The sequence below is a fragment of the Oreochromis niloticus genome, unplaced genomic scaffold, assembly GCF_001858045.2.
Source record: "Oreochromis niloticus isolate F11D_XX unplaced genomic scaffold, O_niloticus_UMD_NMBU tig00002260_pilon, whole genome shotgun sequence".
Taxonomy (NCBI): domain Eukaryota; kingdom Metazoa; phylum Chordata; class Actinopteri; order Cichliformes; family Cichlidae; genus Oreochromis; species Oreochromis niloticus.
In genome coordinates, this window is record NW_020327608.1 from 56,519 (window position 1) to 123,653 (window position 67,135).

General features: G+C 42.7%; 3 protein-coding genes and 4 long non-coding RNA genes across 7 annotated transcripts; 5 read left to right on the plus strand and 2 right to left on the minus strand.

The window, feature by feature from the left end:
* The first annotated feature begins 2,414 nt into the window (after positions 1–2,414).
* LOC109200508 (golgin subfamily A member 6-like protein 22) lies at positions 2,415–4,088 on the plus strand. Its single transcript, XM_019356098.2, has one exon. It carries the CDS (start codon positions 2,615–2,617, stop codon positions 3,992–3,994), a length of 1,380 nt encoding a protein of 459 aa, XP_019211643.1. The 5' UTR covers positions 2,415–2,614; the 3' UTR covers positions 3,995–4,088.
* A 12,081-nt stretch (positions 4,089–16,169) lies between these two features.
* On the plus strand, positions 16,170–16,914 carry LOC112845006 (uncharacterized). Its single transcript, XR_003217780.1, has 3 exons — positions 16,170–16,242; positions 16,456–16,605; positions 16,905–16,914. It is a non-coding gene; the product is annotated as an uncharacterized LOC112845006 (long non-coding RNA).
* Positions 16,915–24,281: 7,367 nt separating this feature from the next.
* On the plus strand, positions 24,282–24,658 carry LOC112845008 (uncharacterized). The gene is made up of 2 exons (XR_003217782.1): positions 24,282–24,373; positions 24,561–24,658. It is a non-coding gene; the product is annotated as an uncharacterized LOC112845008 (long non-coding RNA).
* Positions 24,659–27,622: 2,964 nt separating this feature from the next.
* On the plus strand, positions 27,623–31,003 carry LOC109200512 (uncharacterized). Its single transcript, XM_019356103.2, has 2 exons — positions 27,623–30,718; positions 30,906–31,003. The coding sequence occupies exon 1, from the start codon at positions 27,638–27,640 to the stop codon at positions 30,311–30,313; it is 2,676 nt and encodes an 891-aa protein (XP_019211648.1). The 5' UTR covers positions 27,623–27,637; the 3' UTR covers positions 30,314–30,718; positions 30,906–31,003.
* A 5,025-nt stretch (positions 31,004–36,028) lies between these two features.
* Positions 36,029–36,657, minus strand: LOC112845004 (uncharacterized). Its single transcript, XR_003217775.1, has 2 exons — positions 36,599–36,657; positions 36,029–36,251 (listed from the first exon to the last, which is right to left on the minus strand). It is a non-coding gene; the product is annotated as an uncharacterized LOC112845004 (long non-coding RNA).
* A 13,503-nt stretch (positions 36,658–50,160) lies between these two features.
* On the minus strand, positions 50,161–55,957 carry LOC106097648 (G2/M phase-specific E3 ubiquitin-protein ligase). Its single transcript, XM_025904524.1, has 11 exons — positions 55,637–55,957; positions 54,862–54,998; positions 54,292–54,598; positions 53,562–53,644; positions 53,348–53,400; positions 52,967–53,125; positions 52,547–52,857; positions 52,253–52,431; positions 51,799–51,968; positions 51,054–51,268; positions 50,161–50,954 (listed from the first exon to the last, which is right to left on the minus strand). Exons 1-11 carry the CDS (start codon positions 55,821–55,823, stop codon positions 50,716–50,718), a joined length of 2,040 nt encoding a protein of 679 aa, XP_025760309.1. The 5' UTR covers positions 55,824–55,957; the 3' UTR covers positions 50,161–50,715.
* Positions 55,958–58,503: 2,546 nt separating this feature from the next.
* Positions 58,504–59,125, plus strand: LOC109200507 (uncharacterized). Its single transcript, XR_002060674.1, has 3 exons — positions 58,504–58,685; positions 58,813–58,944; positions 59,046–59,125. It is a non-coding gene; the product is annotated as an uncharacterized LOC109200507 (long non-coding RNA).
* The last annotated feature ends 8,010 nt before the right edge of the window (positions 59,126–67,135 follow it).

The window sequence follows — 67,135 nt, forward strand, 5'->3', positions numbered from 1 at the left end:
CAGTGTAATTCGATTTTAAATCAGCTCCTGTTTTTGTTTCATAATTAATTCTAAATTCTAACATGTTACATTTCATTCTAACAGACTTATGTAATTTGTCTCATTTTAAGGGTATTATTACTTTCTTTAATATTGTATTTTATATGCTGATTGTTTTTTTGTTTGTTTCACATCTATTGTCAGTTTTTTATGTTACCACAACTGAAATTATTTCTTCTTCTCCACCCGTTTATTCAGCTCAGGATTTTCTTTCCACTTCTTGACTTTATCAACTTTCGAATATCAACTCCTTCATAGTTTTCTTAAATTAGAAATATTTCTCAGTCACCTTACAGTCATGGGATCTCAGGCAACAGGCACATTATATAAGTACTACTTCTATTCTCCTGAAAATATTCATGAAGACAAAAAAAGATCTATTAATCTATTTGGATTTGTCTTTTTAAATTAAATATTTTTGTTCTAATAGTTTTGTAGATACAAAATAATATGACAGGACTTGAAGGAAAGTAACACATTTACTCTCATTTGTGGCGACTGAGGATGGATCAGATGAGTTTGCCACCTGTTGCCACCATGTACAGCATGTTGCCTTATCAGCACTGGGGTCTTTTGTTTGATGGTTCCACAGTGCCTCCCTCTGGCCGTGATGAAGTATCACACCCCTCTGCTCTTTCTATTACAGGGAATGTCTAGAAAGCACAAACCTTTAATAATCACAGCTGAGATCATAAACTGTAATTATCCTTCCTTTCCTTTCCTTCTTCCTTCCTCTTAAGCACTTAAGGGTTGCTGGAGATGGCTTGAAGACTATCCCAGCTGTCACAAGGTAAAACTCAGGGTACACACTTTACAGTTCACCACTCATGATCACATTCCCAATAGATGATTGTAATTCCCAAAAGAATCACCAATTAACCTAAAAAAGCAAGTTGTTGGACTGTGAGAGGGAGCCGGAGCACCCTCAGAGAACACAACATGCAAACAGCAGCCAGCAGATTCACATGCACGACCTTCTTGCTGTGAGGCAACAGTACCAACCACTGCACCACCGTGCTGACCTTAGAGCGCAGTTGTATGGTGGAAAATGTTACTGTGGATGCTTTAGATTATATTACATACAGAAAAAAGTACTGGTTTATTATTTTAGTGGGCAAGAGTCAAGATTGGATCTAAAGGATGTAAATGGACAAGCACAGTGCATTTCTACTCAGTCTGAACACTCGACACAGCCTCATTCACCCAGCTGCACACACATGATTAGGGGAAACTCAACGTTCAGTATCTTCTTTTTTTCATCAAAAGACTTTCTCTGTATCTCTGCTCTGTTTGTTTTTGACTTGAAACACTAAATAAAAGTTTTACTACACATCTGTCTCTATTGTTTAATCAGCAGCTGTAATACTAAACTGTCCACATTTAGTAGATTTAGAGATATTTATTTCACCACTTTTAGTTAATGATACTTTATAAACCTATTCTGCTGTTTAACAAAGACAGTATCATCATGTTTAAAGCACTTTTAAATCTGACAGCAGCACTCAGTTCTCCTGCACATGTGTGATCTTGGAGTGAACTGAAGGTTCAGATGCATCTCTCAGGTCCTGTGTGGAGACTTTGCTGGACTTTGTCTGTCTGTTAAAGATGTGATTTACAGATGCTATTCAGCTGGTGTAGATAGTGGGGGTTTAGATCTGAAACATCTTCTTTTGTCCTCCATTCATCCAGTTTCATGAGATACATTTTTGGTACAAGGACTAGACTGAAAAAAGACTGAAAAGAGAAACTTTGAAAGAATTTTAGACAACCTGGAGGAAACGCAGTGCTTGTTTAATCAAATGTAATAATACACATTGTTTAAATGTCCCAAAGTAAAGAGATCTCTCTGTGAATCTTTAATTCGTCACCCTCTTGTGGCAGCAGCTGGCTACTGTTATTTGCACATGTGCATTGTGGTTTTTTATTACGTTATAATTTAATACAAAACCCTTTAATTAAATTAGTGAGTTGAAGTAATATATGAAATATTAGTGTTAGGTAAGTCCCAGAGTTCAGTTTATTGGACATTAGCTACATTTAATAAGAAGATATGAGATCCAAATATAAGCTTATGTCAACACATGTTCATTTTGATGAAGTTTACTGAACAAATTTGAATCATCACAACAACCAAAATGTTAGCAACACATCATAAAGTTTATTATTATAACTATGGTAATCATGTTGTACACTGTTGTGATAATTTGTCCAAGTGAAAAATCCCAGAAATGTCATGTGACAACCTCTTTGGCTTCCAGAATCGTGACATCACGCCCATTTAGAATCTTACCACCACTTTGATCCTCTGATCCTTTGATCCTTAAACCCATAAATAGGAGTGAGAAGCAGCAACTTTTAGTCCGTTATTTGCAGCATTTATGTTCGCAGCCTTCGATTGTTCGTGACACAGATTTAGAGTCTTACCACCAACGTGATCATTTGATCCTAAAACCGACAAATAACGGTCAAAAACAACGACTTTTAGTCCATTACTGGCAACATTTCTGTTCGCAGCCCTCAACTGTTTGCCAGAGAAGCATCTGGACACATTTGGATCCTAACTCCAGACTCCAACATGTCTGAAGGTGAAGAACCAAAAAGTCAAGAAGTTGACCCCGGCGCTCTTCCCTGGGATGAACCAGAAGACCCTTACCTCTCCTCTCTTCCTTGGGATGAACAAGTAGAGTTAGAAGAAAAGCGCCTGGAAGAAATGGAGAATGAAAATCTTCTTAACAGAGAGAAGATTGTCTTATTGATGGAGGAAAATGAGAGACAGAGCGCTCAATTAAAAAAAATGTCCTACCTGCTCCAAGAAAAGGAGAGTATTATTGAGGAAAAACAGTGGGATATCAAAGACATGGAGGAAAGGAACCAAGAGCTCCAAGGAAAGCTGGATGAAGCTCTAGAAAAAATTAAAGAAATCCTCCAAGAGAAGAAACAACAGGACATGAGAGAAAGACAGATGCACGATCAACTCGAAAAGATGGAGATCAAATACAGAGTGGTAAAAGCAAGGGATGAAAAAAATCAGGAAACAAATAAAGAGGTTCTTCAAGAGAAAAGGCAGCAGCAGATCAAACAAAAGCGAAGGGGCCGCGAGCTTAAGAACATCAAGAAACAAAATGACGAGCTGCAAATAAAGCTTGATGAAGCTCTGCAAATAAATGAAGCGATCCTCGAAGAGAAAAACCAACAGGACATAAAGCAGCGAGACATGGAGAGCCAACTCCAACACATGGAGGGAAAAGACAGGATGCTGCAGGCAAGGCTTGAAAAAACAATGCACAAATATGACGAGTTGCTGCAAGAGAAAAAGCAACAGGAGATGAAACAAAAAGAATTAGATTGCAAGCTTCAGAACATGGAGAAAAACAATGAAGGCTTGCGAGTAAAGCTCGATGAAGCTTTACAAAAAAATACAGAAATCCTTGAAGTGAAAGAACAACTGGTCATAAACCAGGGAGACATGCAGTGCCAGCTCCAAGGCATGGAAGGAAAATACAGAGCACTGCAGGCAATGCATTATGAAACACAGAACAAATATCAAGAGCTGTGTCAAGAGAAAGAACAACAGGACATAAAGCAGAACGAAGAAAAACTTCTTCTTGTCCAAGACTTTGAGAAGACAAAGCAAAAACTGCAAGAACTTGGCAACAAAATTAAGCACACAACAGCTGAACTGGAAGGAGAAAAGGAGAAAGTGCAAAAACAGGAAGCAACAGCTAAAGAACTAAAAGAAAGGCTCAAAGAAGAACAAGCCAAATTAGAAGAAGTGGAAAAAATATGCAACAAACTTAAGAAGCAAAATACAGAAACAGTGGACGAGTTGAGATCCCTCATACTAGAGAAGAAAGTGCTTGTGGAAAAGCAACTCAAGAAGAAGAAAAAGTGCTTCCGCTTCTTCCTCCGCAGGGCCACTCCTGCCTCATCTTCCTCCACCTCTGTTCCAGCTTAATTTTCCCTTCTCCTCTCCCTCCCCTCTCTCCCCAATAATTTCATAATAAACACAATTGGCTCCTAACACCTGTCCCATCTCCCTCCCCCCTCTCTCTCTTTTCACCCTCACCCCCAACCAGTCCCGACAGTTGACTGCCCCCTCTAGAGCCTGGTTCTGTCATAGGTTTCTTCCTTTAAAGGGAGTTTTTCCTATCCACTGTCGCCTAGTGCTTGCTCAGAGGGCATTGTTGGGGTTTTCTCTCCTCTATCTCTTTCCTCCTTTCTACCCCTTTCCTTGACACCCCCCCCCTTTCTATTTCCCCAATAATTTCATAATAAACACAATTGGCTGCATTTTAAATGTGTCTGATCAGTGTCTTCATTCAAGAATGAATTGTCTTTGTCACAGAGTCATGTGTATTTTGTGTTTTCCTCGGGCTGGTGATCCTCGCGGTCGTTCAGCCCAGGAGTCCAGATTATTCGTGTTTTAATCACATTTAGTGTTACATTTTAGATCACCACAATAGGATATCCACAATTTAGGATTCAGGCATTTGTTTTAGTTCGATATTGTAATCATTCTGTGATTGAGTAGTTTACAGAACCAGCAGTTAGCAGCAATAACTTCAAATCAATGACATTTGCAAGCATTCCTTTATACACAGCATTTCAGTCAGGTTGAGGTCTGGACTTCCATGCTGTAGATTTGCTGCTGTGCTTGGGGTCATTATCCTGTTGCATGGCCTAATTTAGAAGAAGCTTTATCTGTCGGACAGACAGCCTCACCTTTGACTCTAAAAAACTTTGGCATACAGAGGAGTTCGTTGACTGCAAGGTGCTTATTGCTTGTGTCTGCAGAAGAAGCTCAAATCACCACACTTGAACCAGCATATTTGACAGTGGGTTTGAGGTGTTTAAGTGTTTGAGTGTCTGAAATACTGACATGTGAATGCCAGAATATAATGGTGAGATTTTAATGCTGGTTAGATTGCATACAGACTGCACATTATAAGGTTTTACAATTTTGCATCTGTGACCATTCAAACACCAGACAGTACTGAATGTTTCTTCTTTCTTTGTGCAACTTTACAATCATAATGTCCATTTTGGGGTTTTTTTAGGCAAAGAAGGGAAGTTTGATTTTTAATGATCAGTGTCAGTGATTAATCTCAACAGTGACACAAATAAACTTGAATTATAACCATAATCCTGATTATCAGTCAATACAAAACACATTCAGAATTCATGTTTTCACAGATTTATTTTGATATTACATCATATTTGTAAGAGGAACATTCATTAGGCTTAAACAAAATCATACAAAAGAATTGTAACGCTTGCATATTGTTAACCTAGAAGCACTTTTAGTCTTTGTTAGGTTTATCTAAAAAGAATTTGGCAAACACCCTTTTTTGAATGTCATGCTCTTGCAGGCTGCAGTAACATTTGAGTTTTGTAAGTGCAAAGGTCCATTCAAACAGGTGGTGACATTACAATCCTTGGTTTATGTACATTTTGGAGCTTGTCAACATTCAGCATTTCCAAAAGCAGAATAAAAATTTGAAAAAAAAAATTCAGTAAGCTTGCAGATATATTTACATGTACATTTATTTTCCTTCCTTTTGGTCACACAAATTCTGCCTCTGATGCTTCTGACTTCAGATGTTAGTAAAAAAAAATATTGTTAATTGGGCAAAACTGTTTTTTTTTTTAAACATATCAGGAGGTTTATTTTCCCTGACATCATCTAAACACAGCTCCTTTGCAATACTGATAAAGTTTCTCTGTACTTTGCCACATTATATTACAGCAGATCTAGAAGTTGTATCTAAATGGTGATTCTCCGTTAATGAATTTGTATAAGGTCAAGTCCTGGATATTTTACTAACTGTAACAACAAACCACTGCTTCCTACTGTATGCATTATAATCTACAGCATCTACAAAGACACCTTCCAACAAACAGCTACACTCTATGATCTCAGCTATGATAATTAAAGGTTTGTGCTTTCTAGACATTCCCTGTAATGGAAAGAGCAGAGGGTGTGGTACTTCATCACGGCCAGAAGGAGGCACTGTGTAACCATCAAACAAAAGACCCCAGTGTTGATAAGGCAAGGTACTGTACGTTACCACAGGGTATGAGGATACAGGTAGGTGGCAAAATCATTCAATCCATCATCAGTCACCGCAAATCAGAATAAATTTGTTACGTTCATTCAGGTCCTGATGTATTTTTATAGCTGCATAAAACTACTGAGAGAAAGATATTAAACAAAAAAAAAGATTAATCCAAATAGATTCAATTAAATGTCTCTTTTTTTAACCCGTCATGAACTTCAGTGGTATTTTTAAGAGAATAGTAGTAGTTATGAAAGGGTAGTACTTCAGAAAATCTGAGGATCCATGAGTGCAAGGCCATTCAGAAATAGTCACGATACATCTTGACCCCGCTCTAATTTGTGAGTGAAAACTATGAAGGTGTGGATATTTGACAGTTTATAAGGTCCTTTCTCTTTTTTTTTCCTTCTTGAATTTGTCTTTCAAGTGGAAGACATTTGATTTCAGACGGGACAATAACGCACAGCCCCTCACAAGCTCAGGTCGATGATGATGTGCTCAAAGATCTGCGTGTTTCCCTTGAAGCTCAAGGAAAAAATAAAGTCCCTGCGGTCGGTAGATACCACGGTGAAAGAGCGTGGGGCTTGGATGTACACCTCCTTAAAGCGGTTAAAGATTTTGTGGTCCTCATCCCACAGGTAGATCTGTGAGAAGGTGTAGTCGCTTCCCAGAGCCAGATAGTAACGTTCCTTGAAAGAGAACGGCTGGAGAATCATGGAGCCTCGAGAGGGCAAAGCTTGGATCTCAGCAAACTGTTTGGTGCCCCAACGCAGAACTTTGGAATCACCGATATACCGCGTCATAGCCAGGTAGAGCTCCTCCTTGATCCGGAAGTGTTTCACAACCACTACATCCTCCATGTTGGGGATCTCACCCTGCAGGATGAACTTCTGGTTGCTCCGGCTCCACTGGTAGATCACTGGAACCTGTGAGCGGCTCGCTAGAATAAGGTGAGCTTTCCCATCCAAGTCGAGAAACTCTACATCCGTGTCGCGGTACCACTCGTGCAGTGACTGGTACGAATAAAAGCCATTATCATTCCACTTGTAGAGGGTGGAGAGGCCAGCTTTTGAGCTGTCAGCAATCACAAAGAACCAATCAGAGCCAATCTGGAAGGCCTCAATATCATTGGGCTTAGAGATCTTGGACACCTCGATATAACTTATTGAACCTGCTTTGGTCGTCATCGAACTTGTAAATGTGGGAACCACCAAACAGCTGAGCCACAATGACAAACACCTCATTTTCGATGATAACAGATTTGCACCCCACAATGGACTGACCTAAAGGGCAGAGAAACACATGAATCGCGTGAGAATGAAACTGGGAGCATTCTGGGAGTGTTTGTTAGCCTAATGTGTGATTTAGACTTCCTAACTTACAGTGTCACTGGAAACTCCCTTTAACCCTTCACCTAACCTTCCACGTAACCTGACATGCAGAGATGTAACTACACGTTGGGTCGACACAGCCTGCAAGGACTTAAATGGTTAGAAGGTTGCGCTGCAGGATCAAGAGGGGTTTCCAGTTATGTAGTAAGTTAGGACACATTTCCTGCAGAAGGTGAAATCAAACTTTACCTGTGATGTTATCATAAGTCCTGAAGTTCATTTCTATGTGGTCCCACTGGAAAATCATACAGCTCTCTGTGCTGGGAGCAGAAATGGCCACGTAGACATCATTCTTATAGCTGAATGTGTCAACAGACAACGATTCTGAGGCAACAGGACTGATGAAGGATGAAATCTGTGGAAAGGCACATTGGGAAATGTATTTTTCACAAACCAACAAAGCCACGTTAAATGAATAACCTCTACACATCTTAGAAAGACTCTGCTGAGTTCTCTCATCCTGATCTCAGCTGAGATTTACACGGTGTGGGATTATAATATTACCTTATGCCATGTTATACCCCTAATTAAAGAAAAAGGAAAAGGAAAACAGTGAATGTGAGTTCGAGGCTCACGTAGGATATAGGGAATTGGTCATTGTGTGGGTTTGAGTCCCAAATTGGTCAGAAGGTTAAACCTGCGTCAGTCATACACTTCTTCTGAGGTGTTGATTGTTGCTTTAAAGTATTATAAATTTTTAAGAACAGCAGTGCGGCTGCCAAGAAGCGCATAGCCCGGACGTTACGGTCCCTCCTTGTCTATGGCTGCAGGACACTGACCTATCGGCGAATAGGGTTAGTACAGTTTGGCTTAACTGCAGATTACAGGGCAGCCTGGAATAAGCTAAGAGTTTGAGTCTCTTTGTTTGCGCTTTTTTGGGTAGCAGAGGTGTGTCCTCTCAGAAGAGGACACAGAAAGTTCGGGTGAACAACTCCCTTTCTTCTCTCCGTTCCACCTTCACTGGCTCCCCCCAGGGCTGTGTGCTCTCCCCCCTGCTCTTCATCCTCTACACCGATGACTGCAGATCCACACAGCCCAACTGTCACCTGGTTAAATATGCTGTCACTGCTGTCAGGCCCCTCACAACACCACGGGCCCGCTCTTCGGGAGTTTGTAGAGTGGTGTGACAGCTCCAAACTTGAATTGAACGTGAGCAAAACCAAAGAGATGATGGTGACCTTCTCCAGTAGGCAGAGGGATCTGGCTGCTTCAGTCACAACCACCATCCACGGGAAGCCAGTGGAGGTAGTTGAGGAGTACAAATACCTGGGAACCATCTTTGACAACCTCCTGAAATTCTCTGCCAACACAGAGGAGATTCTCAGGAGGTGTCACCAACGGCTATACCTCCTTAGGAAACTCAACTCCTTTGGAGTCAGCACACCCATCATGATGACTTTCTACTATGCCTTCCTGGAAAGCATCATGACCTTCTCCATCACCTGCTGGTTCCACTCCCTCAGCCTTCAGAACAAGAACAGACTGCAGCACACGGCATCAGTGTGCTCTAAAATCATTGGACTGCCTGTCAGAACTCTGGCACAGGTTTTCAGCCAACAGGCCCTCAGACAGGCAGCCAAAATCATCAATGACCCCTCTCACATTCTTCACCCCGCATTTCAATGGCTCCCCTCTGGGCGACGCCTCCGCTGCATTTCATGCAGGACTGAGAGGAGGAGAGCCACCTTTGTCCCCAAAGCCACCCTGCTTTTTAACTCCAGCCAATAAGAACATTTCCCACACCCATAAACATAAACTACATTCTTCTTACACTACTGACACTTTATTCACTTGCAGTTATTTATTCACCTTCAGTCACTTTAATTTTAAAACTTTGTAATTTTAAAACTGTATATACTGTATATTCTGTGTATTTATTATTTCACTCCTATTGGCTGTTCTTATTGTCCTTATCTTCAAAGCAGTCTTTGACGACAGCTTTGACAATGCATTTCTGTTAAAATCTGCTCTCATGCATGAAATGGAGAAAAAATGGAAGTTGCGTCCGTATGCTCGTTATGCTCTTCTGATCATTATTATGTCTGTGAGTCTGAATATTTTTATATTTGGAAGTCTTTTGTGACACAAAAACCATCTCCAGCATGACTAACTAACATGGGCCCATTCTCTGGTGACTCACTTCTCTATATCAAATAAGTACGAAACATCATCCTTGCACAGTTTCTGTAACCATCATCTCAGACTGAAGCTTCCACAAAATTTACTTAAAAACAAAAACTTTAAATGTTCCTAAAAGCTTCCCGTGTTTGGCACATTTAGTAGAGGAAGAGCTTGACGTACCCGGGAGGTAAAAATGACCTGAGATCTCCCAGTTCATTCTCCTTCCACTGTTATCTTCTGTTGTACACAAAAGGGGACAATAGCCTCATATCGTCAGAATTTGTCTTAAAAAACACAAAAGCATGGATCCATCCTGCCTTGTATCAGGAAACGCTGATAAACTCTGAGCAAATGAAACCACAACTATAAAAGATTATTTTCCTAAAACATTTTAAAAAGAAAATCAGAAGTTTGAAAAAAAATGCAAGATTTTAAAGATCTTATTTTTCTTAAATTTAAGATCAGAGTTTGTAATAAGCTGCAGGAACCCTGTTCAGTGTGAGGGAGGGAAAGCCAAGTGTCCTCTGATAAACCTCCATCTGTGTCACTGAAAACAGTTCATCTGACTCTGACTGTAAACATGTTTCCATTCATCCCTCGAGTCTTTACTCTGAAATACAGGAAATGACATCATGGCTCAAACTGTCATTAAACCATTTCTCTATTGAACATTTTGATTTTTTATTTAACCGTTGCAACGTTTCATAACACAGACAGCCTGAACAAAGAACACCTACAGAACACATGGATCAAAATACATTCAATAAAAACTTGATTACATAACAACAGATTTCTTCTTCCAACAAAAAAAAAGCTAACCACTCGATAAGAACACTAAAGTAGAAGAGTTTAGAAAGCTTAAGATGTAACTACGGGAACATTTATATTTACAGCAGCCTCATCAGTTCTTTACATGAGATTCCAGCTGAACTCTGTGGAGCCTGATCTCAACAGTTTTAATTCTGACCCTGACACCAGATTCACCGTGATCCGGAGATGGGAATGATTTCCGCCCCGCGTGATCACGCTGATGTTTGCACAGAACAGATAGTGAAGTGAAGGTTTTTGCACATTTGTAGCAGTGAAACAGTTTATCTGCAGCGTGGGATCGTTTGTGTTCGGAGTATGAACTGAGATTCCTGAAAGTCTTGTCACACCGGTCACAGCTGTAGTTTCCTTCCACGTGGGTATGTTCATGATGGTTACGACTACTTGATTGTGAGAAGCTTTTGTCACAGTGTGTGCACTTGTATGGTTTCTCTCCTGTGTGGACTCGTTTGTGTGTTTTAAGCTCACCTGCAGTGGTGAACGATGACCCACACTGATCACAGAGGTGCTTTTTAACCCCACTGTGAATGACTTCATGGTGTTTTAACTCATGTGATCTGGTGAAGCTTCTCCCACATTCTTTGCAGTATTTCAGTTTCTCTCCAGTGTGTCTACGTTGATGTATTTTTAGGCTCTTTGCATGACCAAAAGATTTTCCACAAAGGTTACAACAAAAGTCTTTCCCACCACCACAGCGATGACAGGGTTGAGAACTGGATCCATCTGCGTCGCTCTGCTTCTAAACAAAGACACAAAGACAGCTGAAGTCAGTCCTTCAACATTTGTATCGTGAACGTCGCCTGAAATAAAGAGCATCTCTGCCAACGTCCAATTACTTTTTACTCCAATTACTTTTTCAGTTCACAGGGCTACGATAACTACAATACTACCACCATAATACTACAGTAATACTTATTTAATGTTACACTACGCTAATATTTTCAGGGTACCAACGTAGTGCTAAACTACTAATGGAACACTCCAATAATACTCATTTAAAACTGCATTAGAAACAATGCAACTGTGCAGTTACAGTACTCAGCTGATTGGGACACAAGAAAAAACACTACTACCCCCATGACACTGCAATTATAATATTAAATGAGTATTTTAACACTAATGTCTAAAAGTACGTGAGCTACAAGGAAGCAATGATACTACAGCTAAAGTACTACAATGCCAATATGTAACGATACAACTTTGTTAACATAAGAGAAGATTACTGAATGGTTTGGTTTTGTACTTATTTTGTGTTTTATTGTATTCCATGTACACCTGACAGAGGAATGAGTCGCTGTAAACCAAAGCTCATTTATGCTGAAATAACAACAAAACCATGATATACCACAAAACTCCCTGAAGACTAAATTACAGCAATTTTAGTTTTTCATGACTGTGTAAGCAAAAATCATAAGTGAAATTAAGATCTGAATAATCACTCAGAGCTGCTTTTCCATCCAGTAGAATTTCCAACATGTTAAAACAATTTAATGAGCTGAGTTTTCCCAAACAGTCAGGCTAAAATTATAAGATAAAAATAAACATACATACCTCACAGTAACTGCACTTGTAGAGTCTCTTTCTGGTGTGGATCTGTTGGTGTTGTCTCAGGTAACGTGGAGATTTAAAAGTCTTCTCACACAGGTCACATTTATAAGGTTTCTCCTCAGTGTGGGTAAACATGTGGCTTTGTAACTGTACATCTGTTATAAACCGTTTGCCACGCTGATCACACCAGTACACAACATGTCTGGTGTGAATGCGTAGGTGTCTATTTCGGCTGTCTCGCCGACTGAAAGTTTTTCCACAAATGTCACAGCTCTATGCCTGAGTTCCAGAGTGGGTAACCAGATGCCTCTGTAAGCTGCAACTGCAATCAAAAGCTCTGTCACACTGATCACAGCTGTATGCTTTAACTCCTCTGTGGAAGAGTTGGTGTTTTCTTAGGCAACTATCCCAGGGAAAAGACTTTCCACACAAGTCACAGCTGAACGGTCTCTCTCCAGTGTGCATGACTTGAAGCGTTGTTAGTGAAGCTTTGCGAGAAAAATCCTTCCCACACTCGTCACAGCTGTAGTTTTTCTCTCTCTTTCTTCTGTGAGGTTTGTCGGCCTCCTGAGAGCGCTGACTTTTCGGTCTGTGTTGGTCCTGCAGCGACAGAGATACAAACGCAGGCAGTGAGTGAAATGCAGTCGCTGAACAAACTGAACCTTCAAAGTCCCTCCATTAACACTAATTTTAAACCTGAAGGTGGAGTGTGGCACCAAACACTCTAAAATCCTGCCCATCCCTCCTGCTTGTACACAAATATTAATGCTAGCATGCTAACACACTCAGAATAGTAATACATGTTTACCAGGTCTATACGCTCTTATATTTCTTTCTCCTGTTTCCTATCATATATTTCTATAATTTGCTAGTTTATTCAATGATAATAAATCCAGTGTAATAGTGGCAAGCTTGGTTCAGTGAAGGAAAATGTCAGAGTCTGTTTGTAAACTAAGGTTGTTGTTTTTTTTAACTTTTACTCCCGACATTAAAAAAATAATCTGTACTTTATACTCCTTACATTTTCAAAACAGATGTGTTACTTTTGGTGTAAGGCCTTTGAGAGGAGTTATTTCATCACTGCAGGCATCAAACGACTAACTGATTTGAGCTTAAACAGTAACACATGAAAGGCAATCCAGATGGTGTATTAATCACCAGAGTATGACACATGAAAATGAAAGAAAGAAAACTGTGGGCCATAGTCAGGGGTTAAAGTGGGCCAGTGGGTTTTTTTCGGCACAACACTGGAATGACTGCAGCGCTCATACGTTGCTGTCACAGTACTTCAGCATCTAGCCACACAGACAGACGAGCGAGCATAAATGGAGTAATAGTTTTTAAGTGGCAGCTAATTTCAAATGCAGCATTTTTATCAGCTCAACAAAAATTGGAAAGCACACAAAATGTTTGTGTGCAGTTTGTCTAACAGTGTGTTGCTAGCTAAAGGTCCAGCTGCTGTATTTCACAGGGAGAAAAGGTAGCTTCAAACAAAAGGACCAGTCAAAACAAATCGAGGACCTTACTCCTAAACGAGGGGCTACCTCTGTAGCATGGACGTAAAAGAGTATGGAGAGAGTTTACGGATTTTATTGATATCAGTGATGGCCAAATGAAGCTTTCTGAAACACTGAAGCTTGTATTATAAGCAATGTAAGCACAACAAGGGACAATGGTTGGAAATTAGCAATAGCTATAAACTCATGTGCAGTACATCAGTTTTATGTTTTATACTTGGACTATGTTAAACTGCACTGTTCCTTTTAAATAAAGCATTATTATTATTATTGTTATTGAAAAAGGGTTCGTTACTCAAAGCATTTCAACACAGTCCTCTTGGTGACATCTGCTGGCCAAAAACATGAAGAGTAACTTGAACTTACAAATAAAGTGCTTCATTATAACTGCCCACTCTACAGAGCTCAGCTGACAGCTTCTGTTTAATATTATGTGACAGTTCTGTCTGATATCAGGCTACCGTTTGTGGTGCTTTCAATGTGTATTTTGTGTGTGTGTGTGTGTGTGTGTGTGTGTGTGTGTGTGTGTGTGTGTGTGTGTGTGTGTAAAACAGTGGTATTTTTTCCTCACCTTCTGTGTTGAGCTCATCATTTTCTCTGCAGTAGCTGAGCTGAGTGCAAACGGCTGAAAATGTTCCTCTGCTGCTCCCTCAGACTTTTCTCCTCCTGCTGATCAGCTGGGACACAAAACAGATCTTTGTTAGGCTCCACACTGCATTGAACAGTCAAAGTGTCTCATATGTTCTTCTGACCTACGGCTGCACACTCTGGTTCAACTGTAGCGGAAAGCCAGTATCATCATCAAGGAGCCCTCGCACCCTGGACACTCACGTTTTCCCCCCTTCCCTCTGGTAAACGCTACAGATCCATCAGGTCAAAGATAATCAGACTCAATAGAAGCTTTTACCCACAGGCTGTCAAACATGCCCTACCTCCACCCTGATTGAAGGTTAACTGTGCTGTTAACACTCATGAACACTTGCACTGTACTTATTTATAAACACTATTCATTACAGTATTTATTTCTAAACTGTACTCATTACAGTGTCAAATCAAAAATCAAATCAAAATTTATTCATAAGCACATTTAAAAACAACACGGGTTGAGCCAAAGTGCTGTACATAGTAGAGATAAAATAGTAAACATACATAGTAATTTATCCACTGATCCACATCACTTTACCCGGATGTTTTCTTTCAAGCTGGATGATGACTCCTCTCTCCCTCACTCCAGTTCCAGCTTTGCAGACCAGTTGCCCTCTGAGGTCACAGTGATCATCGGAGGCAGGAGACGGGAAATTCAGATCGGTTTCTTCCATCTTTTTTCTCCATGTTTAGAAAAACACTCCTAAAATACCCAAGCAAATAAATATTATTAAAGATTTACACACTTCATTAGAAAACAGTGAACACATCCCTAACCCTAACATCACAATAGCCAGAACAAGCATGGCCGGGGGTACTGTGATGTATTTTTTCTCTCATCTCTCTTCAAAAAAACCGCTGTGATCCTGACGGGTCCTGTCAGCATTTCATGTTTGTGCACATCCAAACCTAATCCGTACTTCCAGATGACACACTGCATCATTCAAAGTTTACCAAGTCATTTAGGTTTTTGACAAATAAGACGCAGGTCAGGTAAAAATCCCAAACTATTTGTGTTTGTTTGACTCAGAACTAGTGCTGGGCGATATGACGATATATATCGTGTGGACGATAGAAAAGTGTCTATCGTGCCATTTGTCTTCTATCGTTTCTAACCTAATTTTAAAAATTAATACATAAAAAATATCATTAAATAGCCTGGGGGCAAATATATTAATGTTGTTTTGTCACTATTCATACTCTAACTTTATGCAAGAGAAAATGAAGTATAAAAAAATGATATTTTTCGGCAAAGAAATATCCACAAAGAAACTCCGTCTTGTGGTTTTGCGACATGGTGCTGCTTTACGTGCACCCGGATTTGCGACATGCTCAAAACGATGGACACGCGACAGGTTGCAGTTTCATGCCCGGACATGCAACAGACAGAGACAGCTACACAGGCAGCCCAAGAAGAAGCACTTTTACCGAAAAGAGGGGGTACATCTGTGATTTGGTTACATTTTGGGTTCAACAGCACTGACACAGAGCAGAAGACGCCCATTTGCAAGCTATGCTATAAAACTATTCCCGCGCCCGATGGCAACACAACAAATCTCTTCTATCACCTACAGAAGGCCCACGAAAAAGAATACTCAAGAATCCAGAAAATCCGAGCTAAACCAAGCTGTGGAACAACGGGAGCAATTTGGGAAAAGAAAAACTATAGCCAGCCGAAGATACAGCAGTCTTTCGCACAAGGGACGCCGTATGAGAAAACGTCCCAGCGCCATAAACAAATCACAGAAGCCATCTCGCGTTACATTTGTAAAGGCATGGCCCCTGTTTACGTAGTTGAGAAGGACAGCTTTCGTGACCTCGTCAAAGTCCTTGATCCGAGGTACGTCATGCCCGGTCGTAAGCACTTCAGTAAAGTTGAGTTGCCTCGCTTATATGACGCATGCCGGGCCAAAGTAGAGAAGGATGTTTGCAGTGTCATGCATTATGCCTTGACTACCGACCTATGGACGAGCAGAGATACGCAGCCCTACATGAGCGTAACCATCCATTTCATCAACAAAGATTGGACCCTCTGCGCTCGCTGTTTACAGACTGCGTACTTTCCAGAAGACCACACTGGAGGCATGTTAGCCCAAGGTATGAGTCTGCCATTGCTACATATTTAACCGTGCATAAAGTACATTATGTGCATATATACGTGCATGTAGTACTAATATATATATGTACACACACACACACACTAGTTTTACTAACATATATGATATGCATGTTAGTAAAACAAATATTTTCAGCTACTGTTCTGGCTGTAGTAATTCTGAGTCACTCCTAATTAAGAATTGATGTGTCTAGGTCTGAGAGATACACTGGAGTCATGGGGATTGCAAGAATGCCACCTTGTCTGTGTCACCACGGATAACGCCACTAACAACATCTCTGCAATGGAACTGAACCAGTGGGAACGGCTACAATGCTTTGGTCACCGCCTACAGCTAGCCATTGGTTAGTGTAAAACAATCTAAAAATGGCTTAGTGTAATATTGTGTTGAGAGTAATATAGTAGCAACAAAAATATTAGTAAATCTAAATTAGATCAGCCCATGTACAAAACATTATTGAACAAGTTTTATTTATATTTTATTTTTTTGCCTGTCACAGTAAAGAATGAATTGTGATACTAGCTGCTCACAGTATCTAATTATTCAATCAATTCATAAGTAATTTAAGTGATACATTACGATAAAAAAATAAAGTTGCTGTCAAAATACGTTATAACATACTTTTTTGTTTTATTTCAACAGAGAATGCTCTGAAAGCTCTCACACCAGTATCTACAAAACAGGCTGTGGAACGAGCAGTTGGAGTGTGTAAAAAGGTGGTGAGTGCCTTCTCCAAGTCATGGAAGAAAAAACGTGAATTGGCCAAGGCGCAAGCGGTGCTGGGCTTGCCTCCTCATCAGCTCATCCATGAAAGCCCTACAAGATGGGGCTCACGGCAGATGATGATAGACAGGTTCCTGGAGCAGGAGAAAGCTCTTTCACAGGTTCTCCTTGCAGACAAGAAGGTGAGACATAGCCACTGGACATTGTACACTGATTCTTTTCATTGTGGATTCTGATTATGTTTGCAGCCTAGATTCACCATCTCATGAAAGTAACCTTTTTTTCCCCCCTTTCTTTTTTGCTATTTGACTTAGACAAGACATCTGGTGCCAAGCTGGCAAGACGTGGCATTGCTAGAGTCCTTGAACAAGGCACTGGGTCCACTGTTCGAGTTTACTGACGCTTTGTCAGGGGAGAGTTACGTCAGCGTATCTTTTCTGAAGCCAGTTCTGCACCTCTTCAACAACGAAATCCTCAGTCAGAAGGATGGAGACACAGAGCTCACAAAAGCAGTCAAAGACGGTGTCCTCAAGTACCTCAATGAAAAGTATGATGACCATGCCACCAACAACCTCCTAGACATGGCAACACTTGTTGACCCACGGTTTAAGACAGCCTACATCAAGGAAGAGAGGGTGGAGTTCATAAAGATGAGAGCTGCAGCAGAGCTGGTGGACATGGTGGGAGCAACAGCACCAGAAAGTGCACAAACAGCAGCAGCCTCCAGTTCACCCCCAGCTGCTGAAGATGATCCAGAGCTTCCCCGTCCCACAAAGAAAAAGAAAAGTTTAGGTAGCTACTTCAAAAAGGCAGGTCAATCCACCACCCACTCCCATCCCAGCAGAGCATCCGTTGAACTGGAGCTCTCCATGTATCTTCAGACACCTGGGCCTGACTCAGAGACTGACCCACTGGAGCGGTGGAAGCAGCACGAGACAAACTTTCCATTGGTGGCCAGGCTGGCCAGAAAGTACTTGTGTATTCCTGCTACTAGTTCTTCATCTGAAAGGGCTTTCAGTGCGAGTGGGAACATCATCACATGTAAGAGGTCATGTCTTAAGCCAAACACCGTTGACCAACTAGTCTTCCTTGCACTCAACCTGTAAATTCAACAGTAACATATCTACTTCTGCAAAGTAGCCATTTTCTGTTTGCACTTTAATTTATGGTTAATGCCTTAAACAGAGTTCTGTTCAACCCTGATGCTTACTTTTGTCACTTTATATTGGTTTGCAAACTTTGCACTACAAGGTTACAGATTTCAGAAAGTTAAGAAATAATTTGTGTTTATTTTTTATAGCTGAACTTTTGTGCAAATCTGAGTTTTCTTCTCAGAAACTTGAAACTGTTGTGCACTTTAAGTTTATTTTGACAATTCATTTTAAATGTACGTTTTGGAAAACAAATGTGAAGGCCACAGCTGTTTTCATTTGATACATTTATACTAAAATGTATGTTTCTCAATTGTGACAGTTCCGTTAAATGTCTCTTCAAAATAAAGTTGGAGAAAAGTGAGGAATGAAATTTGTCAAACTTTTCAGAGAATAACTGGAAACATTGTGGTATATCGTGATATATATCGTTATCGTGATATAAAATCATTCATACCGTGATAAATATTTTTTCCATATCGCCCAGCACTACTCAGAACCGCTAAAAGCTTCTAAAGAGTGGAAGTGTGAGGTTCAGCAGGTGGAGAACAAAGCAGCTTTAGAAAACACACACACACAGCTTACTGCACCTCTTGCTGTTGAATCGTGTGCATCTGCATTACACTGCTGGCTACAGCCATGACACAAGGGGCTGCGGAAATTACAGCGATATGTCAGCGTCACAGACTGATGTAAGCCACTGCTACTGTTTCCTCATAATGCCAAAGAGTCATGAAATAAAAAATCTTTCCCCTCTCTTCATATATTATTTTCCCCTGGGCTTATCATTTGCCCACAGCAAATAAAAGACTCACCCTAACTTCCAAATTTCCAAATGAACTCACGCCCACTGCACTGCAGAATAATAAACAATTACATTTAGGCAGAGATTACTTTTTCTCTGTAAATGATTGGCGGTCAGAAACTTGGACCTTGTCTCTACACACAGGAGAGAGCTGCTGCCTTTCTGTGGGTAGGATTTCATTTTTTATTTTTTATGTTTTTTATAATGTTTACTAAAGATGTTTTCAAAGTGTTTCCCAGATATGGATTATTTCTAGTCCCAGATTAAAAGAATAATTCAGTGAAGACCTCCATTTAAACAACTTTATGCCTAGCACTAGGCTTAATCCATTCAATTCAAGTTCCAAATAATGTCAGTGTGTTTATTGTAAGGCAGATTAATATGCATGCTAGGTTGAACCCACCCGAGAGATTCATAAAGTTTTATCTATGATTTCCTTAAAAACGTTTTTGCTTCATAGTTGTACAAATGTTGACCATGAAAGCTTTTTGTAGTGACCTATGCTGCCTTCACCTACAAAGTCCAGAGCACACAGTACATGTTGGTATAAGCTACACCACATAGCTGCTACAGTTCAATTACACCACTGATTTGTGTATAATCGTTATCATGAGACTATGTAACAAGAGCATATGATCTGTTGATAAAACTCACTGTTATGAAGATAGATTGGTTCCAGTGTGTTCATGAAATGCTGGCTTTATCCATCTTCTGGGCCGTGCCTACAGTGGAGTTCGGAAGATTTCCTTGTGAGGGAGCTGCTGGTGAAGATCTCTGTTAAAAATCCCAAAGGACAGCATTACATTTTTGATATTAAAAGTAACTCTGGACTTCTGTGGAGTGTGCAGCTGATCTCATTACTGTCTAAAAATGGAGAACAAAACCTAAGAAGTGCTGAATTATTCAAAAAATACAGAGTATTAGAGTAACAGGGGTGTAGCATGCTAACTAGCTAGCAGCAAGCCTCTAACACAGTGTGTATGCTAGCGGCTAATCTAGCAAACAAATTAACAGAGTGATTTTAGGTGTTGTACAAGATAAGATGATAAGCTGTGTGTCTTTTTCATAATGACGTGGTTGTATTCACCTTAATTGACCGAGTAGTCAGTCGAGGTAAACCCATTAGCAGATAAACTGGACCGGTCTGCCTACCTAAAAAGTGTACGGGAGCCTGACGTGACGACTCCAAAAGTGCAACGTGCAGCTCTGACAAGCGGCTTCATATTTGCGCAATGGGAGAGTCATTATTCCACACAAGCACATTAACATTACTGACACTCGCTGGCACTCTATAAATGGTGGGCATTTCAATGGTCTTACCTGTAAGCACTGGTATATCCACCAAAAAAGAAAGGATGTAAAGTAGTGACTGGTGTAGCTGCAAATGGTCTGCTGAAAAGAGGCAAAAAAGCTGAGGTGTGTGCTCAAAACATACTGCTGCTGGGAGGTTTTGAACCAGGACCGCTAACGCCTTCTCTACTGGCTGAGCTAAACGTGGGCTACCGCCAGCTCTATGAACAAAGCTTAAATTTCTAGTGTACAATGAGAAGTGAAAACCGCCGTTTCTTGCTGTTACAAAACCTTGTGTAACTGGAAAACTATCTACTAACGAAAACTAACTAATGACAGTGAGGAAAATAGCTATGTTTTGATGTGTAAATTGTGTGGATGGAGCGGAAATTGAGTGAGTTGGGAGCGTTTGTTGAGAGATTGAAGCCATGTTGTGTGTGAAAAATTGCCCTGTTTCCAGGCAAAAGTTAAGAAGGGATTTGAAGAAAAGGGTAAAAAGGCAGAGTGAGTCTGGAGCTCTACAGACTCGCCAGGTTTGGCTGGCAAGTCTGGAGCTCTACAGACTCGCCAGATTAAGCTGGCTGAAGGTGTACTGAGAAGAGTACAGAGCGTATGCAGATGGCAAGCATGGGAATCGAACCATCGCAGCTCGGGTTCAAACTCTGCTTACAGGCCAAGTCACTGTTTCCCATAGGCCACTTGGCGGGCCAATCAAACTGCAGCAATTCTGCTCTATTTAAAGGGCACACCCTGCGGCCACGCAGCTGTGCGCTCCCGCTGTCTGCAGCTGGGGACTGTCAGCTGTGCTTGTTTTAACCTGCTTTATAACTCAACATGATCATGATCATGATGACACTGTGCGCACAATCACGTCATTGACTGTACTAAACATGCACCGCCAGCTAATGTGAGTGACTATGTCTCCATGGCAACATATACACCTATGTACATATATGTTATGTACATACATGTACATGTTATTTGCTATGTAAACAGCTTCCAAACATAGCGGAATAGCTCTCTGCAGCTCTAACACTTTGACTGTTTGCAAATCATTTCATATGTACTCATTTCATGAAGAAAGAATGTGCACTTTAAATAGACCAAATTTGCCGCCATTCACTTGGCCTGGCAGATGGCTGACAGGCTATGCGGGCAGGTTTCAAATACCAAGGTCAAAGGTTCGAATCCACTGCTTCACACGCGGCTCTGGATCTGATCCTAGCCTTGCTCTGTACTTGAATCCTGCTTTCTTTTTTCCCCCAAGGGGACTGCAATTCAAATTAAATTACATTTTTTATGTCATTTCATTTATTTACACCAGGGGTCAGCAACCCTAGGCACGCGTGGTTAACTGATGGCACGACCATAGCTGGACTGGCCATACCGGGCATTTGCTCGGTGGCCTGATGATTTTTTTTTTTTTTTTTTTTGTAACGGTATAAACAATGAAAGGTGGTGGATTGGCCAGATGTTGGCCGGTGTGTAAAAAATAACTCAATTGTTTGGTGGTGGCTATGGCGGAGCTTCCACAGATTCAGCAACATTAGCAAGCGGTGGAGGCCAGCAGGTGGATGAGGGAGAAGGGAGACAGGAGGAGGAGAGACCCGAGGCGGGGCTGGTCCGAGTATCAGGTGAACTGAACTAGTACTGCGTACTAGCTAGCATGACGTAGTTTCTATACAGCTGGGTCGGTGCTATGATGTTACTGATAGTAATTCATAGTTATTTTATTCATAAGGTTAGTTAGTAGAGTTGCCAACCATCCTGTAAAAAGACAGAATTGTCCCGCATTCAGAGAAATTATTACGCGTTTGTGTTGAGCTGAGAAGGGACACAGTTTGGCCCGGACTTCAGCTAGGATGGAAAAAGACACAAAGGTGGATTTATTCTGTCGTTTCCTACATGACCAAATTTTACTGATAACATGCAATAGAGATGAAACTGACTGACCCGCCTTCCTTCTGGCTGCTTTTGCTTTTTCTAAGTTTCTTGTTCTAAGAAACTTCTCAGAATTTTTTTAAATTTACAAAAACAGGATGCATCAGTTTAAACTGTGATATGCTTATAATGAATTACATAGTGACTGCAGTTTTACATTTGCAAATAAATGTTTCATAGAAGTACCTTCAGCAACAATTAATTCAGCAGTGACTTTGTTCTTACTTTCGTCAGTGAATTTGTGACATAAACCAGGGACAGCAGAAAGATGAGGATTAAAACGTTGCTGTTTCTGACACCAGCCAGTCCTCTGCTCCTGAACGCTGCTGCTGCCATCACTGTTGAAATAAAAACAGCCTTTGAGCTTGAGAGAAAATGAAAGAAAATAAAAGAAATTAATAAATAAAGAATCAAATCTATGTTTCCTCTTGTTATGTTAATAATATATTTAAAAAAAAATCTCCCACATATTTAAGTTTTATCAAGAGCCATCGCAGCAGGTGGCAGAAAAAGCACATGAATGCAGTTAAGGACTGCAACATTAACTACGTTTAAAGACAAAGAACTCTGTTTTTAGGACACTGGAACAGAATATAGAAATGAAGCAGAAGCCAATCCAATGTTAGTGATAGGTTTATAGCATAAACCTACTCGCTGGAACGTTCAGGACAATTTGCTACACAGCAAAGAACAAGACACAAGTAGGCAAAGTTCTTATGTTTCCGTGCACGGGGAGGCCTGTCTGGAGCCAAGTGTCGTTCCACCCACTTGACCTCCGTCAGACTCTCAGCCAGGTTCCCCATAGCACTCCTTTTATTGTGGTTACATAAATATGCATAGGGTCATTAACATATAACATAGGTATGCATGTGAACAAAGAATACACTGTGTGTGTGTGTGTGTGTGTGTGTGTGTGTGTGTGTGAACCCATTAATGACTTCCTAAACCTACTGGCCTGGAAGTCCAGCAGTTCATCTAAACAAAATGCACTTAGCCTAAAACAGACATAGATACGTTTATCCTACCATAAAACAATAAAACAAGGTACGACCTCTCCCATGCTCCCAGGATGTGGGTTTGAATACCAGAACACCCTGGAATGCACACAAAGCCTTTTACAGCCTACTGAAGATCACACATCCTATCACTACACAATTGATTATATACCTCTAAGCATATATGGTTAAATATTTCTTAATACAAATGACAATAATAAAATCTAAACCCATCAGTTAGAGCCAGCAGCAAGTTTGTTAAACATGACACCAGTCCATAGTGCAGTTTTGTAATAATTCAAATTTTAGATTTTTCATTTAATATTCAATTCATCTTTCTCAGACAATCAGTAGCATATCTTAACATAAAAATGGACATCACAGAGGACTGAGCAATATATGCATATAACTAATGTACTACTGGTAGCTAACTATGGAAATACAAGTGTTTATAATTTGATGCAAACACTGAAAACTAAAAGTATAAGAGGCCCTGGTCAGACCCTCTGAGACCTTAATTTACAATCTTTTTCTTGCATCAATTTTTTTTTCTGTACATGTGATCATTAAATAATGATTGTATGTTTGTGACGTGCTCTACAATCCTTAAAACGTAAAGTTTTTTTTTAAATTTAATGTATCTACTGTAACTTTACAGTTTCGAGAACCTGACTGTTTGTAATAGTTTACAATTTACTCTGCTATTAGTACAAAAGAGCAGAACATTGTGTTCCAACAGTGTCTCATTTGTTTATTAATACTTATCATCATTCATGTTTGCACATAGCCAATTCAGTAATGAGCCACAGCTGTCCTCTTTCTTTGTGAGTTTCACAATTTGTAAAACTAGGTGTAGCTGCCGTCAAAAGCAACTCTCACATTTAAGTTCATTTTATTGGATTTAATGTTGAAACAATTAGTAGTTGAAATATTAAGAAATAATAAATAAATAGTAATTCATTTTTGTTGATTAGATTTATATGTTTAAATGTGTATTTGTGCTAACTGTGCAATTAGATAGGAACCTTTTCTATAGTTCCGTCTGGTGTTGCTAGGAGGGCATTTTTCTTGGCTGGCACACTCAGCAAGCTAATTAAGAGACGAGCCACGAGGTTTGCACATCTACAGAAAGTTGTGAAGAGTGTTTTGGACTACCCCACGACGTGAGGATTAAAGTTTTTATTCCCTTTGAGTGAGGCCAATGAGGTAAATGTTTTCTTTTGGTTATTATCGCTGTATGTAAATACGCTAGTATTGCGTGATATTCTAGTGCAATTACCGCAGTGTGAAGTGTAATGTGTATTTTATTGATCGTTTTGTTGGAATGTTTCGTTTTATATAATGCTTAAGGACTTTATTAAGAATATTCATTTAAGTTTGTATTTCTTTTTAGTTCTGACGGCATTGTATCGGCTGTGGTTGGACATCATTACATGTTAAGGCATGTCGAAGAATCCTCCTGTCCGAAATAAATGTCAGTTTAAAAGCAAAGAACAAGTTGAGCTTTATTAAGACTCGAGGGGAGTAACAGTCAGAACTCAGCCTGCTTCGTGCGGGAGGAGAGAGAAGGAGAAAGAGGTCTGCCGCAGCGGAGCCGGGCCGACAGCCGAGCGAACGGGGCCGAGTGGCAGCGGAGCCGAGCCGGCAGCGGAGCCGAGCCGACAGCCGAGCGAGCGTGGCCGAGAGGGAGCGGAGCTGAGCCGACAGCGCGCGGGGTCACGTGGTTAAGCTCGCGTCTCTCTCAAGCATCAAAGACACCCAAACACACACACAGACATCCCATAAGGCAACCAGAGTCCAGTGGTGCAGCTTGCTTAAGCTACAAATAAGTAACATGTTTATACAAGTTAAATGTGGAGAGTAGATTTCCTTAGCTCATCTTAAAGGGACTCTGTCAAGCAATGAAAGGGGAAGTGTGGTGGTTTTGGAGTAAAAGTTTAAGTTCATGTTATTAGTTGTTTATGCTAAGTAACTGCAATTAAGGTACGTTTAAGTTGATTATAAGGGTTTTGCTTATTTTTAAGACTGCATTAGATATTTAAAGGTCACATTATAGTATTTTGTTTGACATTGAAGGTTATTTTCTGTTTAACTACAAGTGAAGAACAATTTATTATTTTGGTTTAAGTGATGGTGACCTATATTTAAGTTGACTCTTTAAAGTAAAGCAATTTAAGTTCCTAGGTGCTTCATAAGGTGACCATTCACGTATTTAAGTGGACCTAGGTGACTTGAGTGTAGTATAACACCTTTGACTGTCTGTGACATGGAGCAAGAAGGCTGTGACACTGAAGCTGTGGAGCAGCAAGAAGCTTTTGAAGAGCAAGAAAGTTTGCAAGAACCATGCACAAGTAAAGCTCCTAAAGAAGGAAGTTTGAGGAAAAGTCAAAGAGTTAAGAAGTTCACTGAAAGGGGCCAAGCACTACATGATGAAAAGGTGAACAAGCTTCAAGCTCGCTTTAAAGTCAGTTATGAAAGGTGGAAAGTTGTTGCAAAACAAGGCAAAAAGGCACTTGAAGAACCTGTTAGTGCAAAACTTAAAGAGCTTATTGACCAAGTTGAACATACTTCGGCAGAAGTGAAACAAGTTTATGATGAACTGCGCAATCATGAAACTCCTGATGCAGACACTCGCCGCAGAGTGGACACCTGTGATGCTGTTTCTCAGAAGATGATAAGGCTAACTCAAGAAAAATTAGCAGCAGAAGAAGACGAAGAACTTTCTGGGAGATTAGTTCACTGGAGTGATGTAGGATCAGCATTCAATTCTGCAACCTCGCAAAGATCTAAGAGTTCAAATAGCAGGCAATCAAGATGCTCAAGTAAGTTGTCTGTAAAGAGGCAAGAAGCAGCTGCAGAGCTTGCGGCTACTGAAGCAACTCTGAAGATTATGGAGGAAATGGAAAGTGAAAGAAAGGCACTTGAAATCCTTGAAGCAGAGAATGCTGAGAAACAGAAGGCCTTAGAGCAAAAGCGAAGAGAGCTTGAAAGGCTAGAAACAGTAAAGAGAATGAATGCTGCTAAAGCACATCTGAAAGTGTACAATGAAGAAGGAATCTCAGATGAAGAAATATCAGATCTTCTGCACGAAAGGAGTAAACGGAGAAATGCCACATCTAAACCGATGAATCAGTTTGCACATTCGCAACTTAATGCAAATGCAATGCCGTTTGATATGCCACAAGCCATCACAAGGTCACAACCAAGAGAAAGCAAACATGAAGATAGTACCACAACATTGGCCCAAGCTCTAGCTGAGTCCATTCACATAAGTCGCCTACCAGTACCAGAACCTACAGTCTTCAACGGAGATCCTCTCAAGTACAAGGATTGGAAATTGTCGTTTCAAATGCTGATAGACAGAAAGAACATCCCAGTGAATGAAAAGATTTACTATCTTCACAAGTATGTTGGAGGACCGGCGAGAAAGGCTGTTGAGAGTTATTTTCTGTTGGGAACCGAGCGTGCTTATTACTCAGCATGGAACACTTTGGAGGAAAGATATGGAAGTTCATTTGTAATCACCAAGGCTTTCAGAGATAAGTTGACATCATGGCCAAGGATTGGTAACAAGGATAGCGTTGAACTTCGCGAATTTTCAGATTTTCTCAGAGGATGTGAAGCAGCCATGCTTCAGGTTAAAGGTCTTGAAGTTTTGAACGACTGCAATGAGAATCAGAGAATGCTAAGCAAGCTACCTGATTGGTTGTCAGCAAGATGGAATCGAAAGGTCATTGAAATTGAAGAGCAAGATGGTTCTTTCCCAACATTTAGCCACTTTGTTGACTTCATTGCGAGAGAGGCCAAGATTGCGTGCAATCCAGTAACATCGCTTCATGCACTCAAAGCAGGTGACTCAGAGAAAACGAAATCTTCCAAGACAAGAAGTGTTGGGGCAAAGGTGCTAGTGAGTGCAGCAGAAGAGACGTCCAACACAAAAAAATGTGTGTTTTGTGAAAACTCAAATCATAGCATTCACACATGTAGGAAGTTTATGGACAAGGTCTTGAGTGAAAGAGTCAAGTTTGTGCAAACCAAGGGATTGTGCTTTGGATGTCTAGGCTTTGGACACCAATCAAAGAAATGTGAAAAGAGAAAGATGTGTGACACATGTAAAGGGAAACACCCGACATGTTTGCATGAAGAACGAGACAAATCCTCAAGGACAAGGAAAGAGAAAGAAAGTGTCAAGGAACCACAAATAAAAGAGATGGAAGACAGTAAAGAGAGTAGAGAAACCAAACCCAAGGAAGCACCAAGTGAAGCAATATCAAACCGTGTGATTCAAAGTGACAGAAGTAATCTCACATCTACGATCATTCCAGTTTGGTTATCTACAACAAGCAATCCTGAACATGAGATTCTTCTCTATGCTCTTCTTGACAGCCAAAGTGACACGACATTCGTCTTGAAAGAAAGGCAGATGCTCTGGATGCAGAGAAGAAATGTGTGCAGTTAAAGCTCTCGACAATGTCTTCTAAAGATACTTTAGTACCAAGTCAAAGGTTGTCTGGATTACAAGTCAGAGGTTTCTATTCTTCAAGGAGAATTCCTCTTCCTGTGACATACACAAGAGAGTTTATTCCTGCGAATTTGAGTCATATTCCCACACAAAGGACAGCAAGAGCGTGGCCACACTTAGAGCACCTGGCTGAAGAAATTGCTCCACTGATTGAATGTGAAGTAGGCCTGCTCATTGGTTACAATTGCTCACAAGTGTTGGTACCCAGAGAAGTTGTGGCAGGAAAAGATAATGAACCTTTTGCCCAAAGAACAGACCTTGGCTGGACAATAGTTGGAGGAACTAATCCATGTGTTGACTATGGGGACGCCATAGGATGTAGCCACAAAATCATTGTCAAGGAAGTGACACCCAGTCAGTCAGCTGAACAGTTGGTCAAAGAAGTGCAATACATCTGTCGCACACAAGTCAAAGAGGTGGTCACATCCGCAGATGTAATTAAAGTGCTCGAGTCCGACTTCAATGAAAGAAAGGTGGAAGACTCACACTTCTCACAAGAAGATTTAAGGTTCATCTCCATAATGGAAGAAGGAGTGAAGATGAAAGCAGATGGACACTGTGAGTTACCTTTGCCATTTAAGGAAGACAGACCAAGTCTGGCAAACAACCGGAGCTGTGCAGAACACAGACTCAAATATTTGAAGAGAAGATTTGAGAAGGACAACCAATACCACAAAGACTACACAGAGTTCATGAAAGAGACTATAGAGCGTGGTGATGCAGAAAGAGTTCCCTCTGTAGACCTGGACAAAAGCCCTGCCTGGTACATTCCACACCATGGAGTGTATCATCCACAAAAGCCTGGCAAAATAAGAGTGGTGTTTGATTGTTCAGCGAAGTACGAAGGAGTGTCCTTGAACGACTACCTGCTTACAGGGCCAGAGTTAACCAACTCTCTGGTGGGGGTCCTGTGTCGATTTCGGAAAGGTCCAGTTGCAGTGATGTGCGACATTGAGCGCATGTTTCATCAATTCAGAGTCAGAGAAGAAGATCAAGATTACTTTCGCTTCTTGTGGTGGGACAATGGAGACTTCAACTCTACTCCATCTGTCTATCGCATGCGCGTACACCTGTTTGGAGCTGCTTCTTCCCCTGCCTGTGCGAACTTTGGTCTCAAGTATATTGCTGCACAAGGTCAAGGCAAGTTCAGTGAAGCTACCATAAGGTTCATTGAGCGAAATTTTTATGTGGACGATGGTCTTATCAGTTTCCACTCAGAAGAAGAGGCAATTCGTTTGGTGAAGGAAGCCAAGGAACTTTGCAGAACAGGAGGCTTGCGACTTCACAAGTTCGTTTCAAACAGTAAGCAAGTGCTTAATTCGCTGCCGGAAGAAGATTGTGCAGAAACAGTAAGGAAAGACTTGTCACTGGGCGAGCAACAAATTGAAAGAGCCCTAGGTGTCAAATGGTGCATCGACTCGGATCATTTCCAGTTTCGAGTAGTTGTGAACGAGCAGCCACTTTCCAGAAGAGGAGTGTTGTCCACGGTAGCCTCTATTTACGATCCACTTGGCTTTGTGGCACCTTTTGTTCTACTTGGGAAGCAGATACTACAGCAGATGTGTCGTGAGAAAGCAGATTGGGACGAACCACTCACAAGCGATCTGAAGTCACGGTGGGAGTCCTGGTTGTTGGATCTAAAAAATCTAGCAGATGTCAAAATTGACAGATGTTACGTGCCAAGAGATTTTCAACCAGTTCAGAAGTACGAGCTTCACCATTTCTCAGACGCAAGTGTTTCAGGGTATGGTGTTTGTACGTACCTGAGAGCTGTCAGTGAAGCAGGACAAGTTCACTGCTCTCTTGTCTTTGCTAAGTCCAGAGTAGCACCCACGAAGGTTACTACGGTGCCAAGATTGGAGCTGTCTGCAGCAGTTGTAGCAGTGCGGATTAGTGACATGCTCAAAGCAGAGTTGGAGCTAGAAGATGCCCAAGAATTCTTCTGGACAGATTCTCAAGTTGTCTTGGGATATATCAACAACGATGCAAGACGGTTCCATGTTTTCGTTGCAAATCGCATTCAGCGTATTAAGGAAAGCACTCAACCGATGCAATGGAAGTTTGTGGCATCAGATCTCAATCCAGCTGACCATGCGTCGCGCGGACTGAAGGCCAAAGACCTTATTACCTCCAACTGGTTTAGCGGTCCAAGTTTTCTTTGGCAAGAGAAACTTCCCCACGGAGAAGTCGAGGTGGGAAAATTTGATGCAGAGGATCCAGAAGTACGCAAAGCTGGTGTACTCCATACAACTACGGAAACAGATTCTTTGGCAGAACGTTTTCAGAAATTCTCCAGTTGGTCAAGGTTGGTCAAAGCGATGGCAAGACTTCTCAGATTTGTGAAAGAATACTTATTGAGCCTACAACAAAGACAAAAGTGGCACAAAACAAACAGAAATGCAAAGGTCAATGACATAGTGATCGTACAAGATGACCAAGCATCAAGAAACGACTGGAAGTTGGCCAAAGTTGTTGCCATACACCCGAGTGAAGATGGATGTATACGCAAAGTGCAACTGTTAATGAGTGACTCATTGTTAGATGACCAGGGAAAGAGACTGAGTAAACCAGTTCTACTTGACAGACCTATACACAAGACTGTGACACTATTAGAAGCAGATTAGTGTACATTTCATAAGTTCATGGGTGAAAATCACAAGTGATTTGGTGGGAGTGTAGCTGCCGTCAAAAGCAACTCTCACATTTAAGTTCATTTTATTGGATTTAATGTTGAAACAATTAGTAGTTGAAATATTAAGAAATAATAAATAAATAGTAATTCATTTTTGTTGATTAGATTTATATGTTTAAATGTGTATTTGTGCTAACTGTGCAATTAGATAGGAACCTTTTCTATAGTTCCGTCTGGTGTTGCTAGGAGGGCATTTTTCTTGGCTGGCACACTCAGCAAGCTAATTAAGAGACGAGCCACGAGGTTTGCACGTCTACAGAAAGTTGTGAAGAGTGTTTTGGACTACCCCACGACGTGAGGATTAAAGTTTTTATTCCCTTTGAGTGAGGCCAATGAGGTAAATGTTTTCTTTTGGTTATTATCGCTGTATGTAAATACGCTAGTATTGCGTGATATTCTAGTGCAATTACCGCAGTGTGAAGTGTAATGTGTATTTTATTGATCGTTTTGTTGGAATGTTTCGTTTTATATAATGCTTAAGGACTTTATTAAGAATATTCATTTAAGTTTGTATTTCTTTTTAGTTCTGACGGCATTGTATCGGCTGTGGTTGGACATCATTACATGTTAAGGCATGTCGAAGAATCCTCCTGTCCGAAATAAATGTCAGTTTAAAAGCAAAGAACAAGTTGAGCTTTATTAAGACTCGAGGGGAGTAACACTAGGCAATTATAATAATTTGAATGTCTTTTACTAATGCTACTTAACAAACAACACAGACATGTGCTTTAAGTTTACATAAAAATCACAGATTCAGACAAGAATAACCCTCTGCTTTTAGTCCAGCAGCACTGAAGGGAACTTAACTAGATAGCTCATTATCCTCATCACCTGGCATTGAGGTAAAACCAGAAAAAATAACCTGGCCCTTTTATTTAGAAAAAATCATATCCAGCAGTTCAGGAGGCCGACCGCATGGCCAGCAATGCTCCACTGGGGAACGACGGAGGTGATGGGACACCTTGGGCGGCTTGGCAGGTGCCTGCTTAGCGCAGACTTCTGGCTCAGGTGGAGCAGGACTAGCAGTCTGCTCTGGATGCTGGTACTGGCGCTCATGTTGACGGCTGGCCATTCTCTCCCTCGCAGCAGGTATGGGTGCTGGGACTGACCAAATGCAAGGACTTGCAGGCTGGCTTGGAATATGAACAGTTTTATTCATTAAACTTTCACACAGCTGTGAAAGTTTAATTCACAGGATCAGTACTGGACTACATCAAGTCCATCAAGTTCTGTACTGCAAATGTGACTGTGGACAAAAGCATTCGGGTTTTCCCAAACCAAAAACCCTGGATGACCAGCGAGGTCCGCTCACTCCTCAAAGCCCGCAATGCCGCCTTCAGGTCAGGTGACAGAGCTCTGTACAGGGCTGCTCGAGCTGACCTGAAAAGGGGGATTAAAAAAGCCAAGTCAGACCACAAAAGAAACATCGAGTCCCACCTGTCCAGCAACAACACACGGGAGGTGTGGCAGGGAATGCAAGACATCATCAACCACAGAGGCAGCACTGCGAAAACAGAAAACCTGAGTGTGCAGCTGGCAGAGGAAATAAATAGCTTCTTCGCCCGCTTTGAAACACCACAACAGCAGCACTCATCTGCCTCAACCCTGCTCCCATCCTCATCCTCACCCTCACCTGGTTCCTGCACCGCTCCACTCACTGTAACGGAGCACGATGTCAGATGTGTGCTCCTAGCAGTGAACCCCAGGAAGGCGGCCGGTCCAGACGGAGTACCTAGCAAGGTGCTAAGAGCATGCGCACACCAGCTCACCCTCATCTTCACCAGACTCTTCAACCTCTCACTGGATCAGGCAGCCATCCCATCCTGTCTAAAATCAGCCACAATCATCCCAGTGCCAAAGAAGTCTCCCATCTCCAGCCTGAATGATTACCGCCCTGTGGCCCTCACACCGGTAATCATGAAATGCTTTGAGAGACTAGTCCTTCAGCACATCAAGGATTACCTCCCCCCAGAATTCGACCCCCACCAGTTTGCATACCATGCAAACAGATCCACAGAAGACGCCATCGCCACAGGCCTCCACGCTGTGCTGAGTCACCTAGAGCAGCGGCAGAGCTACGTCCGAATGCTCTTCGTGGACTACAGCTCAGCCTTTAATACAATCATCCCGGACATCCTCATCACCAAACTGGTCACTCTTGGCCTCCCTCCTCTCACATGTGCCTGGATAAAAGACTTTCTCACAAACCGGCCCCAGACTGTAAGACTCGGCCCTCATCTCTCCTCCACTCGCACACTGAGCACCGGCTCCCCACAGGGCTGTGTGCTGAGCCCCCTCCTGTATTCTCTCTACACCCACGACTGCAGTTCGACCCACAACAACACTCTCATCATCAAGTTTGCTGATGAAACCAAAGAACTCATTGTTGACTTCAGGAGACACAGCACTGACCTAGCCCCCCTTTACATCAACGGGGAGTGTGTGGAGAGGGTCCACACCTTCCGGTTCCTTGGTGTCCTCATCTCTGCTGACATCTCCTGGACAGACAACATCTCAGCGGTCGTCAAGAAGGCCCAACAGCGGCTGCACTTCCTGAGAGTCCTCAGGAAGTACAAGCTGAACTCCAACCTGCTGCTGACCTTCTACCACTCGTCCATTGAGAGCCTGCTAACCTACTGCATCACGGTATGGTACGGCAGCTACACCAAGGCGGATAGAGTGAGGCTTCAGAGTGTGGTCAAGACAGCACAAAAGATCATCGGCTGCCCTCTCCCCTCCCTGATGGACATTTATTCCTCCCGCTGCCTCAGCAGAGCAGCAAACATTATCAAGGACAGCTCCCACCCTGGTTTCAACATGTTCAGCCTGCTTCCCTCAGGGAAGCGCTACAGGTGCATCAGCACAAAAACCCACAGACTCAAAAACAGTTTCTTCCCCAAAGCCATAACCACCCTGAACTCACACATGCACCGATAACACAGCCCCCCCCAATTTTTTTTTTCTTCCCACTTCCTCTATGGGCCACCACTGTGCAATACCAATTCTATGTGCAATAACCCAACTGTATATTCACAACACTATTTATTACCTATTACTTTTTTAAAAACCGGCTTGTATATTTGTACATTTTATATATATATATCTTTTTCCCTATGTTAATACTGCCCATATGTATATAGCGCTGCAGAACTGTGGGATGTGATGTGTGCGTGAATGATAAAAAAAATCACATACACACACACACACACACACACACACGTGATTACAGCTACAGGACTTAAACTGTGAAAGAATAAACTGCCTCAGAACAAACTTCAAGCTTCTTCTTCTATACTCTGAGACACTTTGGCTTTAATTGGTGTTGTGGCCGACACACCGGGGTGACCGTAGTGCTAAAGACTGAATCAGTGCCACAACCGTGTAATTAAAAATATTTCTCAGTCACCTTACAATCATGGGATCTCAGGCAATGGGCACTACCATTATATAAGTAACACTTCTATTCTCCTGAAAATATTCACGACATTCATGAAGGTAAAAACAGATCTATTCATCTATTTGGATTTATCTTTTTAAGTTAAATATTTCTGTTCTAATAGTTTTGTGGATACAAAATAATACGACAGGACTTGAAGGAAAGTAACACATTTACTCTCATTTGTGCTGACTGAGGATGGATCAGATGAGTTTGCCACCTACCTTGTGTCCTCATACCTGGTGGTAATGGACAGCATGTTGCCTTATCAGCACTGGGGTCTTTTGTTTGATGGTTCCACAGTGCCTCCCTCTGGCCGTGATGAAGTATCACACCCCTCTGCTCTTTCTATTACAGGGAATGTCTAGAAAGCACAAACCTTTAATAATCACAGCTGAGATCATAAACTGTACTTATCCTTCCTTCCTTTCCTTCTTCCTTCCTCTTAAGCACTTAAGGGTTGCTGGAGATGGCTTGAAGACTATCCCAGCTTTCACAAGGTAAAACTCAGGGTACACACTTTACAGTTCACCACTCATGATCACATTCCCAATAGATAATTGTAATTCCCAAAAGAATCACCAATTAACCTAAAAAAGCAAGTTGTTGGACTGTGAGAGGGAGCCGGAGCACCCTCAGAGAACACAACATGCAAACAGCAGCCAGCAGATTCACATGCACGACCTTCTTGCTGTGAGGCAACAGTACCAACCACTGCACCACCGTGCTGACCTTAGAGCGCAGTCGTATGGTGGAAAATGTTACTGTGGATGCTTTAGATTATATTACATACAGAAAAAAGTACTGGTTTATTATTTTAGTGGGCAAGAGTCAAGATTGGATCTAAAGGATGTAAATGGACAAGCACAGTGCATTTCTACTCAGTCTGAACACTCGACACAGCCTCATTCACCCAACTGCACACACATGATTAGGGGAAACTCAACATTCAGTATCTTCTTTTTTCATCAAAAGACTTTCTCTGTATCTCTGCTCTGTTTGTTTTTGACTTGAAACACTAAATAAAAGTTTTACTACACATCTGTCTCTATTGTTTAATCAGCAGCTGTAATACTAAACTGTCCACATTTAGTAGATTTAGAGATATTTATTTCACCACTTTTAGTTAATGATACTTTATAAACTTATAGGGCTTTGGAGTTGACGTCACGCCGCAATGCATTGTGGGATCGCGGTGCCATGTCAGTAGGCCAGAAAGCAAAACAAGCGGTTTTTGTGTGTTTCAGGTACTGCACTCACAACGACTGAATGAAACTGCATTACAGCCATGGGTCATTGTGAGCACCAATGGGAGGGTTGAGGCTGCTCACTGCACATGCATGGCTGGAGTTGCAGAGACCTGCACCCATGTCGCTGCTCTTTTGTTTAAAGTCGAGGCTACAGTGCGTATCAGAGGCACCAGAACTGTAACAGACGAGCCAGCATATTGGGTATTGCCCGGAAATATGACCAGGATACAGCCCGAGGTTGCACATAACATTGACTTCTCCTCAGCAGCTGCCCAAAAACGTGGTCTTGATGAAAACATAAAGACACCCTCCTTTTGCCTTTGAGAGGCAAAAGGAGGCGATCGCAAAAAAGGCAGATTCCTATTGCAACGCTGGAGAATTTGTCACCATTACTGGATACACTACTGTCAGGTACAAACACAAATCTTTGTTATCGGCGCCAACCACTGTGACCTCATTGTGTGGACACAGAGAGACCTTGCTGTGATACGCATCTTCCCTGATGTGGATTTCTGGGAACCACGTTTAAAGCAAGCACAAGATTTCTTTCTTAAAGTGTGTCTTCCTGAACTTGTTGGGAAATACTTCTCCAAACAACGTGCTGCTCTAAATAGCCTGTAATGTTTCATGTTGTGGTTCAAGATTGATGCCAGCTGTGTGTTGCCATGTAAATAGTTTGCATTTCATTTTTATGTACTTGCTAAGTACATGTGAACACATCAAGAATAAAAACAAACAAAGATACTATTCTTTTCTGTTTTATTGAAACTACTTCACACAAAGTACAGTTATTTACAATGAACTACACATGCAACACAACAGCTTTATGAATACTCAACAAGAGCAAGTTTCATTTGGCGCTGGTTTGACAACCGCACTGGGGCACATATTAACCAAAACACAGCAAACCTTAACAATCTTATCAAGCAGTGTTGTGTTTATTTCTGCTCTGCCCTGTTCATTGCACACACAATCCTTTGTCTGCCCTTTAGCTTCCGTGATGCTGTCTGTCCGATCGCCACTGTCTACATTTGCAGCTGGTACCTCAACCTCCACTTGTCCAACACAACTGCTGTCCACTGCCTCCATGACATGGTGATTTTGTTGTTGGTCTTCTGTCAGATCTTCATCGATTACTTCTGCACGGGGCACACCTTCAGACTCTGCAGCTGCATAATAAAAGCCTGTAAGATAAAATTAGTGCATACACATAAGGTACACCAATATTCCAATGACAGGTATGTGATTCATCTGGAAGTTATGTGCGGATTAGTGTACAATGAGAGCAATTTAGTATGTTTTTAGAGGTCCATGTGCAGTGTTGGTGCCCAGTCTGGATTTGTTACATCCATTTCATATGCTGGTTTGCCTGCAATAATGCTAAATCATAAGCTACTCAGTCGACATGATGGCATGACGTGGTTCTGCAGCATCACACATTAGCATGTATTATCTCATCATCTATGACCTCAGCACATTGAAAAAACACTAAAAGCCTTTTAAGAGTGATATGAATTAATTTAGAACTCACCGGAAAGAAAATGCCGCGAGCAAACCAACAAAAAGCTGGGTTTGCACAGAACTCGATCCGCTCGTCTCACCGCTGCAATGCAAGCCTGATGTCTTTGTTTAGTAATATCAGATACATGGGATCCCTCACGTTGCCTCCAGGATGGAAAACGATGAAAAGAGAGCCCATTATCCAGCTTCTTGCCTTCACGATCGTGTGATCTAACGTTGCAACTGACAACACAACACGTACGAACCATAGCTGAAGCTGTATCCTGTGTCTGGCCTACTGTCATGACGGAAGGGGGCGTGGCCCACCTCCCGTGACATCACGCTCCAAAGCCCTATTCTGCGCCGAAACCCACTGTAGACGACCAATCGTCTGGTCGACGGAAGTTGCGTCACCAAAACAACAACAACACACAGCGAAGAAGCCGGCAAGTCCGCTATTTTTTTGAAATGGAAACTGGCATTTCTTCTATGTTTACGTGAAGTTACAGACTCTGGATTTAGCGGAAATTACACGACGCTGAATAGCGCATTTAAGCCTTTTTCTTTGTGGTAAATGTTAGCCGCGCGCTAGCCGACATCTAATGTATTACGCCCATTTCTAGTCTTTTCAGTGGCTACAACTGATGATCGCGACATTAGCAATTCATGTTGTAAATCCAGATGCCCATGCACCTCGTCAGCAGGCCTGGTGAGAACTATGGTCTTCACCAAACCTGCACACAGCAGCTGCTCAGCCGAGCCGCTGCCTTCACTCACGCACGGAGGGTATCCACGCGCCTTCAAGTCAACATGATGCTTTCCGTGGCTCGTTACAAACCATCTGAGATATATGAAGTAGTAAGTGTATTTAATATCATACTAGGCAGATTTACCGCACTGCCATTTACTACACATTTACCCGTGTGTGGCTATTGTCAGTACATCTCGCTCGTTGTAAACTTTCTTTAAGTATGTGTAACATTCACAATGATATTGTTGATGGTAACGTGTATGATTCCAGCCTACCTGATAGGCACTTTTGACTTTTTGTAGTTCAGTTCACTGATTGACTACCCTGCAGTGCTGTTTTCCTGTATTCCTGTTTCATCCACTTTAATAAAGTGTCCTGTGTTACAGTAACAGTGAGTTGTGGATTTACTTCATGAATGCCTAAGTTGGGCTTTAATCTGCCTTAGACATGTAGACACAACTATGTAGAAACACATAACAGACCTGAACCAAAGAAGCAATGTGTACAAGCAGGCAAAGACAAGTTTTGGAAGTATTTGTACAACACATGCCTCCACAACAACTTCAGTGTATCCTGGAATTGTTTAGTAAACACTAACAGAGCTATTATCTATATGTTATGTGTGTCAAATTTCCCCAGAATAGTCTTGGTTGACATCAGGTGACTGTGAAAGCCATGGTGTATGATCACGCCTTTTTCATAATCAACTACTCAGTCTATTTGTCACGGGACAAACATAATCTCTCATAGCAAGTTTGTAATGATTTTACAACTCTTTTACCTTTGACAAGTGAACCCTAACATGGCAGCAAAGTGCAACAATGTCTCTCTGTGTAGGGGTCAAGAGTTCAGGGCATGCCTTTAATTTCTTGCCTGTCTGTAAATGACAGTGTCATGGCATGAATAATCCTTCAGATTTTACCAGTAGAAAAGTAAAACAATTACATTGTCTCATCAGGAGAACCTAAAAGACTCCTCTTATGGCTAGTCTTTGCACATAATAATCACAGAAGAAAAGAAAGGAATTGATTTTCAGTTGCTCTTAATTTCAGGGGACTTTCCAACCTGTTGGTTCAAAAGAGCCAAAAGAAAATTCTCATCGATGTTGGAGTAAAAACTAGATGCTTTTATTGGAATATACACTGATAATGCTTACTGTCCTGTCATTGTAAACCAGTCAAAATACACAAATAACACATTGTGATCATGCTGAAGACCACAGACAGCATTCCAGGCGTCAGGTGAGATAAAGGAGCTGGAAACATCACCTGATAAAGAAAAAACAGACAACAGACTGAATGAATGAATGAAAGAAGGCTTCTTCATTGAACATTTTCCACCAATCACAAGCCTCTTCTTTCACTCTAGACTTTTGACCAATCACCGATCAGGATGAATTGCACTTCAGGTGACTGTTGTGATAATTTGTCCAAGTAAAAAATCCCAGAAATGTCATGTGACAACCTCTTTGGCTTCCATAATCGTGACATCACGCCCATTTAGAATCTTACCACCACTTTGATCCTTTGAGCCTTTGATCCTAAAACCCATAAATAGGAGTGAGAAGCAACAACTTTTAGTTCGTTGTTCGCAGCATTTATGTTGGCAGCATTGAAACGTTTGACAGAGAAGCCTTTCAAAACAATTGGATCCTTTTCAGAGTGACTTTTTACACTTTCCAACATGTCTCTGAAAAAACACACAAGAAAAGAAAAAGTAAAGCCCAGCTCTCCTCTTCTGGCTCAAGAAGACAATATTCAAGTTCAGAAGATGTGCTCGGAAGAAATGCATGAGGAAAATCTCATGAACAATCGCAATACGAAACACCCGGCCCAGCCAGAGTACATCTATTACGTCTGGCAGAGTTTTTTTAAACAGCGAAAGGAGATTATCTTCCTCAGACAAGAAAATGAGAGAAAGACTGCTGAAGTAGATAAATTGTTCAGCCAGCTTCTTGAAAAGGAAGATATTCAAAAGGAGAAAGAAATGGAACTCCTAGACATGCGTGGAAGGAACTTTGAGCTCAAAGCAAAGCTTGATAAAGCAATAGAAAAACTCAAAGAAATCCTCCAGCAGAAGAAAAATGAGAAAGACAAGGACAAAAAGGATCGGGAGCTGCAATTAAAGCTTGATGAAGCTCTGCAAAAAAATACAGAAATCCTCCAAGAGAAGAAACAGCAGGACATAGAACTCCAAAACTTGGGGATAAAATACAAAGCATTGCTTCAAGAGAAAAAGCAACAACCGATCAAACAGAAAGAAAGCAAGCTTGAAGACTCGGAGGAAAACTACAGAGAGCTGAAAACAAAGCTTGATAAAGCGCTGCAAAGAAATAACCAGATTCTTCAAGAAAAAGAACAACTGGAAAGAAACCAGAGAGACATGCGGTGCCAACTCCAAAGCATGGAGGAAAAATGCCGAGTCCTGGAAGCAAAACTTGATAAAACTGCAGTGCACAAGCAGAAATATCAAGAGCTGCTTCAAGAGAAAGAACAACAGGACATAAAGCAGAAAGAAGACAAACGTTTACTCCAGGGCTTTGAGAGGGAAAACCAAAAGCTGCAAGAACTTTACAAGAAAATGAACTACAAAGCAGCCGAAATGGAAGGAGAGAAGGAGAAACTGCGAAAACAGTGCTCAGCGATGCAGAGTCAGCTCAATGACATGCTGACAAAAAACACCGAACTCGAGGAACTTTCAAACACCTTGAAGTGCAAAAACACTGAGGTGCAGGTGCTAAAGCAGCAACTCCAGAAAACAAATGAAGACCTGCAGTGCAAACTTCAAGAAATGGAGAGGAAAAGTCAACAGTTAGAAGACACTCACAACAAATTACAAGAGAGTTATACAGAGATGCAGGAGGCAAAGGTAATGCAGGAGGCAACTTCTAATGAGTTGAAAGAAAGGCTCGAAGACAAACAAGCCGAATTAGAAAAAGTGGAGAAAACATGCAGGAGACTTGAGAAGGAGAATACAGAAACAATCGATCAGCTGAGAAACCTGATTCTAGAGAAAAAGGTTCTCGTGGAAAAGCTCCTGGAAAAGAAGAAGAAACACTTCCGCTTCTTCTGGAGGAAGGACACTCATGCTTTGTCTGGTTTTTCCACTGCTGATGTCACCTCGTCTTCCTCCACCTCTGTTCCATCGTAATTTTGACCTCCCCTCTCCTGCCCTCTCCCTCTCTCCTGACACCTCTCCCTCCCCTAGCTCCCTTGAACTCCTAACACCTGTCCCATCTCCCTCCCCCCTTTCTCTCTTTTCACCCTCACCCCCCAACCAGTCCCGACAGTTGACTGCCCCCTCTAGAGCCTGGTTCTGTCATAGGTTTCTTCCTTTAAAGGGAGTTTTTCCTATCCACCGTCGCCTAGTGCTTGCTCAGAGGGGATTGTTGGGGTTTTCTGTCCTCTATCTCTTTCCTCCTTTCTACCCCTTTCCTTGACCCCCCCCCTTCTATTTCCTCAATAATTTAATAATAAACACAATTGGCTGCATTTTAAATGTGTCTGATCAGTGTCTTCATTCAAGAATGAATTGTCTTTGTCACAGAGTCATGTGTATTTTGTGTTTTCCTCGGGCTGGTGATCCTCGCGGTCGTTCAGCCCAGGAGTCCAGATTATTAGTGTTTTAATCACATTTAGTGTTACATTTTAGATCACCACAATAGGATATCCACAATTTAGGATTCAGGCATTTGTTTTAGTTCGATATCGTAATCATTCTGTGATTGAGTAGTTTACAGAACCAGCAGTTGCTAACATGTGTGAACACAGAAATCAAAGGGGTCCTTTTACACATGAATACTTTAAATCACAGTTAAGGTTGTCAGTGTTTCCAAGTTATTATTTTTGCTTGAATGAATCTTTCAGTGTGGCAGCCTGAACAGAATTTTATTTTCTGAAAACATTAACAAACTCAGACTAAAAATAAAATGAAAAACTTTGTCTTTCATCTGCTCCCTTTAGCATAAAAAGAGTCAAAAAGGCAAACTCGTGTGCCTTAGTAAGGGGTGCAGAACGACAGGTGGTTGCTGTACTTCAGCATCTAGCCAGCACTACAAAAGAGGAGTGAGAGGAGCATAAAGAGGGCAATGATTTTAAGTAGCAGGTCATTTCAGATGCAATGTTTCCATCAGCTCAACAGACATCAGCAAACACAATCTTTGTGTGCAGTGTGCTGCTAGCGAAAGGTCCAGCTGCTGTTTTTCACTCAGAGATGGAGAAAGATAAGAAAGACAGGAGAGCAGAGGAAGGAGAGAGGTTCGATTTAAAGGTAAGGACTGCTGAGTGGGATTTGATAAACTGGAAATTAAAATATTACATGTAAGTCCTCACGTTTTAAAATCACATATTGGATCTGTACATGTGACATTACATTTTTCTATGTATTGAAAAGTGCTGCAAAACAAACTAAGCTAGACTAACTATAAAGGTTGCATGAAAATAATCTACAGTTCAGTACAGGATAAACTGGCTTGCAGCTCGTAGTTTAAAATAAAGCAGTGTGTGTGACTGGTGCACAGTGGCTGTGGTGCTCATGGTGAGAGTTGGGTCACATCAAGTGCAGCTGAGATGATTTTGAAGTGAAGCTGATGATGCTTAGATTTATTCACTGAATACCCTTCATACTGTTTAGTATAAACACGAGACAAATAGTGTGCTGTCAGTGTAGACGATGGAAATCAGCCAGGACAACTCATAAAACACCTGCTCACATCTTGTTAAATTCAGATGTGTAAATCCACAAAGAGCAGTAAACCTCAGTGCACCAGCAGCCCAGATCAGCTGATCACAGCCTGTATACAAAGAAAATCTACTGGAGCTCTGAATAGGAATTGCAATTCTTTACCTCTTGCTGCGCCACTGCAACCGATTTTAGAGTTCCCCCACCTGCTGAATCCCACTTTAACTCGTTCCTTACTCATTTTCGCTCTCTACAATGTAGAGATTCTTTAACATTTTTCTTCTTTTTCTCTGCTCATGTTCTACCAAACTGATTCAAGCTGAGTATATTTATGAGAATTAAAATTTAAGGAAGTAAAGTTTTTATTCTCATGTATTAATGTTACTTTAATAATACATTAATATAGAACAAAACCTTGTTCTATATTAATGTATTATTAGCTGTGCACAAAAATATCTTGTAGAAAAATCCTCCAAAGAGCTACTTTTTACTTTTTTTTACGTTGAGTACATTTTAGACTTTCACACTTTTACTTGAGAAAACAAGTTGAATCAGTGCTTCAACTTTTACTGGAGTGGTTTTACCACTAATATCTGAGTCAGTACAGAATGTCTTTCATGTTTGAATCCATCTTTAATGGGACCACAGAGAAAATATTTGCTGGAGCACACCTCGTGTCCCCCAGAATCCTTACTTTGTCAATATGAATGTTAAACAATCAAATCTTATGAAAATGGCCACAACTTGTATATTTAACACAGACTTAATGCTTCTCCCACAGCAGAAAGGCTGTGTATGACTTTGCTGTTGTAGATTAGATTTAAGTTCACTTCTTTGCAACACTGCAAACTGGCACAAGGCAGACACTGAGAGGGGAAGCAGGTTCAATGCTGAATGCTGTGGTAGCCGTTTTGGTTCAGGGTGCCTCTCACTCTGTACGAGTCACCGACCCTGGATTCAGCAAAACAGCCCCAGACCATCACACTTCCTCCTCCATGTTTGACAGTTAATGCCACACACTGTGGAACCGTCCTTTCACCTATTTGATGGCATACAAAGATCCTGTGTGATGAACTGGACTGTAATCCCAGCCCTACCTCGAAACCATCCATCATTTCTACTACACTGTTTCGCTGCCCTTATACATGTCCTGCACCACTCTCAATTACTCTCATGTGAAAAAGTTTTTTCCCTTTCCTGATTTCGTATTTGTTTTGTATGTTTGTCAGAAGAAGAAGTTTTGTAAGAAGAACAAGCATACAGCACCTGGAACACAATAATTCTTGTGTGTGTGAGTGTGAGAGAGAGAATGAGAGACAGTGTCAACTGTGAGTGTGTCTTTGCCATGAAATGTACTTGAAAATGAGGCTGGGAAACAGCAATAATGCCCCCCACGAGCAAGAGACAGACAGAGATATATTCAGGATAACCGAGCCATCGGCAGCTCCACAAGAGTACCAAAGGCCTGAAGCCACACATATCTGCGCACTCATCTCTGCAGGAGCAGGAGGGAGGTCCTGAAAGGGGCTCCCATGACCAAGAGTTGGGAAGCCCTGAGGCAATGGACAGCCAACCCCACTAGAGGCCGGCTAACCCGGTGCAAGCCGAGATCAAGGTCCCCGAGGTCCCAGCACCCAAGACCCGCCCCCTGAAAGAGCCCCGCCCCGACAGGAAAGAGGTCCAAGCCACCCCAGACACCCAGCACTTGCTGACAGCAAGAGCTTAAAAAACAGCACTTAGTTCTCCTGCAAACTGAATGTAAATTGATGATTTTGAAGGGAAATCCTCTTTCGTTCTGTTATTTAACCTCCTAGGACCTGGCGTCCACATATGTGGACATCACATTTTGGGTTATTTAGACCAAAATACTCTGTTCTATCAAAATTTTAAACGAATATCCTCATATGTGACTCTCATTTTTCTTAAAAACAAAAATCTGGTAATTCTTTGTTTTTACATTCATCGGGCCCCAATATGCCCAAATATCAAACAGAAATTAAAAATGCATGCTGTGGAAGAGTTCGGGTCTTAGGAGGTTCAACCAGTTTACAGAAGGATGACAGGATCACATCATATATGCAGTACTGTGCAAAAGTCTTTAGCCAGACCTCGTTTCTTTACATTTTGAAAATGTATCACACGATACTTTACCACTACACAATGTAGGGAAAGTTAGGATCTTGGCCTTATGTTCTCTAGGAATCGACGAAGGAGCAAATGACACACAGCTAAAAGAACAGTTAAGATTTATTTAAACAAAACCATAAACAGTCATTCAACAGTTCACAACAGTTCCAATAGTCTATATTTGTCAGTCCGTGTATTCAGTTTCATAGTCCAGAGTTCAGAGTTCTTTTCAGTCTTTTCAGTTCAGGTGTGTGAAGTGTGTGTGTAGTGTTAATGTTAGTGGTACTACCCGGGTAGTGTATTGTTTTGAGATCTCATAAGCTTATCTGTCAAGAAGTAACAAAGTTGTCACTTCTAAGTAGGCTGGAAACTAGGGGTGGGCGATATAAACGATATACGATAGAAACGATATAGATTTGGCCAACGATAGAGATTTTGACTATAGGGCTTTGGAGTTGACGTCACGCCGCAATGCATTGTGGGAGCGCGGCACCATTTTCGGGGTCTACGAATCAAAACAAACACACTGTGTTGGAACGACGATTACAAGATGCTTAAAAGCAGCTCAAAAGAGAATGGACTGTATAGAGACCGATTGCGTTCAAGCGGCGGTACTTGCAGAAAATAGCGTGCATTGGAAATGTGGACCCGTATGAAACACGGCTGTGGAGTAGAAACCCTGAAGACCAACCGCTATTGACGTAGCCTGACATATTTTCGTACCTTATCTGTGGAGTCAGCGAGTACAAGTCGTCATTCAAACAAAGGTAAGTCAGCTCGAGTACTGCGTGTGAAATGCGTTTGATTTCCCTGCAAACATTCAGATTAGTGCAGCATAAATTCATTCATGAGGGGAAATTACAGTGAGAACATGTGGAGGCTGTTAGAGGGATAACATAGTGAGTTCAGTGCATTGATGTGACATTGTCCTGAAGGATTTAGTTATTCTTTATGGTTAAAGAAATTGCAATGATTTATTCATATTTATTATAAAGAATTCTAATTATACATCTTGCTTCAATATTTGTATCTTGTGTCACTAAAAATACATTTTATTTTAATTTTTTACATTGATTAATGACCTGCAGAATCTCCTTATCATATTAAGTGATTCATAATTGTCACTTTATGCTTTCTCCATCTTGAAAGTGATTACATCCTTGCATTACATACTTTAGGTTCATTTTCTGCAGGCAGGTTTCTGAGAGAGAACAGGCAGATTTACCCTATAAAATGCAGCGTTCTATAGATGGACACATAAAGAAATGAAAAATTACATGTATGTGCTGACTTTCTAAACACTGTTACATTTATGATAAAGTAGATAAAACACACTTATGTCGGCCTTGGCTCATTAGTTCTTGTCTTTAAATTAACTTTGTCTGTGTGTGTTTCAGGTACTGCACTCTCAAAGACTGAATGAACCAGCATTGCAGCCATGGTTCACTGTGAGCATCACAGGGAAGGTTGAAGCCGCCACTGCACCTGTGTGGCCGGAGTCGCGGAGACCTGCACCCATGTCGCTGCTCTTCTGTTTAATGTAGAAGCAACAGATCCGTGGCACAAGGACTGTTACAGATGAACCTGCATACTGGGTTTTGCTGGGTAATGTGACCAAGATACAGTCAGTGGTTGGCCATAAGATAGACTTCTCCTCTTCAGCTGCCCAAAAAAAGGCTCTTGATCAAAACATAAACAGACCATCCGTATTGAAAGGTAAAAGGAGCCGTCCTCAAAAAAGAAAAATCCCACCTGCTACTGTGGAGGAGTTGTCACTGCTATAATGCCATAATGTTTTATCTAGGGGTCTAGATTTATGCCTGTAGTGCACTGCCATGTAAATAATTTGCATTTACTGAGTATGTACTGACTGAGTACCACTGTTCAAAAGTTGAATAAAGAAACAAACTAATTTTTGCCTTTTTTTATTATTAAAACCACTTTATAGAACATCACATCAGTTACAGTGTAGCATCCATGTCATTTATAGTTTACAAATGACAAAATGTTTACATAAAATCATGACAGTGTTTACATGATATCACCCACTACCAACATTATTTACTGTATCTTTTGAAAAAAAAATACCACTATTTATACAGCACAAGACTTAAGAATATTTAACAGGAGCAAGTTTCATTTTTCCCTGGTTTTACTACCACACTGTTCACCAAACGCAGCAAACCTTCACCATCTTATCCAGAAGGGTCACCTCTTCATCCTCACATGGAAGAAGTAATCTGATTGGCATGGTGGTATGTTTGAAGCAGGTCCCTTATGTAGCGCTGGAACCCAGTCACGATGTGTTTCATCCATTTCATAGGCTGGTTTGCTGCAATAATGCCAAATAATTAGCAACTCTATAAAGAGAAGGTAGTTCTGCAAAATCACTCAGTAGGATGTTTGTTCTAATTTGCTATGACCTCAGAGCGCATCGAAAATAAAACTAATAGGCTATAAAGAGTGATATGAACATATTTAGAACTTACCGGAATGAAACTGTCTGGAGCACCAACAGATATTTGGAGATGGAAGAGAACTGGATATCAGCTCGTCTCACAGCTGCTATCCAGGCTAGACGCCTTCATTTGGTAACATCCGATACACGAGCTGCCTCATGTTGCTTCCAGGTTGGGAAAGAATGAAAAGATAAACCCTTTTCAAGCTTATTCTCTTGCCGGTCGTGCGATCGAACATTGCAGCCGACCACACAGCAAATACGAACCATGGCTGTTGTGTGTGCCTTCGCTCCCTTTTCACTTGCGCTAGACCCCCAAAATGGCGGATCGGGCCAAAATCCTTTCCACGCCCACCCCCGTGACATCACGCTCCAAAGCCCTATATCGCTCTATCGCGATAGCGCATGTTGATGATGTCATCAAGCTGCGCCTGTTTTGGTCGAAAGTATGGCAGCGGCTACAACCATTATCATCTGTAAATTATGTTCTCCTGACTGAAGTTTGGCCCGTGTATAGCATCCTGCTCTGCGATTGCATTTGTCCCAAACCACCAGAATCCCTCATGTTAACATTTAACGAGTGGAAAAAAAGTTGCCGTTCATCCACCAGCTTCACTGTGCTAATGTTATGCTAACATAGCTGTGTCGCTAGCAATCACGTAGCACAACATTATATATCAGGTAGTCTAACTTCGGTAACCCTGCAAACGCCACTGCTGTTTAGTTTTCTGTCTTCATTTATGTTGGAAGTGATAGCAGAGCTGTACGTTTGAATTAGTTTAAAAAATCTCTCAATCAGAACATGGTATGAAATGTTTAGGTATAAACTAGCGAGCTAACTTCCTGTTAACTTCTATGTTGCATGTTCCATTCTTTAGGGCAGAAATACCGTGGTAACTTGCACATTTCATGGAGGAATAAACCACATACACGTTGTTAGAGTTTTACACCAGAGGCACACGCCTTCCTTTGCGCCCTCATTTATTGAACACACACTTCCGTATTTATACCTTTCAGATTAAGAGCACATACATATATGATAGGGCACTACTACTCCGTTAAATTTAATAAATTCTGTTTTCATGGATGCATGGATGTTAAACTTAATTGTCACAACCGATAAAGCAACAACGCTGATGATTTAATTAAAGATGAAAGAAGTTAGACTGTTTTTAGCTCTCAGTGTTCGTATGACGTTTTGTACGGTGGCCCTGAAGTGCAAACCACAAAAACAAATCACAAAACGCACAACAAATTGAAAAGCGCAACAACAAATTGAAAAGCGCAAAAACAAATTGAAAAGCGCAAAAACAAATTCACTAAACGCAAAAACAAATTGAAAAGCGCAAAAACAAATTCACTAAACGCAAAAACAAATTGAAAAACGCAAAACAAATTGAAAAACGCAAAACAAATTGAAAAGCGCAAAAACAAATTGAAAAGCGCAACAACAAATTGAAAAGCGCAACAACAAATTGAAAAGCGCAAAAACAAATTGAAAAGCGCAAAAACAAATTCACTAAACGCAAAAACAAATTGAAAAGCGCAAAAACAAATCACAAACCGCACAACAAATTGAAAAGCGCAAAAACAAATTCACTAAAAGCAAAAACAAATTGAAAAACGCAAAACAAATTGAAAAGCGCAACAACAAATTGAAAAGCGCAAAAACAAATTGAGAATCACAAAAACAAATTGAGAAGCACAATTACGTTAAGAAAACCGGAAAGGGTAGGTACCAGTCGGCAACAGGAGACATCACTGATTGGATGTCCGCGCTGTTCGTCTTTGGAACCGGAAGTTACTCTGCCTGTAGCGCATTATTTTCAAACATGAACATTAGCGGTGACCCAAACATAGCTGTCACTATTCGAGAATATTTTTGATTCAGGACATACATACGAGGTGATACTGGATATGCTCAAGTGTAATCATGACATTTCAATTAGTATGCGTACACTGAAACTACATTTAAAAGAATCTGGACTGTACAGACGAGGCAACTATTCTCCACTTCCTGAGGTGAGGCGTGCCATTTTGTCCGAGCTTCGAGGACCAGGACAATTGTTTGGATATCGGACCATGTGGCAAGTTCTCAAACAAAAACACAAGCTGCGTGTCAAGCGTGATGTAGTTATGAGGCTGTTGAGACAACTAAATCCTCAAGGAATCGCTTTGAGAACTCGAAGGAGGTTCACAAGACGCACGTATCACTCCATGGGGCCCAATTACATATGGCATGTAGATGGCTATGATAAACTGAAACCCTGTCAGGATGTATAGATGGCTTTTCAAGAAGACTGATGTGGCTTGTGTGTGGAGCAACAAACAACAACCCGGCTGTTATAGCTCACAATTATATAAACTGTGTAAAGAGTCTTGGTGTGATACCAATGAGATTACGAACAGACTTCGGGACTGAGAATGGGACTATGGCAGCAATACAGTGTACCCTCCGTCACGCGCACACGGACTATTATGCTGGATCGTCAAGCCACAGTTACGGATCATCTACTGGGAATCAGCGCATCGAGTCATGGTGGTCTTATTTCAGAAGAGGAAGGTGGGTACATTTGTGTCTGGTAGGTGTAAGCTACAGTGAAAGCTGATCAGATTGTTGTTTTTTTTACATGCATTTAAGAAAATAGAGTAGCGTCCTGCTGGACGTGTTGAAAAGTTGGATGAGATAGACGTTAACAGCCGTCACTTTATTGCAGGAACTCAAAATGGTCATTGTCAGCTGTTGTGCCGAAATGAGCATGCTTGCCTAGATTTAACGACGCCAATACAAAATGAAAAACTCAGACCAAACTCTCCACTCCTCACAATCAACACACAGAACAGAGTGAAAAGAATACAGCATTTTTAACAAGAACATTACTGCAGGGTCGCTACAATATTTATGGAAAACTAATATGCATTACTTTGTTTGACATCCATTTGTGGCATGTTTTAAATGGGACCAAAATGTAACAAACCCTATAAAATGACCAAGAACAAAGCTAAATTGATTCTTAAATATTAATTATATACCCAGGTCTCAGTTTTGGATGGACTTTTTTGGAGACCTAAGAGACTCTGGAAACTTCAGTGGAAGCCACGAACGCCAATGCTTGCTGAGATTCTGCTTCACAGGGGTTCTACAGAAAGACCTGGATGAATGCAAAGACCTCTGGAACAAACACAGGATCCGGCCAAGAAGACTTGCATCGTGTCCAGGGGGGATTCCAAACAAACTCTCTCTTGCCTCACAGGTATTTGAGTTCTTAACAAAATTAACCTTTTGCATCAAACTAAATGCAAGGTGTTGTTATTGCTTAAGTTGGTTAATATATATTCATAATTTTACACATAAGTATGATAGAGCAGTTTATAACATGTCACTGCATGCGTTGATTTATATAGTTCCATATTGTCAGCAAAAAATCCTTCACTGTTCTATTTTCATTTTGCAGATATGGTTCAAGAGACTGTGGATTTGCTGTTGAGGAGAGGGAACTGGATGCGTTTCCCGAGGAGGGGCTACTGGTTGGATTGTGTGGTGATCCAAACATTGGGGAATATTTACAACAGGCTGTACAACAAAACACACTGCAGCAGCCACAAGACTGGGAATCGGCCACAGAACTGTATTTGGCCCTGAAGGACATAGCTGGGTTTTAGATACCAACTGAACTTCAGTTTGTAATGACATTTGTCAGAGTTACTCTGATGAAGACACACACGGTGTCGAAACGTTAGTTTCTTTCCTTTTTTTGCACCTAATAAAACCTTTGGACTTACTTGAGTGCTCCAGCCCTTCTGTTTTTCCTTCATTTTTTAATGTTAGTAGTGTTTCCTTTCCCTCTTGCTAAATTGAATATAATATTGTTCATAATATACAGCAACTGGCATGGATTTAAATATTAACATTTAACCACAAGGAAACATTTAAAATGTTCTTTAATAAAACCATTTACAAATAGTGTCCAGCATTTCTGTCACTTTTCCAACATACACAATATTCAGAAAAAACAACTAAATGTTTAACAATATGGAAGTTGCTTGTCACATGAATGTGTTAAGTAGTATGCCAACGGCAGCTGAACCTAACAGGGTAACTCAGTAACTGTAACTTGATGACCTTGCTGATTTAAGAACATCCAAATCCTGGAGCATTTTGAATTCCAAAGTCCATGTTGGCCTTAAAGATGCTGTATGAGTCACAGATGGGTAGCTTCAGAGTATTTGCACAGGTGTTTGAAACTGGAAAAGGCGAAACACTTAAAAACTGGATGCGTGGTGGTGGTGGTGTCATTCCTGCCGGTGGAACTGCCGTCAGCCCTGTGGCAAACATCATCAAATCTTCCAGACACACTGCTGTTGCCTTCTCTGAAAGAAGAAAGTAAACACTGTAGTACATTACAGAAAATTTATTTCCTCACCTCTCCTTTCATAAAACTATAAACAAATAAAAATGGTCATTCAAACCTTCACAATCAAGGAGATAATCTGCCCAAAAGCCAAGTGTTAGGACCTCCTTATGCCGCTTGTTGCTTCCTGCTGGGCTGAGATCTGGTCTGAACATGCTCTCCAGTTCTGAAGCAGTCAGGGCCTTGGCAGAGAAGCATAGGAGTGGGGCCAGCACACTGGAATTTTGTTGCAGTGCACTTAAAAAATTCAGACTTTCCAGTCCATCTTTAAATCTGCAAAGGATAGACAAATAACTAATAATTGGTTTATAGCTATAACTATTGCAGTCTTCTAAATTGTGTTTAAATGTCTTTACCTACTAGATCTTTCATTATAAATTTGGACAGATTTCAAATGCATAGAATCACTCATACACAAAAACAATTCATAGCGCTCAGAAATTAACTGTGACAGCAAAAAAGAAGAGCTCATTGGGATTTTAGCATTTAAAAAAAAATAGTGCTTTCACACTGGAATAAACAAGTGTGTCAAACAAGGGATCACCTCTTTTTATAAATAACTGAAAATTAATCATGTTGCATGACTATGATTATTATGGGTCATTGTGAACAATAAATGTATACTAAATTAGAGTTCTAGTGTCAAAAGGTTAATAGCGTGCGACAGTGGCTCAGGAATTAACTAGTTGTTCATCAGATCACTGATGCTACTGAATCAGTTTTTTCATATACATCTGAAAATGTCAGTGGCTGCTGTGATGAGCAACTGGCCATCCTGAATTTAAAAGGAGTAATGAGTTTACCGTTGAATGACACTTTGGTTTCTTTCAAGGATGTACCATCTGAGGTACTCCTCCACAAATGCTTGTTTCTCAAAAGGCTTGACGTTTCTGAGGCATCCAGCAGTTTGGAAGATTGTGCTGTTTTGCAAAATAAGATTATGCAAAGACTCCTCTGATTCAGCTTTCAGGACCTATAAAAAAAAAAAAAAAAAAGGTTTACTGTAAGAAAAACAAAAATATAATTTTCACTACTTTTACGATTCATTCAAACATTGGATTAAAAAAATAATCAATTTGTTATTTCACTTGTGTTGTTGGGAGTTGGAAATCCGTCCTTTCAGATTACAGAATCTACCTTGAACCTACTTTCAAGATATGATCCAACCCGGATAACTTTTATCCCGATTAAATCTTTTAAACTGGCCCCAAGTGTCTTCTAAGTAAACCCATTCCCTGAGCCTAGGTAATTTTCTACCTGATGTAAAATTTTTGTGATCTCCTCATCTTGCACATCTTCTACAGTGGCGCTGAAACTCTGATTCCCTGTGATGTGGTTGACCAGGTTCTTGGAGAGGAAATGTGGTGCTGGTCCCCCATGCACAATGGATACAGCGATCATCTTTCCTGCTAAAAAGTACTCATCTTGCCTGGCAGCTGTTATACAGGGCACATAATTATCATGGTTAATTGCTATTAAATATGCTAATGAAAAAAATACGCCAATTTTTATTAAAATTTCCATTGTAATAATTACGGAGAAAACATCCACCTCTTGAATTATATACAAGATAACGGCTCTCTGGAGGTCCATCAAAGATGGGGCGATTTCGCAGACTGCCCATAAGAAGTGTGAGGAATTCACGCCTCGGGCCACCTGTATCCAAACCTTCTTCAAAGCTGCCAGCATCATCATTAAACTTGATGAACATGTCGTAGTTGTCAGAGTATGTGCTGCGTCGAAATCCTCTAACAGCTCCATCCCATACAGCTGACCTTGATATATTGAACCTGCTGACCTTCTTGTGGTCAAGTTCCAGTGCCAAATTTGCAATAATTCCATGTGCCTGCAAATTGGTGTCTCTAAAAAAAAGGGAAACTTTTTTTTTTTTAAAGGTATATATACTTCTCTCATGATTGCATGATGTCTTGTATAGAACAAGATGGCGGTTAATTGGATTCAAATGTTTAAATTACTAACACAGGTTCTTCTGGGGGCTCAGCAAACAGTGAATCGTTATCTAATTGCAAAGTAAAGGCGGTGGAGATTGTCTGCTGCACTGTTTTACTAATAAAATAGTTTTTTACCTGTTGTACTTCATTAGCAAGCACAAGATCCCCAGCACCCTTCCTTAGAGAACAAAGAAAAGCATTTTTGTTGTGTACTGTGAAAATATTAATTGACACTTTGAAAATATTTAAGCATCTTGATTAACAAACAAGCAATACAAGTATTATGTAGTCCATGTTCCAAAAACCATATACAGAATGAATGACAAAAGTGTATATCTCATTAATACAAAGTGTAGGCAAAAAACAGTAAAAGATTACATGTTCTTCAAATATCACTTACTCATATTCTGCTGCTTTCTGTAAAGGACTGCTTTCATGTTGAAGTTCCCATGGCTGAAACAAACAAACAAACACACGCACGCACGCACGCGAGGACGCACACACACACACAAAATGTATTTCACATATAACTATTAACTGTTTTACTGAACTGAGGCAAATGGTGGTGGCTAAACAACAAGAAAACTCTATTAAAAATTTTAAATTGTACTTACCAGTGTATCAGCAAGATCAAACTCAGAGGGCCTTTTAATAACAATCTCTGGGTCAGAGTCAGACAAGTCTGAGTTTTCTCCAACTACAAAACATGAAAACAAATTAAGCTAAGCTAACTAAATTCATACTAATGTATGAAACTTTATTTGATCATCAATAATAGATTAATACGAAAGGCATAAAGTTAGCATTTAAAACTCATGACTCAGTAGATCCAAAAATGGCTGAATTTCATGTTTCCAGGAAGAAACATAACATATACAAGCTAATTTAGGGAGCAATGGTGGCAGAGGAGTTAAAAGCCCGCCCTGTAATCAAAAGGTTGAAGGTTTTAGCCCTGCTCAGTCTGTCACAGTCGTTGTGTCCTTGGGCAAGACACTTCACCCTCCATGCCAGGTGGTGGTAGTGGGAGGGATAGGTGGCATCTGTGTACAGCAGCCTTGCTTCAATCAGTGAGTCCCAGGACAGGTGTGTCCACATTGTAGCTAATCACCAGCAGTGTGTGAATGTGTGTGGGTGAATGACTGGTTTTGTTGTGAAGTGTCTTGGGGGGGGTTGTAGAACCCTAGAAGGTGCTATATCAAATACAGGCCATTCACCATTTTAATGTAGGTATGCTATTGACTTGGGTGCTTTATGCGTAATGTTATCATTTCACAATTTCAAAATTAGCATTTGTTGAAACTAAGGGAATGTGTGTCAAAATCCAAACAAACATTAGCAGCTTACCATCTTCAAAGTCACTCTTCAAGCAGATGAAAACAGTGATTCTTTGATAAGGCTTGCCAACTTCAGCCTTATAAGCCTCAAGTGTAAATGGTCTTTGTGTTCCAGGGACAGTAATGACCTCAGTGCCATCCGGATACAGAAGAAGGAAAGGTCCATCTTTTAGATCTTTGTTAAAGTCCTTCATTTTTTTAACAGCTTGATTGAGCAGACTTGTGGCAGTAGCGTCAGGGTCTGTTGTTAGGAAAATAGTTTTTCCACGGTATGGCTTCAAACCACCCTTTTTAATGGTCATCAAGCCGACATTTATCTGTAAGGAAAAAGACATGAACAATGGGCCAAGTAGATACTAATATGACTCTAAGCAGATCTATTCAAACTTGAATATTTATTAACTGCAAAAGAGGGATCTTCCTGACAACCTAAATGTACAATTACTCGTAAACAATTGTTCTTATTCTGGATAGCTTTACTACACTGAACATTTTTTACACAACTCCCCTAAGGAATAACAAAAGAATGTCATTAGAAAATTAACCTCAACTTGTTTTCAGACAGAGCTAGCCAAACTACCTGAACCTTTCTTTTTTCCTTTTTCTTTAAGCCCTTCCTCCCTTCAGAAAACTTTTGCCTCTCTTCATTTTTCTTTTTTCTGTATTCTAAGAAGGTGCTGAAGGTTGGAGTTGGGCAGTTTGAGGTAGTCTGTGATGCTAAAGGGAAACAAAGGAAAAATGTACTACAATGTCACACATTAAAGACATTCATTCATGTGACATTCCATTGTCCACACAACACGCAAATAAGGACAACACTGAATAATCTCACTAGAAAATTTCTACCAAGGAATGACAGTGTAACTGATACTATTGACCAATACAATTCTACACCAGTAAGTTTTAATGTATAGACACATAATAGTGTTAGTTCCTAAAGTTAACCAAACATAATAAATGAACTAATTTATTATCGTTTCAGTTGTGGAAATGCTCAGAGGACTGTTCCACGAAGCAAGCTAATCCCAAAAGCCAGGCTCACTCTGAAAATCCAGGCTCGATTGCCCCAAATTCGGTTCCAGGAACGAGGCTAACCTGCAGTCTTTCTGCTCATTCATTATGCAATATGCTTGTGGACAAGTCTGGTCCGTGGCACCCTAGCTGCGAGGTTTGTTAACACTAGAACTGCCCTCAAACCTTCACTACTAGAAAGGTCTTGAGCAGTCATTTTGACACCTGCGTGCATTTTCAAATGAGCCTCGATTTTCTGAGCTCGCTTCTATGGTCTGGAAACAGCTAACGCTAGGCTAATAAATCAATAAATAACAAACATTTTGTTATGCTTATTAACTTACTCAATGGGAGTGAAGTGTCTCCGATGCAAGATGCGTGATAAAGCCTCTCGCCACAGCCGCTGCAAAAGTTTGGTGACTCCTCAACCAGCTTTTTCCCATAGCTAGGACAAAACATTCCGCCGTTTTTCAAACGAAATGCGCTACAGGCAGAGTAACTTCCGGTTCCAAAGACGAACAGCGCGGACATCCAATCAGTGATGTCTCCTGTTGCCGACTGGTACCTACCCTTTCCGGTTTTCTTAATGTAATTGTGCTTCTCAATTTGTTTTTGTGATTCTTCTTTTGTTTTTGCGCTTTTCAATTTGTTGTTGCGCTTTTCAATTTGTTGTTGCGTTTAGTGAATTTGTTGTTGCGCTTTTCAATTTGTTTTTGCGCTTTTCAATTTGTTTTGCGCTTTTCAATTTGTTTTTGCGTTTAGTGAATTTGTTTTGCGCTTTTCAATTTGTTTTTGCGTTTAGTGAATTTGTTTTTGCGCTTTTCAATTTGTTTTTGCGCTTTTCAATTTGTTGTTGCGCTTTTCAATTTGTTGTGCGTTTTGTGAATTTGTTTTTGCGCTTTTCAATTTGTTTTTGCGTTTAGTGAATTTGTTTTTGCGCTTTCCAATTTGTTTTTGCGTTTAGTGAATTTGTTTTTGCGCTTTTCAATTTGTTTTTGCGCTTTTCAATTTGTTGTTGCGCTTTTCAATTTGTTGTGCGTTTTGTGATTTGTTTTTGTGGTTTGCACTTCAGGGCCACCGTAGGTTTTGGACCCAGATTACTCCTTACTACGGCAGCCGTAATGCTCTGACAATCCATCAAGCAGTCCATCGGCAGGCTTACCAAAGTTGTACTAAAACATTTTTAACAGATTTCTGCACGCCAAAATCGGTTCAAAGTCAGTGAGCACAACCAGAATTCATACATAAGGCACACTCTCGATTTTTGAGAAAATTAAAGGATTTTAAGTGTGCCTTATTGTGTGGAAAATACGTTATACAGAAGAAAAGAATATATCGTGATATATATCGTTACCGCACGTGCTTCAAATTATATTGCGATATGAATTTTAGGCCATATCGCCCAGCCCTACTGGAAACCTTCCTGCATCGCAGCTGGGGATCCTGAATCCTGGCTCGCAATTTTAGACTCCAACAAAAACACCAACCTGCACAGGGCAGTGAACACATTTCACATGAATATTATAAAACAACTTAATCAACACTAATGATCAAATACCTCTCACTCTTTGTATATAATGACGTAATGCAAAGCTGGACTTTTTCCTGTTTCTTAGAGACATGACTTTCAGATGCTATTCGGCTATTGGTGGAGACAGTGTGGGTGGTTTAGACCTGAAAAATCTTTTGTCCTCCATTCAAACAATTTCATGAATTTCTTTTAAGGACACCCCAGTCTGAGATATGCTGCAATAAATTTTGGGTACTGAAGAGAAAAACTTTGAAAGAGCTTCAGAAAGCCTGGAGGAAAAGCAGTGCTTGTTTAATCGAATGTAATAATACACATTGATTAAAAGTCCCAAAGTAAAGCGATCTCTCTGCTTTCTTATCAAACAGCTTCTGTCATAAAGCTTTGCAGCCAACTTTTACTTCGCCGCCATCTTGTGGCAGCATCTGGCTACTGTTATTTGCACATGTGCATTGTGTTTTTCTGTTCAACTATATTTTAAAACAAACTCCTTGAATTGATTAGTGGATTGAAGTAGTATATGAAATATTAGTGTTAGGTACGTCCCCCATTTCAGTTTATTAAACTTTGATTTTGCTGACATGTCTTGGAGATTTACACTGACAGCAGGTCTGCATTACATCATTATGTTGGAGAGGCTGATGGAGCTTTAAACTCCCTCCACTACACTGTTTATTGGACATTAGCTACATTTAAGCACAGTTTTCTCATTTGTCTGAATATTTGAGCTGAATCAGTTTTCAATGTGTAAGTTGTAGATTTGTTCCCTCTGTGGAGTCCACAGCTTCATGCAGTCCTTTCAGCTGAGTTTCTTGAGGCGCTGAGTGCAGTTTGAGTGCATTACAGCAGACTGATCTTCTGTGTTGTCGTTGAGTTTCCAGTGTGAGTGCACGAAAGGATCTCACAAATGAACATGTGGTCCCTGACACTCCAGCCACCTCTGCTGCCCCAGCCTCACCTCCAGCTGAGGCTCAGAGGAACACAGCAAAGAAGGCTTCCTGGTGGCGCAAGAAGTCTGAGGATGTTGTTTGTGAAGGTTCTCAGTCATCCAGGTCATCGTAGTCAAAGGAGCTTGCAAAGAAAAGCATCTGGACTTCTTTAAGTTGCTTGAAGACGTTTCACCTCTCATCCGAGAAGCTTCTTCAGTTCAGAACTGAGAAGCTTCTTCAGTTCAGCAACTTGAAGCAACTTAAAGAAGTCCAGACGCTTTTCTTTGCAAGCTCCTTTGACGAAGTCTGAGGATGTTCTGGAGAAGGACTCAGCAGGTCCGAAGCCTCCAGTCTCAGCTGTACCTGATAAAGAAGCCGTGGCACGTGAAACATTCCTGCCACCTTCTGCTACAGATCTGAGGTATAAGGTCATTTTACTGTGTTCCTGTTTAAAGCTGATTTATTGCTTTGTGTTTCTTCTCCTGTAATTTCATCACTGTAACGGCACTGTTTGTGTCTTTTTATCACGGTAACATCAGCACTGACAAATGTGAAGTCAAGGATGTTGGTGTCCAGACGGAGGTTTCGTGCCCTCCCAACTCGCTGCTGTTTTTCTGCACAGTACGTTCTACAGAGCCGAGTGTGACACGTGAACAGCTGTTATAGGAACATGTGGAGTCTGAATGTTAGGATTGACACTCACACGTTTCGATTGAACTAACTGGTGATGTGTTCCCCAAAGAAAAAGGTGACCTTCAATGATGAGCCGCTCTGTCCTGAAGTCCCTGAGAGAGGTGAGCCAGTTTCCAGGCCGTCTACCCCAGCAGGTCATGGTGGGAGCCAGGGGGCTACGTTGGACACAGAGTATGGATGCCGCTCAACGTCTCTGACCTCCTGCACAAACATCCTCTCCCAATGAGAGCTGGACTGCCTCAGGTAAGAGTCATGCACACACACTGAATATGGAGCCAGTGTTCAGATGAATATCAGGTTAAAGTCAGTGATTTGAAGAACAACAGAGGAAAATCCTCTGACTTGCTTCCTCTTTGTGCTCGTGTTTAAGATTGCCTAACCTGAAGCATACATGCTACATGGGCCCTGCTCTGCAAACTCTCCTCACACTGAGAGTCTTTACTGAGGAGCTCTGCAGCCAGCTGCAGCTGTGGAGGTTTCACCCAGAGTGCCTGCACATCAGGTACAGCGCAGACACCGTCGCTCTTTGGTTTCTCCACCAATTTGCTGATCAATGTGAAACACAAACTAACTTTGTCTCTGCTTCACTTCTGCTGTTTGCAGTCAGTTTGTGGACATCAAATTGAGCCGCTTCAACAACGACAGCTGGCACAAAAGCTCTGTCCTGACTGCCTTTAGAGACATGGTTGCTGCGTCTCATCCAGAGTTTGATGATGATGATCAGAAAGTGAGCAGCTGTCTTTTTGCACTACGCAGCACACTCATCTCTGCTATAGTTTGTACATTTGCACATGAAACTGTGTTTTGTTCTGTCTGTGTCTGTGTGCAGGACGCCCACGAGTTCCTCGTCTGTGCTCTGGACGTGCTCCAGTGTGAGTTCTCTAAGCTGCAGGCTGAAGCAGCTGCCTTGGACAAACCTTCCATCTGTCCAGTTAGAGCTCACATTGGCTTCACGATTTTGAGCAAAGAGCTGCAAAAAGTAGGAACACAGTAAACTTTGAATGTTTTCATGATGTTGCTGATATTTCTTAATCACCGTGAGTCTGTAATCTTTGAAATGATGTGATTCTGCAGATGTGGTGTGCAGTTCTTTGGGCGGGAGGACTAACTCCACCTCTCCTTGGACCTGGTACATCGAGGCTCAGTGAGCCAGTGCCTGGACTCATACCTGAAAGTAAGAGCTTGTTTAGACTCCATTCTGTGAACGGGCTTGCTCCCACAAATATATGAATTCATCTGTGAAAGAGTTCAACTCTAATGAACCTTTTCCTCCTGCTCCCTGCTGCAGGGTGGCCTGTTGGACTATGAGTGCCAGTGCGGAGCCAAGAAGATGAAAGAGGAGCTGTCTTTCTTGAACCTGCCCAAGTGAGTAACATCAGATCGGTCCCCAAAAGCCTCAAACCACCACAGTTCAGTCGGTGTCGGCCTAACAGTTTCTTTCATGTCATGTCCTCCTTGTGTCTTCCTCTGAGCCTCTCCTCTCCATCTCATCTCTTCCAGTGTGCTGATCCTCCAGCTGAAGCGATTTACATTCACTCCATCCTTCACAGTGGAGAAGAAGAACAGTGCCATCGTTCTGACGCAGCAGCTGGTGATCAGCAAGGACTCAACCTTTAGTGAAGAGGTAAGGGAAAAGGCACACAGTTCATTTCAAGCACAGATGGAGCCCATTTCTAAGCTAACGGGTGGTGCCGCTGCTCTCTCCCAGGAAACCGCTCGCTATTCGTTGGTCAGCGTGATCAGCCATTTGGACTCCTCAGCTTACAGCGGTGAGTGTGTGCTTTCAGACACGTGCTGAATGCAGATCAGCTTGACGGCGCTCATCAGATTAGCGGAAGAGACGACGTCACAGACAGCTGGCTCTCCCAGCAAACAGTCAGCATGTCTGCGCAAATACTCAGTGTAACTTTTAGAAAAACACTCAGTTTATTTGTGTTTTCTTTGCAGCACCAAAAAAGGCTGCAGAGTCTGGACTCAGGGTCGAGTTTCATCCTGCAAAACAAAAATGAAGTTCTACAGAAGTCTAATGATAAATTTCACTTCAAGGGATCTTGGATTAAAAGAATGAAACTCAGTAGATAATGGCAACATAGTTACACCAGTTTCCAAAAATGACAAGTCCTATCAGATATTTAGATATTTATCTAGTGTAGTGTCAAAAGTCGTAAGTAAACAGTTTGGCATATGTAGAAATTGGCTTCAGTGTTTCACTCAGTCCAATATCTACCTAATTTATTTTGACCCTGTATTTTAGTATTTGACACGAACAGCAACTGTGCCATGTGTTCGTTTCCAGCGCCACCAGGATCGGGACCTTCGATGACAAATCAGGTGAGTTGAACACTACTTGAAGTTTGGAAAAATGTGCATCAGTGTTTGAAAAGTAATTGTATTTCATAACAGGAAAAAATAAAATAAAGGTAAAGTTTTGAAAAGTTTGTGTCTTAACTCTTTTAAGACAACAGTAATATTGTCACGGTTTGCGGGTGCAAGCCGTGTGGGAATTATTAGGACCAGAAGCAGCAGCTCAGGTGCAGGTGAATATTTATTGACAGGAGTGCAAATCAACAGAAATGGCAGGTGACATGAACAGGAAAACCTAAACTGGGTAAAACTAACAAAACCAATCAGAAACGAGGATGCAGGGAGGTCCGGGGAAATACACATGAAGAGACGCAGGGAGACCGAGGGGAGACAACACAGACGAAACAGCAACTAACAGAGGCAGACACGAGGTTTAAATACACAGAAGGATAACGAGGGAATGAGACACAAAAGGAGGGCACAGCTGGGAGTAATCCGACCTGACGAGACAGGGGAAAAGTAAACTGAACACACTGAGATAAGACAGAGACTTTTAAAGTAAAACAGGAAACACATACACGTAATGACACAGACTCAAAAACGCAGATTTAACACAGGGATACACGGGTAGAAAAGAATGAACACTAACCGAGGAAGAACAGAACCAAAATTACAATAATAGAAACACAAAACGCTGGGTCAAAAGGACCCAGGATCATGACAGTACCCCCCCTCAAGGGCTGGCCCCAGACAGCCCAAAACAAGAAAACCAAGAAACGCCCAAAAACAGAAACAACCCGACCAGGGCGGGCGGTGGGGGTCCAGGAAGGAGGGCTCGAAGCCAAAACAAAACAGGAGCACCAGAAAACACAACACGAGTCCAAAACCAAAGACGACAAAAAGGAAACACATCAGAGCACAGGAAAACAGTCCAAAACAGAACACCTCAGGGGCCGGCCGTGAGGACGGCAACGTGGACACAGTTCAGGGGACGGCCAGGGGCCGACAGCACCGGAGCCCAAACAGTTCAGGGGGCCGGCCGTGCGGAAGGCAGCGGCGGCCACGGGGAAGCAGTTCAGGGGTCGGCCGTGCGGAAGGCAACGGCGGCGACGTGGAAACAGTTCAGGGGGTCGGCCAGGGGGCCAACAGCACCGGAGCCCAAACAGTTCAGGAGGCCGGCCGTGCGGAAGGCAGCGGCGGCCACGTGGAAGCAGTTCAGGGGGCCGACCGTGAGGACGGCAATGGCGTCGTCGTTGGCGAACGAGGTGATGGAGCTGGTCCGGAGGCCGACCGTGCGGAAGGCAACGGTGGCGACTCAGGCGAAAAGAGTCTGGGGGCCGCCCACGACGGCGATGGCGCCTGGCCAGTGGCCTGGAAGATGGCCGGTTAGCTGCAGACCCAGACGGGGCTGGCGATGCTGAAGCGGAAGACACGGAGGCCGCAGGCGACGGCGTGGAAGCCGGAGACGGAGGCGCTGCAGCTGGCGTGGATGATGAGGCTGCAGCTGGCGTGGGAGCCGGAGGCGCTGCAGGCGGCGGCGTGGGAGCCGGAGACGGAGACGCTGCAGGCGGCGGCGTGGGAGCCGGAGACGGAGGCGCTGCAGGCGGCGGCGTGGGAGCCGGAGGCGCTGCAGGCTGGACGGGTCCCTTGGATCCTCCAGCGAAGACTGACGACGTGGAGGCACTGGAGGCGCAGGCGGCACTGGAGGCACTGGAGGCGCAGGCGGCACTGGAGGCACTGGAGGCGCAGGCGACACTGGAGGCACTGGAGGCACTGGAGGCACTGGAGGCGCAGGCGGCACTGGAGGCACTGGAGGCACTGGAGGCACTGGAGGCACTGGAGGCGCAGGCGGCACTGGAGGCACTGGAGGCACTGGAGGCGCAGGCGGCACTGGAGGCGCAGGAGGCGCAGGCGGCACTGGAGGCACTGGAGGCGCAGGCGGCACTGGAGGCGCAGGCGGCACTGGAGGCACTGGAGGCGCAGGCGGCACTGGAGGCACTGGAGGCGCAGGCGGCACTGGAGGCACTGGAGGCGCAGGCGGCACTGGAGGCACTGGAGACTGAACTGAAAGTGACACTGGAGGCACTGGAGACTGAACTGAAAGTGACACTGGAGGCACTGGAGACTGAACTGAAAGTGACACTGGAGGCACTGGAGACTGAACTGAAAGTGACACTGGAGCACTGGAGACTGAACTACTGGTGACACTGGAGGCACTGGAGACTGAACTACTGGTGACACTGGAGGCACTGGAGACTGAACTACTGGTGACACTGGAGGCACTGGAGACTGAACTACTGGTGACACTGGAGGCACTGGAGGCGCAGGCGGCACTGGGGCCTGGACTACAGGCGGCACTGGAGACTGCACTGAGGGTGAAGCTGAGAGCACTGGAGACTGCTGCGGGGCAGCTAACTGAGCTGAGAGCACTGGAGACTGCTGCGGGGCAGCTAACTGAGCTGAGAGCGGCTGCGGGCAGCTAACTGAGCTACTGGAGGCTGGGCAGCTACTGGAGGCTGGGACGAGGAGGTGGGAAGTTTGTGTAGCTCCGAACTTGGACTGACCTACAGGGGGCACTGGAGACTGACCTACAGGGGGCACTGGAGACTGACCTACAGGGGGCACTGGAGACTGAGCCGGAGGGAGCCCTGGAAACTGAGCTACGGGTGGCACTGGGGACTGAACTGAAAGTGACACTGGAGGCACTGGAGACTGAACTACTGGGGCACTGGAGAATGAACTGAAAGTGACACTGGAGGCACTGGAGACTGAACTACTGGTGGCACTGGAGACTGAACTGAAAGTGACACTGGAGGCACTGGAGACTGAACTGAAAGTGACACTGGAGGCACTGGAGACTGAACTGAAAGTGACACTGGAGACTGAACTACTGGTGACACTGGAGGCACTGGAGACTGAACTACTGGTGACACTGGTGACACTGGAGGCACTGGAGACTGAACTACTGGTGACACTGGAGGCACTGGAGACTGAACTACTGGTGACACTGGTGACACTGGAGGCACTGGAGACTGAACTACTGGTGACACTGGAGGCACTGGAGACTGAACTGAAAGTGACACTGGAGGCACTGGAGACTGAACTGAAAGTGACACTGGAGACTGAACTGAAAGTGACACTGGAGGCACTGGAGACTGAACTGAAAGTGACACTGGAGACTGAACTACTGGTGACACTGGTGACACTGGAGGCACTGGAGACTGAACTACTGGTGACACTGGTGACACTGGAGGCACTGGAGACTGAACTACTGGTGACACTGGTGACACTGCAGGCACTGGAGACTGAACTACTGGTGACACTGGAGGCACTGGAGGCACTGGAGACTGAACTACTGGTGACACTGGAGGCACTGGAGACTGAACTACTGGCGACACTGGAGGCACTGGAGACGCAGGCGACACTGGAGGCACTGAGGCCAGGCGACACTGGAGGCACTGGAGCGCAGGCGACACTGGAGGCACTGGAGGCGCAGGCGACACTGGAGGCACTGGAGGCGCAGGCGACACTGGAGGCGCAGGCGACACTGGAGGCGCAGGCAACACTGGAGGCACTGGAGGCGCTGGAGGCACTGGAGGCACTGGAGGCGCAGGCGGCACTGGAGGCACTGGAGGCACTGGAGGCACTGGAGGCGCAGGCGACACTGGAGGCACTGGAGGCGCAGGCGGCACTGGAGGCACTGGAGGCACTGGAGGCACTGGAGGCGCAGGCGGCACTGGAGGCACTGGAGGTCTCCAGTGCCTCCAGTGTCACCAGTGTCACCAGTAGTTCAGTCTCCAGTGCCTCCAGTGTCACCAGTAGTTCAGTCTCCAGTGTCACTTTCAGTTCAGTCTCCAGTGCCTCCAGTGTCACTTTCAGTTCAGTCTCCAGTGCCTCCAGTGTCACTTTCAGTTCAGTCTCCAGTGTCACAGTAGTTCAGTCTCCAGTGCCTCCAGTGTCACTTTCAGTTCATTCTCCAGTGCCTCCAGTAGTTCAGTCTCCAGTGCCTCCAGTGTCACTTTCAGTTCAGTCCCCAGTGCCCCCTGTAGGTCAGTCTCCAGTGCCCCCTGTAGGTCAGTCTCCAGTGCCCCCTGTAGGTCAGTCTCCAGTGCCCCCTGTAGGTCAGTCTCCAGTGCCCCCTGTAGGTCAGTCTCCTGTGCCCCCTGTAGGTCAGGCCCCTGTGCCCCCTGTAGGTCAGGCCCTGTGCCTCCAGTGTCACCGTTACTTGCAGTTCAGGTTCCAGTATTACCAGATTCACCCGTTCACTCCATGCAGGGAGAAGGCTTTCTGTCTACGCAGTGTACTTTTCAGGGTCTAGCCGCCGTTGGCACAGTTAGCCACTCCAGGCTTCCCCAGAGGCTGGGTCTCTGTCCCCAGCCGATTCTGGACCCCTGAAGATTAAGCAGCCCCCTGAGAACCACTTCATGTCAGCGTTGCCTGGGCAGAGCCAGTGCTCAGTGCATTGTCAGTCGCCACTGTGTCAGCTAGTGGCCTCCATGACTGCTGGCTTGGTCATGGCTTCTGCTGGAGGGTCCGAGGGACCGCTCCGGCCTTTGTCTCGTGTCTCCGCTGGAGGGTCCGAGGGACCGCTCCGGCCTTCGTCTCGTGTCCTCCGCTGGAGGGTCCGGGGGACCGCTCCGGCCTTCGTCGTCAGTCTTCGCTGGAGGATCCAAGGGACCCGTCCAGCCTGCAGCGCCTCCGGCTCCCACGCCGCGCCTGCAGCGCCTCCGTCTCCGGCTCCCACGCCGCCGCCTGCAGCGTCTCCGTCTCCGGCTCCCACGCCGCCGCCTGCAGCGCCTCCGGCTCCCACGCCAGCTGCAGCCTCATCATCCACGCCAGCTGCAGCGCCTCCGTCTCCGGCTTCCACGCCGTCGCCTGCGGCCTCCGTGTCTTCCGCTTCAGCATCGCCAGCCCCGTCTGGGTCTGCAGCTAACCGGCCATCTTCCAGGCCACTGGCCAGGCGCCATCGCCGTCGTGGGCGGCCCCCAGACTCTTTTCGCCTGAGTCGCCACCGTTGCCTTCCGCACGGTCGGCCTCCGGACCAGCTCCATCACCTCGTTCGCCAACGACGACGCCATTGCCGTCCTCACGGTCGGCCCCTGAACTGCTTCCACGTGGCCGCCGCTGCCTTCCGCACGGCCGGCCTCCTGAAGTGTTTGGGCTCCGGTGCTGTTGGCCCCTGGCCGACCCCCTGAACTGTTTCCACGTCGCCGCCGTTGCCTTCCGCACGGCCGACCCCCTGAACTGCTTCCCCGTGGCCGCCGCTGCCTTCCGCACGGCGGCCCCCTGAACTGTTTGGGCTCCGTGCTGTCGGCCCCCTGGCCGTCCCCTGAACTGTGTCCACGTTGCCGTCCTCACGGCCGGCCCCCTGAGGTGTTCTGTTTTGGACTGTTTTCCTGTGCTCTGATGTGTTTCCTTTTGTCGTCTTTTGGTTTTGGACTCGTGTTGTGTTTCTGGTGCTCCTGTTTTGTTTTGGCTTCGAGCCCTCCTTCCTGGACCCCCACCGCCCGCCCTGGTCGGGTTGTTTTCTGTTTTTGGGCGTTTCTTGGTTTCTTGTTTTGGGCTGTCTGGGGCCAGCCCTTGAGGGGGGGTACTGTCATGATCCTGGGTCCTTTTGACCCAGCGTTTTGTGTTTTCTATTATTGTAATTTTGGTTCTGTTCTTCCTCGGTTAGTGTTCATTCTTTTCTACCCGTGTATCCCTGTGTTAAATCTGCGTTTTTGAGTCTGTGTCATTACGTGTATGTGTTTCCTGTTTTACTTTAAAAGTCTCTGTCTTATCTCAGTGTGTTCAGTTTACTTTTCCCCTGTCTCGTCAGGTCGGATTACTCCCAGCTGTGCCCTCCTTTTGTGTCTCATTCCCTCGTTATCCTTCTGTGTATTTAAACCTCGTGTCTGCCTCTGTTAGTTGCTGTTTCGTCTGTGTTGTCTCCCCTCGGTCTCCCTGCGTCTCTTCATGTGTATTTCCCCGGACCTCCCTGCATCCTCGTTTCTGGTTGGTTTTGTTAGTTTTACCCAGTTTAGGTTTCCTGTTCATGTCACCTGCCATTTCTGTTGATTTGCACTCCTGTCAATAAATATTCACCTGCACCTGAGCTGCTGCTTCTGGTCTAATAATTCCCACACGGCTTGCACCGCAAACCGTGACAATATTACTGTTGTCTTAAAAGAGTTAAGACACAAACTTTTCAAAACTTTACCTTTATTTTATTTTTTCCTGTTATGAAATACAATTACTTTTCAAACACTGATGCACATTTTTCCAAACTTCAAGTAGTGTTCAACTCACCTGATTTGTCATCGAAGGTCCTGATCCTGGTGGCGCTGGAAACGAACACATGGCACAGTTGCTGTTCGTGTCAAATACTAAAATACAGGGTCAAAATAAAT

Coding starts and splice junctions, on each gene's coding strand:
- LOC109200508 (XM_019356098.2), top strand. CDS start 2,615: ATGTCTGAAGGTGAAGAACCAAAAAGTCAAGAAGTTGACCCCGGCGCT.
- LOC106097648 (XM_025904524.1), bottom strand. CDS start 55,823: ATGTCCGCGCTGTTCGTCTTTGGAACCGGAAGTTACTCTGCCTGTAGC. Junction 53,126..53,347: donor CAGAAAGCAGCAGAATATGA/GTAAGTGATATT, acceptor TTGTTCTCTAAG/GAAGGGTGCTGGGGATCTTG. Junction 52,432..52,546: donor TCTTGTATATAATTCAAGAG/GTGGATGTTTTC, acceptor CCTGTATAACAG/CTGCCAGGCAAGATGAGTAC.
- LOC109200512 (XM_019356103.2), top strand. CDS start 27,638: ATGTCTTCTAAAGATACTTTAGTACCAAGTCAAAGGTTGTCTGGATTA.